The sequence below is a fragment of the Saccoglossus kowalevskii genome, chromosome 5 (genome assembly GCF_978046115.1).
Source record: "Saccoglossus kowalevskii chromosome 5, keSacKowa6.1, whole genome shotgun sequence".
In the NCBI taxonomy this organism is placed as follows: Eukaryota; Metazoa; Hemichordata; class Enteropneusta; family Harrimaniidae; genus Saccoglossus; species Saccoglossus kowalevskii.
The window spans coordinates 40722047-40794135 of NC_140645.1; the positions used below are offsets into that span (position 1 = coordinate 40722047).

Here is a 72089-nt window from a genome sequence, read left to right on the forward strand (position 1 = left end):
TGAAGTCGCGGATGGTTTATGTATATCAACGAAACACGATAGTTTCAACAACAATAATATCAAATACAAATACCAGCATATTTACCTTTGCGTAACTACATCGCAAAAATAGGCAAAGTGTTAGAAGGGTCAAAGGTCTATGACTCCGGCTACCCGTTTTGCGACCTATACCTGCCTTAGGGCTGTTAATGTTAAAAGTTACAATTACAGCAGTCCCTAAATTATTATAAATGGTAGCCTAATAGACAGCCGGAAATACCAGTATTATCTACTTTAAACACACTATTTAAATCTTGTTAAGTACGGGTTAAGTTCCTAAAACATTTAACTGGAGAGAATGGGTTAACATCTATTGAAAGATATAATATAACCCGACGGACAAAAAATCAAAAACAAAAAACAAACAAAAACAAAACAAAACAAAAACACCAAAACAAAAACGAAAAATACCATGGTATTTTTTAAATTTCAATTTCACGGATTTACAACTTCTTCTTTATTTCGATAATTTAAGATTTACGACGTGGTGACAGCTCACGTCGAAAAGGAATTGAAAATGAATCACTAGATAATTCGAGCGAATTATTACACACTCGCGTTCCCGTTTTTATGGAGAAAGAGGGGAGGCAGTCCGTGAAATCAAAAAATAAGTTAGGCTTAATATTAACATATTTTCTAATGTTACTTAGAAAAAAATACGAATGTTTGAGTAATTGTCCTTGGAAAGTCTGGGTTATGTTATAAAATGGTGTAATTATGAGTATTTTAGTTACTTTGTTGTTAGTATTTAAATTTTATTGAAGTTTTAGTCATTCAAAAACAAACAATAAGATAACACCACATCTAGACTTTCAATAAAGTGATTTTTACTTGATTTTTCTCCCAGGATTAAAAAATATATGATTTTTTTACAAATTAAAATATTAAAAATTATGAACAAACGTGGGTAATCATTTCCCCATAGAGTGTCACCACCGGAGTATTTTTGCATATTCTATGCGACTGAATTTCGCTTATTATTATGCATTTGTCCCGACATGCCGTCGATGTGCGGTGGACGTAACCTGTACAACAGTTGAGAGCGTCGCTAAGTGACAAGACAACCATTTTAATTGCATTTGGCATACAGCACCTCAGACTTATCCGATTGATTTACTTACATACTTGTTGAATCGCATTACACGGCAGGCAGCAAGCAATAGACGTGTTTAACATCCAATTACAAATACCGTTGTTTGCTAAACATTCTTTACTGAGGAGCGCATTTGCCATAGAAAGCCTGGGGTAGAGCTAATGTGCGTGTTATTGGACTTTATGAAGCACACTATGCTTGGCATAAGACCAAATTGACACCAGTCTATCCAGTCAGTATTCAGTGTAATCATTGTAGCGATAACGCTGTAGTTTGTGAAAAACAAATTTGTCTACAACCAAAATACATTTATCGGTTTTCTAGACGGTGATCGTCGGGGGAAAGAGGGATGCCAAGAGGGGGCTACCTTACGGTAGAAATGGTCAACTCATTTTGATATATAGAGGGGGTATCTAGGTCAAAAGTTCAGATTCTATTTAGAAAGAAAGAAGCCTGCAAGAAAAGAAAATCCACTGTGCCAATAAGAAATTGAAGTGATTCGTGTGTACACAATGTCTGTTTCACAATAATGCATTGTTTAGTATGTTTGTTATAATTCACATTCAGTCAAAGGTCTTAAAAATAGCACTAGTAATATTTGCTATTTGATGTTACATGTTGCTGAGCAAGGGAACAATTTCGTGTTCGTCTCTTTAAACAATTAATAATATTCAAACACCATATGATTTCATTGTCTTTAAGTTTAACAATAGGCACACATGTGTGATTTGGTTTTGTTTCATTAAATAATTACTATTATATAAGCTGCACAAATATTTTCGTTTACGATAAATCATAATATGATGGGTTCATTAATATACAAATGTTGAACGTGAGCTAGGAGGGTCCTCACAAATGATATCTAACGCTATAAAGATGAATATTTCATTGTCATAATAAATAAATCTTTAAACTGAAACTGTGAAACACAATCGTATATGGCAATCCCATAAGACACACTTGTAGAGCAGAATGCATGCATGCACACAAATATAGAAATGGAAGAATTCGATACTAGTGGCAGACTTTTATAGTGGACGTTCGTTTCACCTGCACGATCTTAAGGACCTATTATTTCAGCAGGCACACCTAGCAGATTGAGCTTGACGAAAAACTACTTTTATAAACACCACCCGGCACCATCCCCGGGGCGCCAGACGATGTCAAAGTTCACCTCAAAACACTGAACTGAGCCACTGTCTTTCAACACATACGCTATTCATAATATTCAGATATGCTGTCAAAATACTCAACCTAACCACAACGACAATGTTCTATAATTCTCTGATGTCTCACAGATAGCGCAATTCAGGAGCGCAGGACTTGCGGCAAGCTCGACTAAAAACCAAGCGAAACAATTGAGTTTACTTCTACGTATGGTGTCCCATAAACAAGCTATTGACATAACACCCAGTTGAAGGGCTCTGGGTGGGGATATACATTGGAAATTAAATATCCACGTCTGTATCTATATTCCCTATTTTACAGTCGAAAATTTAATTTAACAATTTTCATCTGTTAGTGTATTTGTCTATAATTTCTTTGTTAATTTTGAACGAAATTGGCGTAATTACATGTTGTCTACCGGTCTTCATCAGACATTAAAATAATACTTGTTCATTGAGGGTTGCCTTTTATACTATTTGACATTGGCCACCAGGGTCAAAACCACAGTAAAAAATGCGATTAACGAATACTATGGCCAGCGGAATTAGTGTTATGTAAGAATCACAATCTTTCTAAGTCTACATGAGTTAAATTAGGAATATTTAACACTTGGGCATATCAAAGAAATACGGGTTAACCTGACCAGAGTGCGCGTCACTTTGAAATGAGCGAGTCGCGGCATCTATTAGGATGCCCCCCCCCCATAAATTCAAGCTACTGAATCTAAACTAGAAAAAAAATATTGTACAAAAGAAAAATTGTCAGCGCATTGACTGGAAATAAAAGAGCGAATGGTAGCACATCGCAAATCATGTGTAAGCTTGCATTTTGTTTTGGTTTCGCTTTTTTTTTATTTAAACCGCTTCTTTAATCACCTGTTACTGGGAAAGTGCTGGAATGCTAGCGTTTAAAGCGGGATGGGGGGGGGGGGGTCGTCACCTGCGCATGCCCGGGAATTGAGACCCAAGCGACAATAACAACACACGCTAAAAACGCAAAGGCTCGTTAATAAGCGCATGCTTGTCTGAAAACAAAGACACGCCATTGCCGTTTGACGCATGCGCAGGTGACAATTCCCCGCATTAGCTACATCTTATACAGTTGCACATACTTGTGTATGACGTGTTCATTTTAATATGAACACGGAATTGGTGGCGTGTGAAAAGTAAGTTTTAACTGAGAATCAAAGTAACAGGCGATTTTCCGTTCACTGTGAGACCTCACGCAATGCCTGCAAGGGGCGGAGTGAACGTCTGCTGCAAAAATAGAATGATATGATTTTTGAATAGCCTTGAGTTCAGTGCCGAAATTTCGAGGTTTGGGGAGCATATCGATGGAAAACACTCTCTTCTGCAAAATTTATATTTTTTTTTAAAGCATAATTTTGACCTTGGAAATATCCAAGAAAACACTTGCTTGTGTCGTTTTTTGTTTTACATTCGATTTCACGCATTACGCGAGATCTCACAGTGGACAGAAATAGTTAATTATCACAATCACATACTCAGCAATTCACAGGAAACATCGTGTTACATTTTCCAGAGACTTCACGTATACGATTTATTGTAACCTAAAACAACATGTTTATATTCCTTTAAATGGCAGTACATAGACAAGGAGGCAAGACTTCTGGTTAACTAATATCACTTGAATATTATACCCACAATGCCCGTTCTATTTCCGTAATTTCTGGTTTATATACATATACAAAACAAATGGAATGTTGGGAAACGTTCCCCTGCAACAAATGCTAGGTTTACTTTTGAAACGGTAAACCACAGCGAGGAATCACAAATACCTATAATATTCATCATAACTCTTATAAAATGATAATTGTGATGCACAAAATAACTGAACAGACATTAAATGATATGTAAATTATCCATGGTTGGCATGGAAATGTGTTCGATATTTCAAATTGTACGCCTGAAGAAGTAGACCACGGCGAGTTGGATATATGAAGAAATGTTCACATTTTTGTAAAATATACATCTTCATATAGTGCAACTATAACCACATTTTGGCGTAGCGTACACTTGTCTGTCAGTTTTCATGACATTCGATCCTGGGGTTGTTGAACAATTTTCTCGCTCGTGGTGGAGTACACTTTCTTCTGGATCTTCTTCATTTCTGTACTAAACGGATGAGTGTCCCGCACGTGCGTGTAGTGATCTTCTGTTCGCCGTGATGTGTGACCGCATTCCTCACACACGTGGAGTTTCTCCCTCCGCTCTTTAAATGCATACTCGAGATTCACCGAATGAACTTTCTTCAGGTGGGATTCGAGAGAGCATCTTTGAGTAAAGGCCTTATCACATTCACTGCACTTATACGGACGAACACCTGCAAACAAAAAAGGTTATTAAAAAATCAACATTTTTATAAAAAAAAAAAAAAAACCTTCCTGTGTAATCTAATCTGGCCAGGGTAGTTAAAACTAATATCAGCTCGGTTGTCTTTAAACAACTTGAATACATATATCGATATTTTTTACTACAGGATTTTTATGTAGAAAAATGAAATCTGCCCCTAACGTGAAATTTACACCTATGTACTACCTCACAACATTCGTGGATAATATTTTTAATAAATTAGTGGTCAGATAATGGTATATATTAACACATTCCTTTTAACAAAGGGGTTACTAGACCCCAAACACATTATCTAGTCATATGGTTAAATAGTAGACCATGGACATGAATTCTTCTAAACTATAATATACGACCACGTGACATGGATGACTACTTTTAGGGTATGAACCGACGGCTATATTTGACCTTCATAGAATACACCGTTTGAATGCCAAAAAAAAGGTATCTATGCTTTCTTTACATACAATTACTACACACGTGTTTGAAAACTACTAAGTAAGTTATCAATCGCAACTGAAAAAACATGGTGGAAAAATATGTTTTTCATCACCTGTATGAGTTCTGATGTGACGCTTTAGATCAAAGTTGTCGTTGAATCCCTTTCCACAGTACGTGCAGTGATGGCGTTTGTCTTTACTATGACACTTCAGGTGCCGCATTAAGATTCGTTGCACATAGAATTTCTTGTTGCACTGTGGACAGGAATGGCGTCTTTTAGATTCGTCAACACCATCCGAGCATATTGAATCATCCCCGAATGAAGAACCAGAGTGGCTTGACCCAGAATCACAGTCACGTGATTCACCGTCGCTTTCTTTGGATACATCTTCGGAGAGTACTTCGTTCACTACGTTCTAGAAGGGAATACAAACAAAATTAAAGATACATCGTGCGATAGGACAGTTTTGGCTTCCATTTCCGGATCCGACCGTTTACTCATTATTAGTATATAGAGTCTGCTTCTCCAAACACGCGATATAAATGTGGAAGATAAATTGCAGTTAGTACCAACAGCACATACACTTCTGCAAAGTCCATATGTCTCACACTCCTGCAAAGTCACATATGTCTCACAATGGTCAGAAAAGAGGCCTGACACAACTAAAATCGAATTAAGATATACAGCTAAACTAATATCATGATCTTCTGCACTGAACCATTATACGGATTTTAGAGAGAAAAGCTTTGCTGCTCACCAAATTATGTCGCGAGAAAATGTTCGTTATGAATACATTCATGTCGCCATTTTAAAACATTTGCTATGGTTAGTTTCTATGGTTAAGAAGCATTACTTATTTCGCAATTTTATATTTTGTTGTCTTGACTGAGTTTTAAAATCTACGATTTTAAAATAAGTTAAAATTAAATTTGCGTTATTAGTTCGTTCTATAGAAACTGGCCGTAAGAGAAAAGTTCGATAATATTTAGTAATTTTTTTCTAAATATATTTGTCCACCAAACAATACAAAGTTGATCACTACATACTACATACATATATTCTACTGTTTACTGCAATTTCTACCCCACCCCCCACCCCACAATACGAGTAGGCTTCGACCATTAAGTAATAATCATGCAAGTATGGAACACCACATCGTCTGCAACTGAGCCGTGACATCACGAGGCATACTATTTGAATACAGTTATAGAAGCGGATCGTGAAGAATTCGGGATGTTGTCAAGTTATTCACAACGGGCTTGAAATGTGACAACGGCGGAATAGTTCAGATTCCTGTATAACAACCGTTATTATAATGCCGCCTACTTTTGTGCCAAAAAGCGTAGGTGTATCTTTCTTTCCAGTTCAGTTATTTTAGTTGCACTGTTATCTGGACTGATACATTTAAGGCAATTTGTTTTTAACACAGATGCGCACTGTTTTTTTTATTGGTATTCTAAAATTGTTAAATTTATGGTGCCTTTATTTGTTTTTTTTATGATATTTTCATTAATTTTTAGAATTGTGAATGAAAAAACGTAAAATCCGTTACGCGCAATGACACCATAATGACCAAAAACATAATTTTCTTCTAAACCTAGTGTATAGAAAACGATAATTACTGCTACCATCTAGCACTTTCTATACCTTTGAACCATACACTACCAGTTGCTACGTTTTATCAGCGAGCCAGCACGCCGCCACAATTAGTTACACCGCAGATCGAATGAAACCAAAGTTTCCCTAATGGACGCAGGGTGATAAATAAGATTGTCTTGACAGAAAGGTGTGCCATAGAAATTAGGTTCCCAAATATTCCTGGTATTTTAAAAAGGAAATATATCATGATACTAGTGCCTTTTCTTCACAACTGCGTGGTCGTCGATTATTCGCCGTACTAAGCATATACGATAACCACACGACGACCATCAAGTCCCCTTTGCATTTTATCAGATACGTTCAGTTACTACAATTAATTAATAAACTTTACTTTAAACTTTACCGCTTATATCTCAATAATTGGTGCAATTTAAAAGTACACGAGTCAACCTGGTCTATGTTTATTGTTAAATAAATATTAGAAAAACAATTTTGAACATCGTTTTTTTTTTCTTGTTAGAAAGGGTGGCGAAAATAAGTAGATATACAAATATACTAGGTAGATCTCCATGGTGTGCTGATGGCGAACCGCATCGCTTCTTCTTCTTTCTGCTCTTAAATCCTGCATATAAATCACCATGTTTGAACATAACTTATGAAAAACCAACTACGACAAGGCTTAAAAGGGACACCAAGCAAGTATGTAAGGTCGCGACAAAACAACTGATCACGTGTCTATAATTATAAAATGGTTGTATACCACACTAAAAACGCCCTGGGCCATGAACGCATAAAGTTAGTCTCAGTGTTTGTCTATCTTTTTTTAACTAAACGTTTGCTTTGTAGAAAGGCACTTTCTGGTGAAGATTTCGATGTTCATCAACTATTGTAGGAGAATCTGCTAATGGCGTGGAGTGACGAGTAATACTTCAGTGTAGCGACCATGATAGATGCTATTTAAGCAACTACCCAAGGATCTGAACGATCTCATCTCAAGTAACACATCATCATTGTCGTGCTTCTAAAATGATGACCTTGTGTTCTTTGATTTATTAGCAATGAGAGGAAAAACGACAAAGATTGTGATGCTGGGGCTCAGACAATTATATGCAAAACAATCGGCCGAGAAAACAAGTAAAGAGTGAGTGGGGGGAAGTATTTTTCACCAATCGGTCCCCTCCGGCATAGCTTGTCCCAATTTTAACAAGTGTGGTGGGTCGACTGAATTGTCATACAGATCTTAAACTGGCTGTTTGGAGGTTAAAATCGCAATTCTACAAGTTAAAGGAAACGTATAACTATGATTCAGTATTCCAGAAACTGGGAGTCAGGCAAAGATCACGTGGCTTTCACGGCGAGTTTTTTGGAACGCGCGACACTAACCTTCAATCAATGTTAAAGTCGTCACCTGCGCATGCGGCAGATGGTCATAGCGTGTCGTTGTTTACAAACAAGTGTCTACCCATGAGCTTTGCGTTTTAAGTGCGCGTTGTTATTGTCGCTTAGAACTCAATTTCTGCGCGTGTGCGCGTGACGATCCCTCCGCTTTAACCTACAATAATGTTTATTAAATATATTGTTGTGCTATGTAAAGATAACGAATGCTAATGTCACTTCGACTTTTTTGTTAAAATTGAAAGCACAAACGTAACCGTGCAATTTACCATTGAACCTATATCTGTGTTAAAGGACGGTGGTCGACGCACCGCGTCCTATCCGACTTGCGACTAATAGTGACGTACACAAAGGGTGAAAAATACATGATATTTGAACACACGCGATATAGGTTCAATGGTAAAATGTAACAGGAATTTGATGCGCTATCTTGGCGTCCACTAACATGGTCGAGCACAAGCACCTACGATCCTTAAAAGGCGATAGTCGTCGCGCCACGCATCCGAGAGATATATGGGTCTCATATAAACAAAGATGGCGACTTTGACTGTTGTGCAGTTCAACAAGTACAAACAGAGACGTTACTAAGCGTTCATTTTTTTACGTGATTGGAAGGTATCGAAGGAGTCATCGGCGGTAATTAGTGCAAATTGCGCCCAGGTCAAACCTCATACTTGTGATTTTCATGAGAATACGCATTGGATTGTGGGAAAATCAATTTATCAACATAAATATCGCACATGCAAAGAGCGACGACCACCGCCCTTTAACCTAAGCTCCCCAAAGTCGCATCGACCAATGAATGGATATCTGGATTTTGCTTAACCATAGCCACTGTGGTATATTCACATAAGGTAGAGTAGCTTTGGCTGCCCTATTGAATCTGTGGCATAATCATCCGGGCTGCAGTGGTTTTAGATTTTCCCCGTCCAGTCTGGGGAAAGCTCTCAGGGTAACTTTGACCCCCCCCCCACCCCACATTGAGTTCTTGGCACACTCACCCATGCAACAATGGTAATGGCCTTTCTACTGAGTCTGGGGCACACTAATCCAAGATACAGTGGCATTGGTCTCCCAAGTAATTACTTGGCACACTCACCCAGGGTATTGTTACTTTTACCTCCCTATAGAGTCTGATGTGGCACACACAGTGGCTTTGGTGTCCCCAACGAGTCTGTGGCACCCTCACCCATACTACAATGGTTTTGATCTCCCCACTGAGTTATTTTAATTCGCAGACGTACGATGGTTTTAAACCTAAAATTCTGAAAACAAAAATCGCTTTGAGATATCTCGAGTAATTTAAAGGAGATCGATTAACATCTCTTATGCAGCTAAAGTCAAGTCGGTTTATTATAAAAGCGAAAGCATTCTCACAGGTTCGGCCAAACTCGCGAAGTCGTGTTTTCGTATAGAATCTTTTTATGTTTTTTTTTTTTTTTTTTTTTTTTTTTTTAAAAATCGGACAAGAATAAAACCAAAGCGTGATTTTAATACAGTGTGCCTGCATCACCTATAGTTGGCCTCCCATTTTTAACATCGACGCGATCCGTGCCATGGAAACAATTACATATCAACTTCACGCCCGTTTTGCTTCAACTCACTTTTTTACTAGCCGACGTGACTTAAAGATGATCACTGTCCGCTATAGCCGCTTTATCATTGTGAACAATGCGGGTAAATACGGGGAGTTGTACGCAATGAAAACGTGTCTTGGCAAATAACAAGTAACAGTAACCAGGCCATGCTCGCTATTCAACGGTAACAATGGTGTGGCGTCCACTATCCATATGAATGAAAGCAGTCACCGTTATTCTTTCCTATCCTATGTTTTTTTATAACGAGTTTGTCTGTTTTATCCGAGTCAGTTACGCCGAATTTCATTCTACCTTGCGAGTAAATAAATTGGGGATATAGACTGGTTTTCGTACTAGTACTGAATGACAAAGATCAAAACAATATTTGGCCTTAAGTCAATAAGTTAAAGATGCCTTTTCTTGGTGGTTGATCACCGTAGACACATTCAAAAATGCTGCTTTGGTTCTCAAGTACTCACAAAAAACAACCAGCGCGGAATTCATAACACATTATAGATTAACCGTGTTTGCGCCGTACTTTGGCTACACCACTTAAAACCAACCAAACGGTCATTAGGTGTGAATTCTACGAGTATTAAGCGTTATACGACTACTAATGCACCCAAATAACTCCTCCCCAAAACATCGATTAGATAGGCAAGTTCCAACACGTATTATGACAAGTACGAATGAGCAAAGTATTGCTTTAATTGTTTACTAGTACGTACCGTTAGGGTGGGAAATTATGGGACCAATCCAAGTAAATGGCTCGCAAATTACTCACATAAATTTTTATTATGCCATTGAGTGAAAGAAAGTCCTTGGTAGGGGTGAATGGGGTAGTCGAGTGTCAGATGTATTTTTACTGCGTCTCCGTTGTAACTAAGACGAGAAGCATGCTAAGTAGCCAAAAACGTAAACAAAATATACCGGCATGTATGAGACTGTTATTCTGTAGACAAGGCAATGTTATTCTGATGAGATACATTAAATAACAAACACTGTTGTGAAATATTGAAACTCCCATTTCGGCATCGCCTTTTTCTCACTTTGTAATTACCCTGTTTGTAGTAACAAGGGCAATGTCCGCGATACAAGGCCACATAAAGAAGATAACTGAGAAAATAACAAGATTCAGTTTGGAGTGGAGTTTCACCGTTCAACAATTAGGGCCAAACGCGTTTACATACAGTATAACATTAATTCAATCAATATATAAAGCACATAATTAAAATTAATTAATGAATTAGTATATCTAATTTTATTCATTTATTTATTTATTCATTCATTTTTTTCTAGTCAAGTTAGCGTCCTGCTTCTAAATAAAGGAAAACAGTCTACTGCGGGTACTGTGGGCGTATAATTCAGGTTGTCGAGTGCTGAAGGGCATGAATCTAGATATCAACAGGTTCCGCGCTTCCAAACACCAACAGCGCAGTGCACAATGACGTATGGATAGCTTCACAGTTAATAACGGGCGGCTCTTTACCTTTGAAAAGTCAGAAATCAAGAGCAGACCGAGATGAAAGAGATATGAAATACGACAATTGGCTTAAGAGACTACAAACCTCATATTTGGTACATTGAATGCCCAAGGCTTCTACGCTCTTTTCATCTTTATATGCGTTATGAGTCTCGGGAGATCCCTTACCGGCGCCGAGCTTACAGGGGTCTGGACAGTTTGTGTTTGGTGGTTCGCCATGCATATCAACAGAGTGATACATAAACTCATCTAAGCAGGTAGAAGATGGTCGTAACGGCCTGAAAACTTGCTCTAAAAAGAATCAAAGAAAAAAAAAAACGTACGTTAAAGTTGCTTTAAAGGTGTGTGATGATAATAGTAAAATGTGCAACCCTGGCTGAAAATTCGCAGTTTTCTAAACTCGTGAAAATACGTTCCCCCAAAAAGATTGAAATATTTGTATACCGTTGCGTAGAACTTCCTATTGTAACAATTGTTTATAGGATATTTTTGTGTTGCCACGGTTACTGCGCAGATAAATCTCACGTTTCAATTTAAGCAGATATGCTTAAAATATTTTTTTTTCAAAAAATTAAGATGTTTGATTGTAATAGTAAATTTTCCAAACTCGTGAAATTTGTGAATACATGTCTCTCTCCCAAACAGATTGAAACATCTGTATACGGTTACGTATGGGAATTATACAGGTAATTCCGCACCACTGCGCATTTTAGGATTTTTTTTTTAATTTGTAAAACAATCGATCGTAAGAAAGCCCATAAGACAATATATTCAATTTCCGTTATTCAGTAAGTTAGGCAACGTAACACAAACACGTACATTGCGTTATACCCTAAATTAAATTGAGAATACTAATTAGTCTAATGTTTCTCTCTGTTGATATTCAATCACCGTGGGTAAATGATTTTGTTTTTCTCCTGTCAGCTTTGCATGGTGCCTAACGACATTATGAAATACGACTTCGTAGTTGCGACGACGTTCAGACGATTGCATATGCATTCAGAGCACGGTACATCAATCAATGTGATATATTGCTCCATCAGTGAACATCATAGCTGGCGGAAGTGAAGCCGCTCATTTTATCTTTTCCAGTATTTGACAATTAAGACAACATGAGCGCTTGATCACGCTTGTAACAATCATCCTACGCTACCCCGCCGTTCCCACAATGCAGTACCTCGAGGGTGCACCGAGTAGCTACGCTGCACCAGCCAACAAACTTTCCGACATCCCATCTCTCCGCCGAGGGTTGATGGACATCACGTGACGCTCTCCGGAAGTAGCGTTCCTTAAGGCCTCCTAGTGGTAACGGTCCGTGAGCAACTGTTATGCCTAATACAATAAGTTGGGTAGCGGGGTCATGCCCACGGGGGTTATATACTCTGTGGACATTCTCCCACTTTGTATGAGCCCCTTCTAATGTAGATTTCAGTGGCCCCCACAAAGTCTGGAATGATTTACGAAGAGAGAGACATAAAAACCTTAAGTAGTACGCTACCACCACAAATGAAGCGTACACGAGTTGAATGAATGTACCTTGAACAATACACTTTCCTTATTTTGAAGGGAGCCACTGAAACCTGTGCAGTCTGCCGTACAGGCTGTTTGTTCATTTTCCACCAGTAAAACCCACATGATGGTGATCAGAAAAAAATACGTAAAGCAAATATTCCGAGCATAAACAGGTTATAATTCCGGGGAAACTTTGTTTTTGCTTTTTTACTTTTCAAGAAATTGAATTATATAAATGTCCGTGTCAGTGTCTTCGAATGCAGCAAATAAAGTTTGTTTTTATTGCAGCCCCAAACCACTTAATATCGTACTTTTTAGTACAAACTCCAATACAGATTACCCGCGATGACAGGTTGGTGACGTGGTTGATGACGTGGTTCAAGTTTATGGCGTGGTTGATGACGCGGGATTATCACATACAGTCCAACTGTCAGGGCGACTCGTACACTGTATGTCGACTGTGATCGCACATTTATATTATAAGCGCCGATGTAAAAAAAGATGAAACATATGACGATGGATTAACCCCTAGAACAACGTGTCATGCAATTGTAGATGCGACCACCCGCTGCAATTTCAATGTGCTAATTATTGGCGATGATGATGATAATGTTGATTGTGATAATAATGATGACGTTTTGATGGGGAGTAAACCGTAACTGGTCACACACAAAAATAACGGTATTGCCGTATACTATTTAATCACACCCCTGATTGGTCGGCTAAATACATAATTATTCCCCTATCAATTGAAATTATCTGAAAGAACAGTTGCATCTTTAAAAAGTAACCCGACACCCTGCGAAAAACGTCGATTTCTAAAAGCATTGTCTCCCTCTTAGAACGCTACCCAAGACCCCCTTGTCATCGCTAAGACGTCAGTTTTAACAAGTATCGACGGTATCATTTACACACAAAACGTGTGGAAACTCTTAGAAGAATACATCGCCTAGACCGTACAGGGAAAGGAGATTTGTGAACAGTTACATTTATTTGTAGCCAAGGTCATACTGAGTCAACACGCTGGTATAATTTTCAAATTCATTTCATATAGTTGTTCTGCTTACAGTGTTAACGTAAGAAAATATTGAACGAATATGAAATTAACAAGCACGAGTTAGTTTACTATTAATTGAACAGCCGGGAATAAACTGTCAGGGTGTTCCGATAAAGCTCCACATGATGACTTGTTGTCTATATATTTTTTCAGTTGCTTTTGTGTCCGTCGGCCTAAACATTCTATTTGCGAAGTATGTTAGAGTGAGAAAAACATGGCGCAGATATACGGGTAATATGTGTGTTCTAAACATCTAAAGTTCGGTGAATCCGCGGGTATTATCTGTGTAAATAAACAGATTAGTTAGGTAAACAAAAACGATAAAAACTAAATTGTTCACAACTCACCGTCTAGGACCGACATACGAGCGAATCTTAGTGAATGGGAGATTGCATTGTGATACTTCTTAATAAGGAAAGATTTCGGCATCTTTGGTTGTTCAGTTCTCCTGGTAAAAGCGAGAAATAAGAATGATGAAGACAGGAAACTTGATGCGCGCCACGGGAGTTCTACTCTTAGCGTGGTGTACTAGCCGACTGGTAGTTTGCAAGTAACGGCGCTTTACAACCAAGAGGGACTGTTATGCAGTGTGATAAGTCCGTTCTGGTAGAGTGCGTAATTTGCATGGAATGCCACTCAACAGGAATTCCATAAACTAACACAGTCAGCTGACGATAGACTGAAAGATGAAAACAGAATCGTGGTACTCTCGCGTGATAAGAACGCGCGCCCTGACTGGCTGATAGCAGTTGTCGTAAACGATTTGGACAAAACCGACCAATCATGAACGAGATTTTATAACGAAAGATTAACAGGTGGTTCGGACCTCTCGACGCGCTTCAACAGCGGAATGTAGATTCCCTTTGTAACAAGAGCTGCAATCGCACCTACATCGGCAAGTAGATGGAGACGTGCATAAATCCGAGCGTAACCTCAAAGTCCAGATACTTTCCACGGAATCTTAATTGTCGTAGCTACTGTGTAAATGCAAATGAACGAATGGGCGTTAATAAAAGGAGGAGATTTCTTACCATGAACAATTTGCGTACCAAGTCGAGTATTTAAGCGGAACGTGGAGTTTTCAAACCAAGGAGTATATTGTACGTGATAGATATACATACCAATCTCGTTAAATCAATCGTTGGATCAAATCACCGGCAAGTTCACGGCTTATTTGACTTTACGTGAAGCGATAAATGCATTTAGGATTGTACCACTTAGTCGACAGAGGTGGAGGGATAAAGTGATTGAAGCTCACATGGTACAAATGGTGCTGTTTAAAGAGAACTCGGAACAATCGTGACATTATGAACGAAACGAATTTACCCCTACGACGGAATTCCCCTTAAACTTACAACTTTTGTGTCTGGCACGAATGTACTTAACGCACTGTGGCACCGGAACAATTACCACCGAAACAAAACAAAAATTATATTTTCAATGTCCAGTGGCGAAAAGAAATAAATTTTGTTGAATGATAGTTTGTTTTCCTGATCTTTTTTATTTTTGTTGGTATTTATTCCAAATTTATGTTAATGAGTTTGTAAAGAGGCAAACGAAGGTTATTTAGGAATAACGGCCTTAGTTGCTCTAGTGACTCTACTATTTTCAGCATGTTGCAATATTACAAATGTACGTCTACGTCATGATGTGCAAAACATTTTTTAATGCTTTTTGGTAATTATAACTCGACTAGCGAGAAACGAGCATTAAGATGACGCACTTGGCCCGAAACATTAATTAAGATACCTGTATATTGAAGATGAGATTGTGTGCTCGACTAGATCTACAACGAAAAACAGATACTCGGTGGAGGTTTCAGGCACGGCACATCAAGACACGATATATGAAAACGAGGCCCACAGAGAGAGGCCAAGCGTCAGCTATATGGACACGGGGCCCATGGGAAGAAGCCTATCGTCTTCTGTGTGAAAGCGTGTCCCACACGGAGAAAGTGATCGTCTGCCTCCAGGATTGTAATTATTAAACAGTCGTCGAGCTACAAGCAAAACGTTTATTATTTCGTTTTAAAACCAAAATTGAAAGCTGTGCATTTATGTTTGTCATTTGTGTGTGTGAAATGTGTACACGTAGTTGTTAATATTTGAGGGCTACCTAGCGTTGTCTTAGCAATGCGTATTGTAGAGTACTGCTCCAGTGTTATATTGATAGTTGTACACTTTTTTAATACACACTGTATCAAACAATTATATTAATCGAGGTGTTGTGACCGTAAAGACCAGAAATATGGCGGCTTTGGCGGTATTTGTAAATATAGGAATCGTGTTCTCAATAACTGTCAATATCTGTTAATCTTTGAGTGGATCGATTGTTATATCCAATTGTATATGGCGTTACTGGACTTTTTCTTTCTCATCCCACAATTATTGTGTTGAATCAGCATTCAAACATTCCTGCAAAGTCATAAATTTAGTAAGTATACAGTGAGCGAGTCTGAATCTGTGGTTAAATATTCGACAGCAAGAGGGCGGCAGACAGTACCATGACAGTTGTGAAATTTATGAAAAGTCACATGTCCGTTGCAAGGGTAGTGAAAGCATTTTAACTAGAAACACAAGTTTCATTGCGATACACGCCAAATTTAGAGATCGATGCATAAAAAATTAAAACATTAGAAGTATACATACATTTTCGAAGCTAGTCGCTGTGACTAGCTAATTGAAAATTTGAAGACAACAAGAACCCCAATTTTATGTAGTTTTCCTTTATTTAATTCAACATATCCATCAAACACTCTTACCCCTTCTTTTATTCGCGTCTTGTCTTTTACTTTTCGCTCAGTGAAATCAGCGTGCCTCCTTCTCAATCACTCTGATCTACCCGTAGAAGCAGATGTTCAGTTCTTCAGTTCTAAAACCAGTGCTGATTGGCCATTTGTGTTCGTGACATTCACGCATGAATATTAAAATCATAGCTCCCATGTGTCATTGTATGTTTGGAATGTAAAAACAAATAACGTACCCGAAAGTTCTTTACACCCCAGCAAAAAAAAATGCCCTCCTCGCCTAATATACTTATTTGATTTGAAACTAATGCAACAATATTTTATTGCCATAGAAAGTATTTGAAAGTTTGACAATGTGCGTTAAAAAAGAATATTTAGGTAGATGACTGTTTCACAATTCCGCAACTATTTTATTTCTAAAAAGTTTCAGGTGCACACTGCAGGTAATGAACTGTATATGTATGGACGGCGATCACCCGGGGTATTGCGTACATGGGTTGGTTCAGACAAACACAATATGTCAGATAAATATTCATATTATGATCACAATAATCTTTAAACGCCCACTTGCTACAGTAGACCCTAATACACACCAACAATAAAAGTTGATGAACAAGATTCGATGTAGTGAATTTACTCAACTCAAAACTTAGAATCTTGAAAATGACTTGAAAAAAAAGTTTAGTTAAAAAACTGGATAACATGCATACAGCGTAGCGTTTGACACCTGTTTTTTTTAAATATAAATTGACGTTATGGGCAAAAAAATGATAAAAATAAAAACATAAGAAAAATTCCATACTGCCATTTCGATATATATGATGATATTATACTTATGTTACCTTATCTTCATTAAGTTACATCATGCCATACTTGTATTGCTCGATATCTTATTAGGAAATGCGAATTTCAGATATGGAATTATTACGCGATATATCGAAGATGGCGGACATGTTTTAAAAGGAAATTCATAGTAAATTTCAATAATTTTAATCAATTGCGCATTGCTAGGCATCACATTTCAATCAGGCGGCCCGGGAAGATGTATAATTATAAGTTTACCAAGAGTACTAGTATATCACAAAACTTCAGATTTCTATTCGATTGCATCGACGTGTCACGTCGGTCGATATACCCGCTGTACTGTTTTCTGCCCTCTCCGTAGCGCCTTCGTAATAACATAATATTATTGTCAGCAGTCCTAGCAGCTATTGTCAAATTTCAAGTTTTTTGTTAACTAACATAGGTTGAAATAAATGCTGAGTTAATTTAACTTAAACAAGAAAATAAATAGTGGGTGAAATGTTCTCATCAAACAAACGAGGTCCTGCACTGCACTGTAATGGTGAGGTTTTTAGTGGAATGTGTTTCAATTTACCTTAAGAAACACATTTATTGTAAAAAGCAACGTCCATCCACTGTATCCAACATGGAATGTCCAGTTTAAATTATTACACACAAATTTACATGCAACTAACTACTCAAGTCAGCAAATTCTTTAAAATATTAGGAGCAAAATGTGGGTAGAAGTGAATGGAACATATTGTAACACCCAAACTCCATTTCAAATTGTCAATCCTTGTACATAACATGAGAGATGATCATTTCTCCGTTTTTCTAAGGCATCTCTATAAAATATTACCAGCGCCACCAGCGACCAAGTACTCGAATATTGAACACATACTAGTATTGACTGGTCACGAGGGCGATCGAATTCGTCTATTTCTCCCGGGCGCTGATAGAGACGTATATCATCGCCCTTGTTCAAATTCCAATTCTGCAAAAGGCACACACGCAATCATACACGTTTGTCCTGGTGTATTAGGCTAAAACCTGGGTACTAACCTTAAAGATGGGTTATACATTCGACCTAAAATACGTTTTGTTGAATGTGAATAAACTGCCCGTTTCATGCAATATTACCCAGAAATTATATCCTAACCAAATTGGCGCAATACAGTATATAACTGATAGTTTTTAGTGGATAAACTAATAGACGTGTTATGCGAACGTATACATAGAAACAGAATTTAAACATGTTTTCTTGTGCATGTATATGTTAATACATTAATGTTAAGAGTTAATTATTCATTGGGTTTAAATTTTGCTTATTTCTCTGACTGGAAAATGCGCTAAACACATTATCTAAATGATAAAACCGTGAATTTAAAACCCATTGAATATGCCTGAAATAGTAAATCAGCGAAAAGTAAACCCAGTGAAAATTAGTCATTTTTCAGTATATTTAGAATATGCGGGTTCTTCAAGATAACGTAATATCAATTGAAACTCCCAACACGTTTCCCTGGTTACATTAGGTGATAATTTAATATCATCAATAACAACACTTACTTCATTACGTCGAACTGAGTTAAATTTCACACCTGAGAATAAAAGCAGGGTTTGAGTTTTATCCGTATAATTACTTTAGGCACTCCATAGCTACATTAAATCGGTATTAAAAGATATTACAATATTTTCAATTTATTTGCCAAGTATAGAAATAGTCGTATCGCCTGGAAATATATCCAACGATCAGGTGGTAGGAATCAAATAAGGATAAACCCCTTGAAAACACTAGTATTGACTAGTAAGATAGATGAAAACACCCCCCCCCCCCCCACAATGTACCTGTTGTTGAACTACGACGAGAATCACTCGACTGAAATACCGATTGCATTTTTATTTTCAGTTTATCCCACCTCAACTGTTTCCATTAAAGCGCGCCCTCTAGCAATGAAGTGCTTATGTGACATTTTTCGGGCGAAGGGGGGGGGGGCAGCGAATAGGTGACAACATTTATACATGGGGAGCTTCTAAATATATATCCATATGTAAGCACAATTAATGTAACCCATGTGTTTATCACAGTTATAGTTTTCCGTCCTATGTATAAAAGCACTAGGCATGGTCTAATTATCATTGTTAAATTGTCATGAACATTTAATACAAAAGATTTGTAAAATACATTTCACAAAATAATATAACTCTACTTGAGCCAATCACTTTAGGGTCAAACCTGTGACCACCACCACCAAACACACACTCTAACCTCAGAACAGCAGGCCATGTCATGTCTTCACGCTGAAAAAAATAAAGAGTAGATAGGTCTCTTCACGTTAGCAATGGTGGAGACCCCGCCTCTCTTGTCTGTCGTACAGTGGGATAGAGAGGATCGTAGCATTATACATTCAGTGAGTTTGATACATTCATATTGCGCTTGGCGAGTGCGGCGATTACATCAATCCAAAAAAACATTGTGCTATAGACTGTAGGCTGAAATTGTTACATATTGGGGCTTCCCTGTTGTGTGACTCATTCATTAGATTTTTTGCGTGATCCACTCACAGACTGAGCAACATTGCGAGGGTAGTGTTACATGAGTGATGGTAGATAGAGACATCATTTTAAGTTCTGTCAATAATTCAACTTGAATGTAATGTTGTTTGGTGTATATATATCTGAGCTGCTCAAACCGATTAGCAGGGAGTCTCACATAAGTACATTGTGATATGTCGCTCATTGGCATATGCGATATATGGTGTTAGAGTTAGTCCGTGAATATGAGTTGATCTGACGTAGATGGTCCACTTGTCGCAATTTATGGCAACAATCCTAAATTTGAACGCCCATGTACATGTGTAATGCATTCATGCAATACGTAACACATCTATTTTGTATATCATATTTTGTCAAAAGATTCCTTGCATAATTGTTGATACTCTCTGAAAGCAATCAAAATATGAGACATTGCCAAAAGTAGCAGCAGTCTCGTTGTAGCCCGGCAAGAGCAGCAGGTCTTTACCGCTAGATTGGTGACCAAATTCTTTCGCATTTCATGATAAAGGAGGAGGAGCGAATGAAAGTCACATCATAGTAAAGACGACTGCATTATCGCAATGCATTATGGTCAATGTATGTCTGAAAAACGAAATGTTAGAAGGTGCGTCGGGTCATTTTTAATTGAAAGTCTCCCCATATTGTTCCTTAATGGTTCGAAACAAAACAAAAATAGCGCCCTTATTCACTTTCGGAAATTTCACTATATGCGATTAACTTGCACATTATTTAGCTATTTGTCTAGTTTTTAAAAGTTTTTGACTTGTTTGGGAATACGGAATCTATCAAAGAAAAAGGATATTGATAATAGACTGGAATTGTCTGAATCTGGATAATATTGACTAAAATAGGAGTCCAAAGAGAACGCAGTGGTATTGTCACATCATAATGTTGCCGGTACTGCCCCGGGGTACTGCCATGTTTTTTATGAACAACTAAAATTAACAAGTCAGTGAATTGCTACGCGACTCTAAAGATATATCGACTCACTAGAATAGGAGTGATTTTCGCTGGGTCCCAGTATACATTGTGTACATGAGCGCGTTTACGGGGTAGCAATTATGTTAATAATATTCATGATTGTAATGCGTATGTAGACCTTCAACTTAAGCTTTTAACATTAACGTGTGACTTCTGACAACAATAACATATTTGTACACAAGCTATGCAATTATTTGTTCAATGTTTATTAGAATGTAATTAAAGGCCGGTAGTCGTCGCGCCGCGCATATGCGACATTTGTGTTGATAAAGATTGATTTTCCCATAATCCAATGCGTTTTTCCAATGAAAACACGAGTACGAGTTTTGCCCTAGGCGCTAATTGCACTAATTACCGCTGGCGACTCCTTCGATACCTTCCAATCACCTAAAAATACCAATCAAAGCTTAGTAAGCTCTCAGTGTGTGCTAGTTGGTGTGCACAGCAGTCAATGTCGCCGTCTTTTTGATGGGCTCATATCACTAATTGAATCTCCAAAGACGACAATGTTAACATATGACGATATTGCTATATGAAAATGATGAATAAAGTGGATAACATGGCTCAAAAATGAGAAATCAACAGGCCAGTAATCAACCACATGAAAACAACTGACATGTTGGCCAGCTTAAACTCTTGCAAATCTCAGGTAAACAAGACAGCCCTACTGTATTTGAATTGCATCTAGAGAAATCACTGGAAAAACACCAAGATTACAACATCCATTAACACACAGAATAAACCCACAGGTACACAGCCGCTAAGGAGTAAACAAAGGACCACATGTTGGTCTCACCTTTGACCCAGGTGATCACTCCCTCAAACAGGGAACACCTGAGAAACAAAAAATATTTAAAAAATGTCATTGGTTGTTGCTACGAGCAGCCATTGGTTGATTAGTGGCATGAGACCTTAATGATATGAGACCCACATCTCGAGTATGCGCGGCACGACGACTACTCCCTTTAGTATAATGACGTTCCACGTAATTCATGCGTGGCGTCGTATGTGTCAGCGGAGTACATATTTGTTTTTTTATTTTATATATTTTACTCTGCATCATATGATGTGGTCATGGCGTTATATGAAGTGAACATGGTATTATATTAAGTGAACATGGCATTATATAAAGTGATGATGACATTATAAGAAGTGATGATGGCATTATATGAAGTGAACATGGCATTATATGAAGTTATCATGGCTTTATATGATTTTGCCATTACATTATATGAAGTGATCAAGGCATTATATGAAGTGAACATGGCATTATATGAAGTGATCATAGTATGATATGAAGTGATCATGGCATTATATGAAGTGATCATGACATGATATGAAGTGATTATGGCATGATATGAAGTTATTATGGCATGATAGGAAGTGATTTTGGCGTGATGTGAAGTGATTATGGCAAGATACGAAGTGATTATGGCATGATATGAAGTAATTATGACATGATATGAAGTGATTATGGCGTGATGTGAAGTGATTATGGCAAGATACGAAGTGATTATGGCATGATATGAAGAGATTATGGCATGCTATGAAGTGATCATGACATGATATGAAGTGATTATGCATGATATAAAGAGATTATGGCCTGTTATGGAGTTATTATGACATGACATGATATGAAGTGATTATGACATGATATGAAGTGATTATGGCGTGATGTGAAGTGATTAAGGCAAGATACGAAGTGATTATGGCATGATATGAAGTGACCATGACATGATATGAAGTGATTATGCATGATATAAAGAGATTATGGCCTGTTATGAAGTTATTATGGCAAGATACGAAGTGATTATGGCATGATATGAAGTGATTATGGCATGATATGATATGAAGTAATTATGGCATGATATGAAGTGATTATGACATGATATGAAGTGATCATGGCATGACATCAAGTGCTCGTGACATGATATGAAGAGATTATGGCATGATATGAAGTAATTATGACATTATATGAAGTGATTATGACATGATATGAAGAGATTATGGCATGATATGAAGTAATTATGGCATGATATGAAGTGATCATGACAAGATATGAAGTGAACATGGCATTATATGTAGTGATTATGGCATTATATGAAGTTATCATGGCATGATATGAATTGATCATGGCATTATATGAAGTGAACATGGCATTATACAAAGTGATCATGGAATGACATGAAGTGATTATGGCATGATATGAAGTGATTATGGCATGATATGAAGTGATTATGGCATGATATAACATGAACTGATTATGGCATGATATTAAGTGATCATGACATGATATGAAGTGGTCATGGCATTATATGATATGACCATGGCATGATATGTAGTGATCATGATATGATATGAAGTGATCATGGCATGATATGAAGTGACCATGGCATGGTATGAAGTGATCATGGCATGGTATGAAGTGATCATGACATGATATGAAGTGATCGTGACATGATAAGAAGTGATCATGACATGATATAAGGTGATCATGGCATGATATGAAAAGATTATGGCATGGTATGAAGTGATTATGGCATGATATGAAGTGATTATGGCATTATATGATGTGACCATGGCATGATAGGTAGTGATCATGACATGTATGAAGAGTTTATGGCATGATATGAAGTGATTATGACATGATATGAAGAGATTGTGGCATGATATGAAGTGATTATGGCATGATATGAAGTGACCATGGCATGGTATGAAGTGATCATGGCATGGTATGAAGTGATCATGACATGATATGAAGTGATCGTGACATGATAAGAAGTGATCATGACATGATATAAGGTGATCATGGCATGATATGAAAAGATTATGGCATGGTATGAAGTGATTATGGCATGATATGAAGTGATTATGGCATTATATGATGTGACCATGGCATGATAGGTAGTGATCATGACATGTATGAAGAGTTTATGGCATGATATGAAGTGATTATGACATGATATGAAGAGATTGTGGCATGATATGAAGTGATTATGGCATGATATGAAGTGATCATGACATGATATGAAGTGATCATGACATGATATGAAGTGATCATGGCATGATATGAAGTGATCATGACATCATGCGAAGTGATTATGACATGATATGAAGTGAGTATGGCATTATATGAAGTGATCATGACAAAATATGAAGTGATTATGGCATGATATGTAGGGATTATGGAATGATATAAAGTGATTATGGCATGATATGAATTGATCATGGCATGATATGAAGTGATCATGGCATGATATGTAGAGATTACCGAATGATATGAAGTTATTATGGCATGATATGAAGTGATCATGACATGATAAAAAGCGATCATGGCACGGTATGAAGTGATCATGACATGATATAAAGTGATTATGGCATGATATGAAGTGATCATGGCATGCATGATATGAAGAGATTATGGCATGATATGAAGTGATTATGGCATGATATGAAGTGATCATGACATGATATGCAGTGATCATGGCATGATATGATATGAAGTGACCATGAGATGATATGAAGTGATTATGTATGATATGAAGACATTATGGCCTGTTATGAAGTGATTATGGCATGATAGGAAGTGATTTTGGCATGATATGAAGTGATCATGACATGTTATGAAGTGATTATGGCGTGACATGAAGTGATTATGGCAATATACGAAATGATTATGGCATGATATGAAGTGATTATGGCATGATATGATATGAAGTGATTATGGCATGATATGAAGTGATTATGGCAAGATACGAAATGATTATGGCATGATATGAAGTGATCATGTCATGATATCAAGTGATCGTGACATGATATGAAGAGATTATGATATGATATGAAGTAATTTTGGCATGATATGAAGTGATCATGACATGATATGAAGTGATCGTGGCATTATATGTTGTGACCATGGCATGATATGAAGTGATCATGACATGTATGAAGAGATTATGGCATGATATGAAGTGATTATGGCATGATATAAAGTGATCATAACATGATATGAAGTGATCATGGCATGATATGAAGTGATTATGGCATGATATAAAGTGATCATAACATGATATGAAGTGATCATGGCATGATATGAAGTGATCGTGACATCATGTGAAGTGATTATGGCATGATATGAAGTGATTATGGCATGATATGAAGTGATTATGGCATGATATGAAGTGATCATGACAAGATATGAAGTGATTATGGCATGATATGAAGGGATTATGGCATGCATGATATGAAGAGATTACGGTATGATATGAAGTAATTATGGCATGATATGAAGTGATCATGACATGATATGAAGTGATCATGACATGATATGAAGTGATCATGACAAGATATGAAGTGATTATGGCATGATATGAAGTGATTATGGCATGATATGAAGTGATCATGACAAGATATGAAGTGATTATGGCATGATATGAAGGGATTATGGCATGCATGATATGAAGAGATTACGGTATGATATGAAGTAATTATGGCATGATATGAAGTGATCATGACATGATATGAAGTGATCATGACATGATATGAAGTGATCATGACAAGATATGAAGTGATTATGGCATGATATAAGGTGATTATGACATCATGTGAAGTAATTATGGCATGATATGAAGTGATCATGACATGATATGAAGTGATCATGGCATGATATAAAGTGATCATAACATGATATGAAGTGATCATGGCATGATATGAAGTGATTATGGCATGATATAAAGTGATCATAACATGATATGAAGTGATCATGGCATGATATGAAGTGATCATGACATCATGTGAAGTGATTATGGCATGATATGAAGTGATTATGGCATGATATGAAGTGATTATGGCATGATATGAAGTGATCATGACAAGATATGAAGTGATTATGGCATGATATGAAGGGATTATGGCATGCATGATATGAAGAGATTACGGTATGATATGAAGTAATTATGGCATGATATGAAGTGATCATGACATGATATGAAGTGATCATGACAAGATATGAAGTGATTATGGCATGATATAAGGTGATTATGACATCATGTGAAGTAAGTATGGCATGATATGAAGTGATCATGACATGATATGAAGTGATCATGGCATGATATGAAGTGATCATGACATCATGTGAAGTAATTATGGCATGATATGAAGTGATCATGACATGATATGAAGTGATCATGACAAGATATGAAGTGATTATGGCATGATATGAAGGGATTATGACATGATATGAAGTGATTATGGCACTTTATGGAGTGGTCACATAGACTATGTCAACATGCGTTCAAAAAGCGTCATTACAAAACAACTGTAATGAAAATCTGTAATATAAAATAATGAATAAGAAGCAAATCCATGAATGAAAAAGGATTTGCCTTCTTCCAAATATATGTTTGTGAAAACAACAAATTTGAGCAAAAACGCTGAACAAAATGAGTTTGCAATCTTCTTCTATGACGCATCAATCATGGTTTTTGGTCTCAGAAATTCGAATATCACAAAAAAATAGAACTTGACAACACTAATGAAATAGAAAAACATTACTGGCTTACGACCAAATAACAAACAAGTCACCAAAAGGCTGTGTACATATCTTCCTTAAAACAATTGCCGCCCACGTGATTAGTTTTGCTCTATAACATTTTCGCATTATTTTACAGGATGATTTATACGCCCTTATCCGCTGTAGGTAGAGATTTGGGAAGTGTCGGCTTACCTTTCGATTCAGGACGTCGCCATCGCTGACCTTGTACTTAATGCATGTTGTTGGTACGCGTGTTGTAGAGTGGTGGGTGACATTAGTTACACGTTAATGATATTATTGCTTCGAAATTTTATCCCAAAGCCTTCGTCGTTGAGTCAAGTGCGAAAAGTGGTTTCTGTGACTGGTAGATCATTTCCGTTGTTATTGTCGGTGTTAGTGATGTGCCTACGTTGTTTCCGACAATGCCTGGCAATGATGGCGTCGGTAATATTGATCTTAAGTTTAGTTTTTGGTTCATGGCACTTCTCGTATCGGTCTGTAGTCTTTGTGGTGGTATTTTGGTCATTTCTGATACAATTTCTGTTATTAAATTTGTTATTTCCAGATATTGGGATTTTTTATAGACACAGAAGCGCTATGGTCCATAGGCTTGCGTAAAACAGACGTGAAACGCCAAATGGCATCGACAATAAAAGTCGACAAAAGCAGAATATTTTCTCGAATCACACAATCGAAGCTTTTCCAATCGAGGTAGAGATGCAGTTTACCAGACAGGTATTTTAATTAGTTAATTAGGAAACCAAGATGACCTCCCTTGGCCACAAAACTATATATTTTCGGAAAACTTATTGTATGAATTTTAATTTTTTGTTATTATTTTAATTTTATGAACACTGTAGTTTAAAATATGCACAAAAATGTGCTTTTTTGGTCAAACGCGATTTAAAAAAAATTAGCTTTAAACCATGCTTCTGTTTCCTGTCAAAATTGGTTTATGGATACATCTGTTTACTATGAAGAAAGTGCCGTCTTATGGATAAATTAACACCCAGGCTAGTTGTCTGTACGATTGTTGTAACACTATTCAACCAAAAACAATCCCTCGACTGCGTTTTGAAGATAAACACATTGTCAATCGTTTGTGAAAATTTCAAAACAAAAGGTCAAAGCGTCTAGGAGCTATTTTATTTAATGTTCTGGGATGTGCGCTAAAAAGAAAGCTGAGATAATTGCTAATTTGCATAACAATTCACTCAGTAAGACGTTTGCCCATAGTTAAAATGGCTGTAACGGTTCCAAATTTAAATGTATTATCGTTTTGTTAAAAGTTAAATATAGAGCATAATATGGAGATCCCGTCATTTCTTGTTTTCACGATGTTTCTTTTTTATTAGTTATGTACAGCCTTGCTGAATCTTGCTAAGCATTCAAAAAAGAGAATGTTTGCACCTGTTATCTATATTTTAAAATCGTTTTTTGAGTATGTTCCACTATTCACAACTCTAAAAAAATTTAACAGTCGATAGCCAGGACTGTTTTGATAATAAAAAGCAAACAATTCACTCCCAAGTTCCCACGAACCTGCATCTCTACCTTAAACTCTCACCAAGACCAAAACCGTGACAAAAACTAGTATTCTGATGTTCTTTTCCTCGGGATTTATTGCTCCGGACCACACGTAACTCCGGTGGCAGCCATTTTCTTCAGGTTGAACGAGAACAACATGACGTCACTGGAGAACGTATTCCCGATAACTTGTAAAGCAAACTACTCGTCGTCGTCTCAGAAGCTGATTTTTCTTGTACCTACATATCTCTGAGATTGAGGCTAATTGAATGAGATAAATTATCTTGTACCTATAGGTCTCTGAGACTCGGGCTAATTGATTGGGCTAATTTATCCTGTACCTATAGGTCTCTGAGATTGAGACTAATTGTTTGAGATAAATTATCTTGTACCTATAGGTCTCTGAGATTGAGGATAATTGTTTGAGCTAAATTATCTTGTACCTATAGGTCTCTGAGACTCGGGCTAATTGATTGAGCTAATTTATCCTGTACCTATAGGTCTCTGAGACTCAGGCTAATTGTTTGAGATAAATTATCTTGTACCTATAGGTCTCTGAGATTGAGGATAATTGTTTGAGCTAAATTATCTTGTACCTATAGGTCTCTGAGACTCGGGCTAATTGATTGGGCTAATTTGTCCTGTACCTATAGGTCTCTGAGATTGAGGCTAATTGAATGAGATAAATTATCTTGTACCTATAGGTCTCTGAGATTGAGGATAATTGTTTGAGCTAAATTATCTTGTACCTATAGGTCTCTGAGACTCGGGCTAATTGATTGGGCTAATTTATCCTGTACCTATAGATCTCTGAGATTGAGGATAATTGTTTGAGCTAAATTATCTTGTACCTATAGGTCTCTGAGACTCGTGCTAATTGATTGGGCTAATTTATCCTGTGCCTATAGGTCTCTGAGACTAGGGCTAATTATTTGAGCTAATTTATCTTGTACCTATAAATCTGAGATTGAGGATAATTGTTTGAGCTAAATTCTCTTGTACCTATAGGTCTCTGAGATTGAGGATAATTGTTTGAGCTAAATTATCTTGTACCTATTGGTCTCTGAGACTCGTGCTAATTGTTTTAGCTAATTTATCTTGTATCTATAGGTCTCTGAGATTGAAGATAATTGTTTGAGCTAAATTATCTTGTACCTATAGGTCTCTGAGACTCGGGCTAATTGATTGGGCTAATTTATCCTGTACCTATAGGTCTCTGAGATTGAGACTAATTGTTTGAGCTAATTTATCCTGTACCTATAGGTCTCTGAGATTGCGGATAATTGTTTCAGCTAAATTATCTTGTACCTATAGGTCTCTGAGACTCAGGCTAATTGTTTGAGCTAAATTATCTTGTACCTATAGGTCTCTGAGACTCGGGCTAATTGATTGGGCTAATTTATCTTGTAACTATAGGTCTCTGAGACTCGGGCTAATTGATGGGGCTAATTTATCCTGTACCTATAGGTCTCTGAGACTCGGGCTAATTGTTTTAGCTAATGTATCTTGTACCTATAAGTCTCTGGGATTGCGACTAATTGTTTCAGCTAAATTATCTTATACCTATAGGTCTCTGAGACTCAGGCTAATTGTTTTAGCTACTTTATCCTGTACCTATAGGTCTCTGAGATTGAGACGGTCTCCAATAGTAGTAACTCTTACTGTTGTAAATTCTCCATCTGCTAAGGTGGAATAAACATGAGCAATCTGAATAGATCAAAAATCGCCCCATGACCGAATATAAGCATCGCGTAAATTGAATACAGGGCTTGTGTGCAAATGTGACATTGCATTGTGGGAAATGTTTCCTCAATAGTTCTCAATACATGGGAATTCACGATTCGATCTTCATTTATTGAGTGAAACCTTAATTAAAGACAGAGATATAGGTACATCGCCTATCCTCACATGCCCAAGCTTTCAGATAAAGTGTCACGTAGAAAAATAAAATTGGTTAACTATTTTAGATTAGCCCACTATAATGACATGTATTAAGGAATAAAACTGCTGAAAAGTGTATTGACATATGATGATACATTGACATATGATTAAACAGTTATATGTATATACGCTGGTAGATGGGGTGATCATGTTATACGTTATTTTTGTATATTTATGTAAAAGGTTAGAATAATAAATAAGAAACTTTATTCTTAGAATAATTTATAGCTTGTTGCATGCTCCGTGTAGCCGCACCTTGCGAATCTGCTAAGAATGACGGTATGTTTGATATTTCGGTTAAAGTCCGAGATAATATTAAAACTCACAGCAGTGATGCAATACAAAAATACATTTTCCACTGTCATCGAATTCCCATACAATTTAATGGAGACTAAACCGATTGTACACATTTTTTGAATATGGAATGTTTTTTTTTAATTATTTCTTCTTCACATTTAATGTTAATCTTTAACAACTTTTGGAATAATTCAAATTGAGGGAAATTCATTTCCATGCCCTGGGCCAACTTACTATTTTTATTTCATCTATTTATTAATTCTCTAATATATATATTGAGAATGTGTTTTCGTCACAGTCTGTTGTTGTTAGCATTGCAATCAGTGATTAACAGGAAAAATGGTCGGTGATTAATCATATTTTCAGTTCCTTACCGTGTGAACTAGATTTCAGTGGTGCTGTCACAAAAATATGTTGTTGTCTTAATAACCTACCAGTTCAAAACGTCTCACCACACCTTCTATAGACTGAAATTAGATTGAGGTTAGACACACACACACAAATAGTATCTGTGTCTAATAGCAATGTATTATTTGTCTTTGAGATTTCACTCAATTAAGGTAGAGATGCAGGTTTGTGGGCACTTTGGAGTGAATTTTTTTTTTGCTTTTTATTATCCAAACAGTCTTGGCTAAATACTGTGAAAACATGCTCGAAAAAACGATTTTAAAATATAAATAACAGGTTCAAGCATTCTCTCTTTTGAATGCTTTGCAAGATTTAGCAAGGCTGTACATAAATAATCAAAAAGAAACATGGTAAAAAAGAAATGACGAGATCTTCATAATATGCACTGTATTTAACTTTTAACAAAACGATAATACTTTTAAATTTGGAACTGCTACAGCCATTTTAATTATGAGTATTATCGAACTTCTTACTGAGTGAATTGTTATGCAAATTAGCAATTATCTCAGCTTCTTTTTAGTGCACATCCCAGAACTTTAAAAAAAATAGCTCCTAGACGCTTTGACCTTTTGTTTTGAAATTTTCACAAATGAATGATTATGTTTATCTTCAAAACGCAGTCGGGACATTGTTTTTGGTTGAACAGTGTTACAACAATCGTACAGACAACTAGCCTGGGTGTTAATTTATGCATAAACTTGAAGTAGTGAAATTTGAGCTGCTGCCATGCAAAATTGACAACTGGTAGACAGTTTTCAAAAATATAGTTTTGTGGACAAAGGAGATCATCTTGGTTTCCTAATTAACTAATTAAAATACCTGTCAGGTAAACTGCATCTCTTCCTTAAAAGATCACATGTTGAAAACTTGATATCTTGAGAATTAAAACTGTTTTGCATTTGAACGCTTTCACCATACATGTCATCGCATTTGTTCACAAGAACCGGTTGTTTGCCTTCGAAGATGTAATAACGGCGTTGTTGGCAGCTGTTATTATTAAATATTTAAATAATAACACATATTTGTGAGGGCAATATCACGATGGTGGTTATGAGCATAATATAGATGATACCACAGTCGAAGGCGATGGCATCATCAATATTATGGGCATGAGCAATAGCCAGAGGGCAGAAAACAAATCGTGTTGTTGCCCGAATGACCATGTGTTTAGTTTATCATATCGAACAGACAAACACCTAACATACATCTCTCACACCCGTTCTCTCATAAACTAACAACACTTATATTGAAGTATGCAATGTTTTATTTCATATATTATAACACGTTTCACATTACTCAATAGCATACATGCATTGTTTGCTAACAAAACTGCGAAATACACTCAGTAAATGTTACTTTCAGTCAACAGTGTTTCAGCAGTGTGAATCACTCAATTTATCGAGTACAGAATTATTGAAATGAATATACTGCTTGTCCGTTGTGATATGTTAAGTATTATATACATACATCGTGTGTTTATCTCCACAGTGTGACTTAATACTAAATTATGTAAAACAGACTGCATACTTTTTTACTTACAAACTTTCAACAACCTTTAAAAAATAAGTATACATGTTTGTAATGTGCATATTGAGTTTCTTATGCAGCTTTGAAAATAAGATTTAATTGTCCTGAAGTGAAATATAATTTATGTTTTGTTTAAATAAATGTGTCGACCTGTAAGATATGTACAACACTAATCCAATAATAGTCAGGGCGATGGAAATGAAATGTGATACTTACTAGTATTACACTGCGCTTTTGCATACAGCAGTACTATTCAATTGTTTGTGAGTATCGGTTTACGGGGAAAATGTGGGCTATTGTTAGCATATTCGGAGCGGTAGGCTCTTTGAAGCCGAACGGCGCAAACGCATACTTATCTTAGAACATTACGCTTGCGTGCATATTCCATCACCTACAACGACCTTTCTCGTTATATTGCCATCATTCAGTTTTAAATACAGTATGGTCGAATTTTCCAGACTAACACTGTGCGTGTACCAGTATATTTAAATTCAACTGTGTAATGGTTTTCTTTTTAAATGAACTCTCACTCATTTGAGACATAGTATCATTGCACCGGGGATTTATATTCTAGAATATGAACTGAATGTACCATTGTCATACACGTGTGTATTCTCTTTGATACGTAAGTATCACTTTTTTTTTTAAATAAAACATCCTGCTCTGCAAAAATATCAACTGCTTACAATTCCCGTATAACACATCTAACGTGCTTATCACACAAACACAATTAGCATGAGAGTCACGTGCACGTCGGTTTCCATCGCAGTTACATGCTTACACATTGTCAATTTTATGATACTGCGTCACAGTTGATCTAGCGTAAAAACAGATGAAACCCGTCGCACTGTCGGTCAGGTCGGAAGATTTTTGATCGACGCAACCAAATCCCAGTTATTGTTAAACTAGTATTGCCATCACCACAATATTTTGTATTTTACAATGGTCATTTTTTATAATTTTAGCAATGTCGGTGCCTGCTGAACACGTCTGGAAACACTGACATTAAGAATGACCGCAGCCAAAGGTCTACACATTTAGATTAGATTTGACAACTGGGGAGTGCGTGTCAGTGAATCTCTACTACGAATCAAACATGCAAGTCATTACACTCATGTCTATACTTATACATATATACTTATATGACGGTACGTGGGGTCAGAGATACGGATGCCACTCAGCCTAAAGTGCACGATTGAGGGTTCCGTTGTTGTTAGGAACCGGTAAGTTACGAAGTCGACAACATGAACTTGTAACACTTCCTGTAATCGAGGTCATCTGATGTGAAATATAACTAATCGACAAGCACTTTATTTGTCGACAAGCCAAGACCAGCAGATATATTAAACTGTGTCAGTCACTATATAAATATGTTGGTCCCGGCAATGGTTTAACCTTTATAGTAGAGATGCAGGTTCGTGGGCACTTGGGAGTGATTTTTTTTTTTTTTTTTTTTTTGCTTTTTATCGATCAAAGTCAACTTCCTTCCTGTCAGAAAAGCACATCCATTTAATTAATTAACTACCAAAATGCCGCCTTGGTATGACATTATACTCCCCAAAGTTACTAACAATATTCCCATCCAAGGGCATGCACATGCACGGACGCAAGATTCCCTGTTAACAGGCGAACCTTAACAGACTGCCTTTGCATTCACGTCATTGCGGTGTTGCATTTGGGGAAATAGATATATGAGTAATGACATATCAACGCATGCTGATTCGTGTGTCACAGATGAAACCACAATTCAGCCAGGCCGTTGCGTCACCTCTGTATGTAAAAAAGTGATGAAATTCATTGAACTTGATGAATTTCAAGGATTGACATAAATAACTGAAAATAAACAGGATTTACATATACATTGACACAACATTCATCATACAAATTACATCTCTCTTGGTATCATCGTATTGTGGGGATGAAAACACTCACCGTTACGTTTTTTCAAAGAGAAAAAGTCTCCTTCGATGGTCACATATTGCCGGTATGTGGGTAAGGGGTGAATTTCAGAAATGTGACCGTACGGAGAACGATTTAATTTCGATATATCCGTTGATATGTAAAATTCGAATAAGAATACATCTCATTGTTTTCCTTTCAAGTTCGTGAAATTAAAACCTAATGAAATCACTCAAAACATCAAATTAGTGAAATTAAATGCCAGTAAAAATAAATGGTTTTACAGTAAACAAAATATAATTTTAGGGAAATTCACAATATTAATTTATCTACTAGTTGCTGTTATGTTTATTCAAGTATCTACAGCAGACAATTTTTTTTAGATATGTCATGAATTGTGTTACGATATGTCAACATAGGGTTTTTTGAAAATACCCTTTAAATAAAAGCAAAACAAACAGTCATATTTAACAATTAGAAGGACATTTGAACCGATGTTACAGAGTTCAGACCATTATACACAAATTATATATCATGTGTCAACGTTCCCCTGTAACTTACATGAATCATTTAATGCGCAATAATACGTGATTAATGTGTATTAATAGATTTCACGCTACCCGCAAAATTGCCCGTCTGTATAATGTATGGTGGGAACACGCGAGAGTGACGTGTTTCTGAATGAGTATATATAGGGAGAGAATCGCACAGTATTTCATTCACTTGTTCAATTCGTTGTTCATAGAGAACCATGACATCGCCGGCAACATTAGACTGTAACGATGACACCGCTGCATTTGGTTTGGACACCTATCTTAAACATTATTACCCAGATTTAGACAAATCCTCTGACGAGTCTCTGGTCAATATATTTCTACTTGACAGTCTACATGACATTTTCAATTCTGGTAAGTGTTATGTGTATTCCATGCAAAATATTTAATACATAATGTATTCAACATTTAGCTAACATGTCATATTTACATGTGCAAATAACACAATGTTTTTTTTTATTCTTACTAGTGGGAGTATCTGGCAATCGGCTCATTGACATTGGTGCTGGGCCATGCGTTTATCAATTCATCTCGGCATGTACAAAGTTCAATGAAATTGTTGCGACTGATATAGATAAAGATAACCAAGACGCTATACAACGCTGGGTGAATGAAGATCCTGGTGCCTTTGAATGGAAATCATTCGTGAAATATGTGTGTGAACTAGAAGGACATCAGTAAGTAGAACATATTTTATTTTATAACAGATATTCATACAAATGTCAAGAATTAGTTTTTGCGTATCCGTTGACCGACTTATTTAGCTGATTACTAGTGAATGGCTGTGTTATATCTGTCATCATTTAAGCTCATGCGAGGTCCTGGACGGAACTTAACTTGATTTGGAACTAATATAACCGTTGTCATCCGGACCGCTATTTCTGACAGTTGGTATTTGCAGTTAGTAATATAGTGAACGATTAATCAAAAGATATGACGTGTTCAGTACTTAGTTTGATTGGCTGTGTAAGTTGAATGTGTGAAGGCCACGCCTTAGAGTCTTTTAACTGTTTTGTAATTGGTTAAGTTTTGACTTGTAATAAAAGGTCTGAGCCCTTGGTCAAAGAGAGAGAGAGAGAGAGAATTCCACGAGGCGAGAGAGTCTTGGTCAGTGCTGGGCAGAGACCCCGACGAGGCAGTTCGCCTCGAGGCGTTCTCGATGTGGCTTCTTAAGGTTAGCTATTGAAACGTATTTCGTTGTGTGCGTCTATTTGACTGTAAAGTTTAAGTGACTTTCCCGGTCCGGTACCTCAAGCAGACGTGATATAGAGACAGACGTGTATTCCCCCCCCCCTGACACGTGTTGGAGAACCCCAGAGGAGAAGAATTTCCCCCATCATAAAAAAATCCAGTAGTGATAACTCTTCAGATTGTAGATTGTTGATTATTAGCCCAACAACAATTCTGTGTCAAGATTGCATTATATTGTGAGTGGGTTCTGAAAGTTTATGTCACTTATCTAAGTTTTTTTTTCCATTCAAACAGAAATACAGCGGACCGAGAAAAGCAAATGCGTAAAACAATACAAAACGTCACGTATTGTGACTTTTCCAAAAAATATCCAGTTGGTTCGAGTGATTCGCCGCTCTACGACTGTGTGCTGACAGGTTTTTGCATTGAATGCATCATCAACAGCCAACAACAATGGGTACAATACTTGAAGAATGCGTCGAACCTACTCAAGAGTGGTGGGTGGTTTGTACAACTTTGCATGCCAGCTGATTTTTACATGATTGGAGATACCCGGATGTCATGTTTCAAGGTTGATGAAGAGTTTGTACTAAAGGCATTAAAGGAGGCTGGCTTCATGGTTGTGAAAAGTTATCTCACGAAACACACTTCTACGCGTAGCTATATGAACTATGAATTCACAATGGTGGTTTTAGCAAGAAAACTATAATAGCAATTTCATTTACCATATTGCAGTTTCAAATATTTACTGTATCAATGAACCAGGAAAAGTTGCACTACGTGTTTTATTGCATGTACGTTCAAAAACAACAACATAATGTATCATTGTTTGAAGTAAGCAAAAGCCAATTAAATTGTAAACCTGTATGAATAATCGCCAAACTCATTTCATCAGGACTATATCGTAGTCTTGTGGTATATTTAAAGTGTAGGTTTATATTGTTAATTTGATGGACTATATTTATTAGAAATTCAACTGTCACTATTTAAGAATCAATTACATTGCCCTTCTTGGTTGTTATTGTTTATCAATTATATTAGTTTACATTTATTGATACCCGTTTATAACTTAATGATTTATTATTCAATGTTATATAATCAAATGTATTCTGAACATCGGTTTAGCTCAGCAAACACAATTACTGTAGCATGCTGGATGGGTCCAGAATGAGCCATTTATTGTCTTCAATTACTGAGGATTCTGCATTCCTGGTATGATAAGTATGTTTGTTTTTTTTTGTTTTTTTTTGTTTTTTGTTTGTTTTTGCATTGTTATAGTATATGGCTGTAATGAGTGTACATAGACATGTATCAATGTAAATACAATTACATTACAAGTGAAATGCCGTCAACAATTTGTATTATTCGAATCTGAGTTGTACAATCTCCAGTTCCAAGCAACGTATTCTCGGGGCGGGCTAGGTCACAGAACGTTTTTTAGACGCCCACCACTCTACCATGTATCTCTATACGCCCTGGGCGAGCTGCTGTGGGACGCCGCTCTAAGAGCCGGTGAAGCCAGCTAAAGTCGGGAAAACAGCACAAACAAAATTTTGAGATAATCAAGAAAAACTAAGTTTATATATTGTACGATATTCGGGTGAGTTTCAACAAATGTCCCAAAGGGCAATTTTTTTAAGTTTTCGGACGTTTTTTTCCGTCGGTGGTGCTGCCAGGCGGTGAAAATACCCGGACATTCGTTCCCAAAAATATGTAAATTTTGATAAAAGGCAGGTCCAGTCAGGGCAACCCCTGATAAATAATGTGATGGTTGACATAGTATGTGCAGAATAATGAGATAACAAAAAAAATACGTTGCGTCACACACGTGTACGATAGTCAGTTTAGTGCTTTAGTTTACTGCTTTAAGAACAGCAGTACTATTGTCGCGGACTTCTATGTGAAAAGAGGCTGACCGAGATGTCGAAAATGCTTTTGTAACGGTTATAATTTCCCTAATATATTATGCTTGTGTTTTTACACCACCTTGCCCGGCCTTTCACTCATTATATATACGTCATTGTGAATCCACCAGCATATTTATATTTATTTATTTAATCTTTAGTGTTTTTGGATGAACTCTAACGCATTTAATGGGGTGACCTAAAAACAATAACAACAAATATTCAGTATTATCATACCAGCACGTGGGTTATCCGATGATTATTTTTATAGAAGTGAAAATATCATGAGTTATGTCACTCTATGTCCAGTACTAGGTTGAGCGAAAACATCAAAGCAGTTGAAAAATTCTAAATCTATTGAAAATAGACTGAACGTGATTTATGGTTTTACCATGATCGTTCAGAAGAGTAATTTTAAAAAGAAGCAAAAAGTAAAAATCCCGGGTGTAAAATATAGTATAATTGATGCTAATCTTCGCCCATAAGCCACAGATGATTTGACAGCACGGCGCCCTCTGTGTCGGATATATCGACCCTAAAATCAACCGAATTTACGATTTATGTACCACCGGTATGTACAAATTATGAAAACAGGTATTACCGTATTTTCATTTCCAAAACCATATTATGTCAAATTAAATAACAATACGTCAGACCCACATTTACACCGTGACGTATCAAAACTAGGACGAAGCTGGCGAATGATAATTTGGGTTGAAACACATTCTCTCTACTAGTACAGACTATAGTCTAAAGAAGGTATTAGTTTAAACTAGACTTTGCCAACGAGTTTTATTTTCAATAATGTTTTCTGGAAAATGTTCACAGACTAACGATCTAATGTACGAACATATCAAATTAATTGTGTCAAGCACATCAATAAGCTATGGGGTCATTTTAAAACTTCCCTCAAATTTTCATAAAAATGCACAGCAGTTGTTTGAATGACTTGAAGCCTACTTTGTCTAATCGGGTACCGCCGCGTTTCTGTTGAGTATTGTTTCATGTTTTCGTTTTCTTTTAATCAATTACTCACTGAACATAACATTTTACCTCGGGTTTAAAATTGTTGTCAGGTTTAATATGCTTTGTAAGGTTAAGTGTTTACCACTCAAACTATGTACTACTTTCTTACGATTGACAAGTATTATTTGTGGCTTATTCCGTGGACAATAACAGTGAAAAATTAATGTTATTTGATTCAACCGAAAAACAATATTTAATTCACAAATTCAATTTTCTACTGCAAATTACATCGCTATTTCTAACTCAGCAGCGGCATATGATACCAAATAGCTGTGTTTTGGTCCACAATTAAAGGCGGTACATTTAATGTCAACATTGCTTTAGATTTCAAAACGTGTTAGCGAAATAAATCGATATAAGTAATGGTGCGTTAGACTTTTCCGATCATTCTGTTGTCCACATCAACTTCGCCAATGGTGGTAGTAACAACAACAGCCCTGTGTGATGCTTTACGCGTCTATGCGGCTGAATTTTTGGGCGCAGTGGCAAGCACTTCGCAAAAACTGTAAATATACCGACATGATGGATTATTGGCAAGAAAATTAAATTATTAACACAACAATACTTTGCATTCACCCAAGATGAATACGAAACAGAAAAACAGATTTTTGAAATTGAAACCAGACCAAACTTGCAGCGTCCCGTATGTACACATTCATGACAATACTAATCTTCATCTTGATAACTTGACTTTGCCAAACTGAATTAACTAACTCGTCCTTGGCCATTGTTGTGGATATTTTTTTAATACACTTTCTGCTATTGGTTTTGGTGACCGTTGCGATTCATACACTTGCTTCATATATACCAATGCCCATTTCCTGGTCCGCGTTAATTGCGCCCTCACTACACCCAGTACAGTAGCCCGGGCAGGAGGCAAGCTTGTTCAATGTCCACTGCCCTCTACGTCATAGCTATTCGAGCAAAACTTCATAATATCAGGAATGATGAAAATACCTCAGACCTAACAATTCGCTGGTTCCCGGCGTCCTTTGCGAATGGCAGGTAGGACGCAGGTAACTAGTAATCGCCATATTGTTCCATTTGAGCGGGTTTTGTCGGCCGGAAGGAACGCGACTGGGTGACGTAATTTGAAAACATTCCAAGTTCCGTTTTGCGTAAACGTGTCTGTAATGCTACAATAAAGCCATGCTCATACATACTGCCTGCTTAGATTCACTCACTGCTTACAATGACGACGTAGCATTTTTAATTACTCGCAAGAAGGGGTTCAGTTCCCTTGCTCACTGGCTACATTTTTATGAGCAAACACCAAAATCAATCTTCAAAAATCGGAAGGATTATGGGTAGGTCGTACCCTTCCCTTAATATCAAATGCAACAGTATGGGGTCAAGGGTCAAACATTTGGGTGATTATCTTGAGAATTACATAACTTATACTGAACTTTTGACAAAAGTGAGTAACAAGATCAACTTATGGAATCACTTTGTTTACAACATGTTTATAGACGGCGCACTTCTATTATTAACAGCCTGATCTCATTGCAGTTAGTGTCCCGCTTTAATAGCCTTGTACCGCCAACATACGTAGTTTTGAAGGGGTAGAAAATGTTTTAATTCTATTGGCAAAGACGGCATTGGATATATACCAAAACACTGTACCTTGAAAAGTGATGGACACAATAATATTAGTTGGGTCGTAGTTCGTTTTTTTTCTTGGTTGAATAATAAAAATAAATTCGACAAAACATCTGTAATTATGAACCAAACAAAAATAGAGATAGCAAAAATGTATGCTTCATTAAAACTTCCATTGAATATTAGTATGCAATGATTTCAATCGCTTAGTTGCGTGAGTACAAAAAATGACCGATTTGAACAGAAACAACGACGATCGAATGGTCAAAACACACAGATTCAGTTTCCGGTTAGATGTAAAACTAGGCGCCTGTGCGTTTGGCACTAGAATGACATTACGAAACACACGAAGAAGGTAAATGTGAGTGCGTTCGGGAATCTTCAGGTTAACGTGTGTCAACAAACTACCAGCAAGATCTGCCGAAATAATCTACGGCATGCTTCAAAATATATAGAAAACTGTATTTTGTAGGTTCAAAAATCGATACTCATATGCCCATTGTTATTCCGCGATCGTATTTTATTTTATTTCACTTCACCAGTAACAACAACAATCACAGTACAATACAGTGCAATACAGAGTTTTATTAATATGAAGTTAATCGTTATTCATCTACCCTGTCACTAAAGTTAGTATATATGATATTGACATACTAAATAAACGCGAAATATCAGTGAAGAAAACTTATTAGACATTCGTGTTTAAAATCCAAGCAAATAATGACAATTGTAAACGCCGGTCACACCAATGATGCGGCACAGCGATTTGATTCGTATCACAATCGATTGGAATACATAAACTTTCAAGAAATTTAACTCGAACCCAAATAAGCAAGTGGTAAGTTTCCCACACTGTTCAACACTTGTAGCTTGGTGGATTGAATACGTTATTGACTTTAAATATACTACAATTCAACAATATTGACCACCATGAGATGCGTCTATTGACTATTGTATAACATTGACCAAATATTACTTTCACAACACAAAACACAGTAAACAAAATAATGAAAGAACGAAGACTACTGTACTACTCAATCAACTAATATGATGTAGGTGAATGGCTATTATGATATCATCACTAAATCTTTCGAGCTATCATCACCATTGTGAATTCATAGTTCATATAGTTACACGTAGTAGTGTGTTTAGTGTGATACGTTTTCTCAACGACGAGTCCGGCATCCTTTAATGACTTTAGCAGAAATTTCTCATCAACCTTGAAACAGTGCAACCGCTTGTCTCCAACCCCGTAATAATCAGCTGGCATGGAAATTTGTACAAACCATCCACCACTGTTTAGAAGATTTGACGCATTCTTCACGTATTGTGCCCATTGTTGTCGGCTATTGGCAACGGCTTCGATGCAAAAGCCTGTCAGCACACAGTCGTAGCGTGGCGAATCACTCGTACCAACTGGATACTGTTTAGTTATGTCGCAATAAGCGACATCCGTTATTGCTTTACGCAATTTATTTTCTCGATCCACTATATTTCTGTTATAAATAGAAAAAAATTACCTTAGATAAGTGACCAATCTCACGTAATATATATACCTGTAATCTTGGCAGATAAGGCTGGTTGTCATGTAATGAAAAGTACAATCTGAAGTGCTACTGTAATCGGTTCATATGCGTGTATATTATAAAATAAAATATGTTCTACTTACTGATGTCCTTCTAGTTCACACACATATTTCATGTATGATTTCCATTCAAAGGCACCAGCATCTTCATTCACCCAGCGTTGTATAGCGTCTTGGTTTTCTTTATCAATATCAGTCGCAATAATTTTATTGAACTTTGTACATGCTGAGATGAATTGATAAACGCATGGCCCAGCACCAATGTCAATCAGACGATTACCAGATATCCCCTCTAGTAAAAATGTAAAAAAATCAGTTGATTAGATTTCAGAGGTGATTATCTGTATGTCCAAAGCCCATGTGAATATCCTAATATGAATTTACTATTGAATAGAACATACAATAAATATAATTCATGGCATACACGAAGCCACCAAGTTTAATTACACTTACAAGAACTGAAAATGTCGTGCAGACTGTCCAGTAAAAATCTATTGACCGGTGCCTTTCCAGTGGATTTGTCTAAATCAGGGTAATATTCTTTAAGATAGGTGTCCAAGCAAAATGCCTTGGCGCTCTCGTAACAGTCTAATGTTGCCGGTGCTGACATGGTTCTTTGTGAACAAGGAAGCGAACAAGTGAGTAAAATGCTGTATGAATCCTAATATATACTCACTCACGCAAAAAGACGTGATTTCCACCAGCATGCATTGTACAATCAACTTAATTTGTGTAAAGGAACAATTAATATTCATGATTTGTGTCATTAATTGAGCCCGTATTAATAAAATTAAAATAAAACAATTAATACACAAACCCTCATAAAATTAAATTAATTTAATTCATTTTCGTTTGATCTGTCCACGCTTGGAACACTCCACTGAATAGTAAACGTCTTTCTAACATGATAGTTATTTGGTATGAGAGTGTTTTTACTACACGGATACTTCAAATTATTGGGGTAAATTCATTTTATTTTCATTTTTAATATCACTACCTTTGCGGAATTTTGCGTTTAATAATAACAAAGACTCAAAGTTGATGAACAATCTCAGTTTTGAATTATTTTATTGTATTTATCATAATACATGTATAAATATTTAATATAGTCACGTGAGTGTTGCATAGCAACCATTTATCATAAGAATTCAATAAAACATATTTATAATACCAGATATCTTCATAGTTAAAGTCGACATTGAATGACAAGTCGTTATTAACTATTCTATCACTCATTCTAGAATCATCTAGCAGCCTACAATTGATTATGTTTGCTAAGCTAAATTAGTATCGGAAAATTTAGCATAAATATCATATTTTGGCGTTATTAATATTATTCAATGCTAGATTATATCACTGTCTAACCAATGACAATTAGAATCAGTGTTATCCTGGTCACAAACATCGCTACTCAAGTATACATAACCACAGGGACTCACAGGGAAGATTTATCTAACTATTTATGCCCGACATTGCATATGTTATCGTATCTTGTTTGTCCAATTGTTATTAAGTCTTGAAACAGGTTTAATGGTATTGCACTGAATGTGTGTGTGGAATACAGTTACGTATGAACACTTTTGTGTTGTTTGACCACATTGTTATTTCGTTACTCCAAGAAATCATATTCAGAATCCTCCCATCTTTTTCTGTGACCGGTCGCCTGATTTGTTGGGTGACCCACGCTACCCCGTTGGCGATTACACGTTGTAGAACCATATTTAAAGTTCAAAATATATTTCAACAGTTTTTAAGTTTATTGAACATCACCCCGATTCAGAGTTATGTCACAATTTCCATTACCCGCATATTACTGAGTGGTGATGATTACATTGTTATGGCAATGATACTAGTGTATCTAATTAATTAAAATTTGAAACAGTTCAAAAAGTGTGGCTCTTCGGCCACGGGATTGAGCAATGGCGTCATTGGGAACGCAATTTGCATGGCCAGCCCAGTTGTTTACTTGGTACACGGCTGTTATTATTTCAACCGTTGTTGCTGACACCTTTCGCTACACTATTATATATATTGAAAGGACGTAGTGACACGCTTTGTTCAACCGTGCAAGTACGTACGTCACTAAACCCATGGAACTATTATAGTTCCATGCTAAACCTTAGTTTTTATTTAATGCCGTTTAGTATCACGGTTTCTAACTTAGTACTTGGACCTCTAATAATGCAATGACAAATGTAAGGGGTAAAAATGACTTCACAAACATTACAAAATCGAGACTGTGTGTTTGTTTGTTGACTGGTGACAGATATATTCAGCGCAAGTAGCAACTTATTGAACTGATTATGTTGTGGTCAAACAAAACTAAGTGATATAATAGTGTGTTGCCAGACATGTAACCGTTTGTATCCCTAACTGCCAGTCGTGCCTCATACGGGTCGTCACTGATAAATTGTACAGCAGTTTATTCGTGATTTATGTACATTTTACATTGTGGTCATGGAGCTGATATTTTCAGTCCCCACTTAGTGGTCGGGCAGATAGTTTAGTACATCTCTCACATCAGCTACGTTTACGTTACGGGATCTCGCATGTGCTAAAATTTGTAATCTTTTATGTTTGGAAAACGATTACATCAGTTGCGTTCACGTTAGTCGGGACCCACTTGGAACCCACTTGGCTCGTGTCTGTTCGCCCTTAATTGCTCATAAAAGTTCAACACCGAGGGCGTGATTTCGGTTCGTGCCGTGAGTTCTGACATCAAATCTCGGCACGTATCGAGTTTCGGTCTCAGCTGTCTATTAGGACCTTGATCGATTTTTATTGGCACTTGGAGACCCGGTTCCGACCATTCACACGCACGTTTCGGCACGTGCCGACTCCGGTCTCATCGACACAGGCCGAGATTTGCAAACCTCTATTTTATACAGCCGAAACCGCTGTTAAAGGATGAATGATTTAATATCTTGAATATCTAAAAAAAATATGATATATGACATTTAAATTTGAAATACTCATCCATCCCATGACATGTTTGCAATCATGTCAAAAACAGCCATGCCACGAGTGTGTTATATATCAATATATTCGTTATTTTTCAAATATGTCACGAACTTTGTTGCAAAGTGCCATCATAGGGGTTGATGAAGACTTGAATACGGGCCGATAATAGCAAAACAAAAGTTTGTAGTAAACAATTAGAAGAACGTCTGAACCGATGTTACAGAGTTCGTGAACAGATAACACCAGCATTCATCATGTCAATGATTCCGCAGCGATGTCATTGTGACATGTGTAAACGATCCCCTATAACTTGCATGGATCAATTCACTGCTTAGTAATACGTGATTAATGGGTATTGATTGATTTCACGCTACCCGTGAACAAGTGAGAGTGACGTCTTTCTGTGTGGGTATATATTAAGAGAGAATCACACAGCATTTCATTCACTTGTTCAATTCGTTGTTCACAAAGAACCATGTCATCACCGGCAACATTAGACTGTAACGATGACACCACTGCATTTGGCTTGGACACCTATCTTAAACATTATTACCCAGATTTAGACAAATCTACTAACGAGTCTCTGGTCAATATATTTTTACTGGAAAGTCTGCACGACATTTTCAATTCTGGTAAGTATAATTTAATAGTACTGTATATAGACGAAGTAGCTTCGAGTATATATATTCAGTGTATGATGTATTCAACTAGCATGCCGGATTTACAGACATCGTGACTTTTACAACTACATCAATTTATTTTGAAGTATAATTATGTAAACCTTTTTTTTACGTACTTACTAGTGGGAGTATCTGGTAATCGTCTCATTGACATTGGTGCTGGGCCATGCGTTTATCAATTCATCTCGGCATGTACAAAGTTTAATGAAATTGTTGCGACTGATATAAGCAAAGAAAACCAAGACGCTATACAACGCTGGGTGAATGAAGATCATGGTGCCTTTGAATGGAAATCGTTCGTGAAATATGTGTGTGAACTAGAAGGACATCAGTAAGTAGAACATATTTTATTTTATAACATACATTCATACAAAACGATTATAGTAATGAAACTTCAGAGTTTAGTTTTGATAATTAGACAAATCAGAGTTCTGTGTCCAGATTGAATGTTCATTATGAGTAGGTTCTGAAAGTTTAGGTCACTTATCTAAGTTTTTTTTTTCCAATTCAAACAGAAATACAGCGGACCGAGAAAAGCAAATGCGTAAAGCAATACAAAACGTCACGTATTGTGACTTTTCTAAAAATTATCCTGTTGGTTCGAGTGATTCGCCGCTCTACGACTGTGTGCTGACAGGTTTTTGCATTGAATGCATCGTCAACAGCCAACAACAATGGGTACAATACTTGAAGAATGCGTCAAACCTACTCAAGAGTGGTGGTTGGTTTGTACAACTTTGCATGCCAGCTGATTTTTACATGATTGGAGATACCCGGATGTCATGTTTCAAGGTTGATGAAGAGTTTGTACTAAAGGCATTAAAGGAGGCTGGCTTCATGGTTGTGAAAAGTTATCTCACAAAACACACTTCTACGCGTAGCTATATGAACTATGAATTCACAATGGTGGTTTTAGCCAGAAAACTATAATAGCTATTTATTTACCTTATTACAGTTTCAAATATTTACTGTATTGAGGAAACAGGAAATGTTGCAGTATGTGTTTTATTAAGTACAAAAACAAAATAATGTAGATCGTTGTTTGAAGTAATCAAGAGTCGATTCAGTTGTAAATCCTGTTTGAACAATCATCAAACTCATTTCATGATGGCCGGTGACCCATGTTGTTAATTTGATGGGCTATATTTATTGTAATTTCAATCAATTATATTACCTTTCATGGTTGTTGTTGTTTAACAGTTATATCAGTTTAGATTTATTGATACCAGTCTAGTATCACTTAATGATTTATTATTGAATGTCATCACATTTATTCTGAACATCGGTTTAGATTAGCAAACACAATTACTGTAGCATGCTGGGTAGTTTCAGAATGAGCGAGTGAGTGAGACAGTGTATCAGTTAGTAAATAGTCATTGCCACTGACTGACGTCTTCAGTTACGGAGGATTCTGAATTGTTAGTATCATAAATAGTTTTTTTTTTGCAATGTTACAGTATATGATTGCTATGAATGCACATAATGACTCACATGTTTAGTCATAAATTAAAGGTAAATATAATGAAATATTTCATAATTTAAGTTATGAATCTTAGTCTTTATTTTATTTGTCCATATTGATTTTAATTAAAATTCCGCGCAAGTTGATATCAAGCATATTTTTTTTTTTTGAATCTGTGTACTATCAACTTACTATAGAACACGTCAAAATAGCTGCATGCAATTTTAGCAGATTCGACTCTTGGCATGAATTAACATAAATTTTAATTTAGCTAAAGTGTTCACTATCTCCCTGTGAGATTATACTTCATACTGTTAAATTATCTGCATCTTGAATAGACCATTTTCCGTTCACTGCGAGAATCACGCGTTATGCGTGAAATCGAACGAAAAAACAGGACAAACAAAGGTCATAGCGTCGTAGTGGCGTCAAACATCGCGTGGGATTCGACAAACGCGAAGTATTTTGGGGGACATTTCCATGCTTAATAATGTGCTGTCCACATTTGATGATAGGCAATTTTGATTAAGTAAGGGTATTCGGAAGCAATATTCCTCTGTCGAAGATCGGCCGGTCGATGTGAGTTACGAAATAAAGAAATTCTAGTTCAAAATCAAATCGTTCGATTTTTGCGGCAGACGTTCGACGCGCGTTTTTTATACATCCCGCGAGATCTCGCAATTGTACGGAAAATCCCCTATTGGCGAAATTCAGATTAGCTAAAATAACATGCTAGCTAAAAAGACATGTTTTACAGTATTCTCAAATGTTGCGTCATGTGCCATTGTAAATATACGGGGTCGAACTCCGAACAGTAAAACGCAAAAACCTATGGGAAGGAGATTATTACGGGGTAAGACCAATGTTCGCATATGTGACCATGTGCATATGATTTTTGACATCACTCTTGGCCGTGAAGAAACACGAGTTTGGGCAAGGTACGAAACTTATTCGAATAGAAATGATCGTCGTTTATTTTCGAACAAATTAGGTTCACACTGGCACACCATAAAACCACGCACACACCGACAATCAGAGTGTAATGCCGTTGCCACGAGCACACGAAACTCGGGATTTATTATCGAATCTGTGGCAGTTGACTATACATGAAAGAAGGAAATTGAACAGAATAGAAAAACTGCGATCACTGTAAGCGGCGTACAAGCCATGTAGAAAAAAAAACATAAATACAAACCCGATTAATGACGGGACAAAAAACCTCTGGAAATCTGCAGCCGCCACAATGCTCGAATGCACCTGAGGGCGGGGGCGGGTTTCACCCCTCGGTATGCATGTAGTGGAATTGTACAGTACAACCACACGAGTATGATTACTGCAATAAACAAATAATGCTGTAATCTTAACTTTGAAAATACTATGCTTAATAGCAACCTCGGAAATAACACTTCATGAAAGAAGCCGAAAACACAATGCTGCGTGGCAAAGCGTAGACTGACGAAACCCTGACAAGCAACCGCGACATCCATTTCAGGCTATACTGCGTACCGAATGAAATGTCATTACTCGTTTCCAGTTTTAATTGCACAATCAAGAAAATACAACTACTAATTTCTTCACAATTGAGGTATTTAACCTGCCATTCGGAAACATGATTCAAATATTGTATTCCATAATCTTACCAATAGGAAAATAACAATATCGAGAACAGGCTCGATCAAGTAATGTTTCCAATATGTCGATGGCAATATTGATTTGAGGGACGGTCGATTTGTCCTAAATCACGTTCGTTCCAAGTCGATTCGTTCCAAAATCGATTCGTCTCACTATTCGATTCGTCCCACTAGTCGATTCGTCTCACTAGTCGATTCGTCCCACTAGTCGACGGTGAATGGTACAATCTTGGTCAAACAAAATGGAGGCGATGATTGTAAGCACGACATAATATAAACCGTAGATTGATGTTGTTTCTTTTACTTGTACAACTGATAGTATGACCAAGATCGTAATGCTTACCAAAAATGGGACTATTAAATGTGATTTGGGACAAATTGACTGTGAATCCTTGATTTATGTCCGTGCTTCATGAACATTTTTCGAAAATGGCATTATTTTTACTGAACAACGAAGGTCAATTTATTTGGTGTGAGTCATTCTCTATGACTACCATAAATAAAATGTTCGTACAACTCAGGGGGTACGTGATTCGAATGAAAATGCAATGCGGTGTGTCATACTCCTGTCTTCTGCGTGATTTACCAGGCTACATGGTAGGGTAGAACAGATCAAAAATATATTACAGTTGAGAAAAGTGGATTACCTGTTGAAAAGGGTGATTTGTTCAGAGAAAAATGAAGTGGAAAAGAATAAGTTGAAAAACACCAAACCTATTGAACAATCACTAATGTCTTCTTGAAGGCCGAATTATGGGTTTACCATAATCGTTCAGTAATTTTAAACAGAAAGATAAAAGTAAAAATCGAGGTTAATCGAGGCTAAACGTGGACCACAATACACAGCTGACTTGACAGTCCTTGGCGCCCTCTGTGTCGGAAATACCGACCCTAAAACCAAACGATTCATGTATTTGAACCAAATTTTAAAATTTTAAATTTCAAACCACATCATGTCAACGACAGCATTCGTCGCAGATATAAACAAGTGTACGCCCGTGACATGTCAGAGGAAATAGTACACTGCATATAAGTATACGTAAAGCACACACATTGATGAACTATACAAACAAGGGTCATTTTCAGACTGAAAAGTACGGTTTTAGTACAAATGTCTGTTCTGAAATTTGAAAAGCCTTGTCAGCATCCTATATTCTATGTTTTTGCCATATTACCTCAAACCCTGCAAATAGAAGTGTACATGGAATCATGGGAAAAAACGGTGTGTATTGCCGTGTGATAACTTTCATAAGGGTAATTGACAAGTCATACTTGTTTTCAACTCTCGAAGGACAATTGGAATATACCAGGTGTGCTGTTATTTGAATAACAAAGGATGTGTATGATCTACTGACTTTCCTACGTGAGACAGCTGCTAGAAAAAATACATTCTGATTGGCTCATGTGGAAACCCAGGTGGTGTCCCTGAATGTGGGTCATTTAGGCCTATAAATAGGCTACACTGAGAACAATTGTGGTCCACCATTTTTACTGTGTACCCTGTGTGTTTCTGCTACGATATTGTGAGACAAGTAATACAGGCTTTAATCATCATTCTGTGAGACTTGTATGAGACTGCTCTGCGATCTCCTGCTTTCCTCGGAGCCCTCCAGAATATTAACATTCTTCGGCAAGCAAGACTCCTGTATTTCTTCGTTGTGTTGCAGAAGATTGACTGTCATCCATTTCTACATCCTGGAACTGTGAGTTATCACCAATGCACACTTCCCTATTAAAGCAATCCCCTATTTTGGTGACTTTATTCATTGTATTTTTCTGTGGTTTATTTCTTGTTATTACTTTGAGAGGTATTGAAGCCAGGAGCTTTAACTCGATATTTTGGTGTATGTGTATTTCATAGTACTATTGTCTTGTCTGCCCCATTCTAGCAGTGAAAGAACCTTCTGTCTAGTGTGAGTTCTGTGGATGCCCTCTAATTAGCAATAAGCAGGTCACTGTGTCAAGCTCTATGTTAAAGTTTATTGACATATGATCAAATAGTTAAATGTAAATACGCTGGTAGATGGGGGTGATCATGTTATACGTTATTTTTGTATAATTATGTAGAAGGTTAGAATAATATGGGGTTATTACGAGGATACTTCAAAGTACGCCGTCGCATCGACCTCTGCTTCGTGTCGGTCGATACTTCGCTGTACTGTCTATGTAAATAATTTATCTTGGTTATATTTTCCCAGAGCTCCTGTCCGTCATTTTCACGTATATGTACATATTTTTGTTTACGAGCAAGGTTTTACAGAGATATACATATAAATGTGTAATTGAGCCCATCCTTGGGGGCTCAACTAATAACTAATAAAGCTGCTCTCGTGACGCTGTTACATTTAATCAAACATACTTAGTTTCGTCGGTTTTTTTGCAAAGTTTACGTTTCTCTGTCTTATTTTTTCTGCCACTACGCCCAACATAATGTCGCAATTAAGTTATCCGAATCACGTAACAATTGGGCCACATTTCAACTTGCGTTTCTCAAACGATTCAATGTGTAGCAATATTTCAAACAGCATTCGAAATCAACTTTCCCAGAAATACACATAGAATAAAATACTCGTATCTTCAAACCTCGCCATTAAAACATCTGTTCGATCACAAAATTTAAAGTGTATAATAATGTCACAATGCTGTAGCCGCACTGAAGCAAATGCAAAAGGAAATGACGCTGATGCCCCATTGAAGCGGAAATCATATAAGCGAAAGTCTATGCGAACTGTATCAACAAACTGTATCCCGACATTTGTTTGATTGCATCTGTTGAACATTAAATGTTGTAGCAGATTACAATTACAATTTTAATTGTAGTTTACATCAAAATAAATGTGAACAATATAATATATAATGTGCCTTATACAACCATTAACCATTAGAGTGATATAAAGTGTGAGTACATGTGCTATGTAAATACACACAAACTCAATTAATTTTTATTGCAGTTCAATTAAAGTTTTGTAAATGAGAGGGTGCTAATAATCTACAAAACGAAAAGTCGGTAATAAAAGGCAGCCATATTACACCCCGATAATTTTAAATTGTGCAGTAATGATCAACCCTCACACATCCAGATCAACTAATAATTTCGAATCAATTACTTAAAATGATACCACTCAAACTTTTTATAAACTATGATTTTAAGGCTATGTGTCAATTCCGTGCTCTGTGGAGTCTGCTGTGCACCTACAAATGCGGCACAACTGGCCAGAGAAGTTTGCACTTGATGTTGAGTGTTTGGCACCGATAGGTCCACAGTAAACTGAGATGTAAAGCAACTGTCGCAATTGAATTGGTCAGACAGGGTTGAATGAAGGCCACCCTGACCAACAGGTGACCAGATATAGTCAAACAATGCAGAGCGGTATCGACATATTCTCTCGACGGTAGCTGCCCTGCATTCGGATAATGTGGGTGCTGCATGCACGCAAACCATGCACATAAAATAATATATCTGTGCTCATCAGTTGGTGTAGTGTTGTTGAAGGCAGAAAGCCCTGTTTACATTGCCTGATCTTGGTGCTGCGTTTGTGCGAGGGATGGAAAACATCACCTCACCGGTATATTTCCCTCCCTGAAACCAGGCGTTGGTTTTCTGCAATTTGGACTTTCGAAAGTTTAAACCCTGGCAACTGCAAGATACAGAAGATACACCTGGCGCAGAGTGAATTGCAACACTCCTGACGAAGTTTTAGCTAATTGTCCAATACAAATCACATATCAATCTACCAAAACAAGAATATTGTATTCAGTAAAAATATGTTAGTATGCATTAGTATTTATACTAGTAAAATCCAAATTGAGAATCATATCATTAAAAACTAAATATTCTACTCCATTTTCAACTCGATTAAGTATGATTCAGAGACATGTATGGGTTTTGGAATTGTCTTGTACCCGTGAAACCAATAAAGTGGTTTGAAGGCATTTAATTCTCTCTGCAAATATTTCTGATCTGACTAAACAATGTGACGTTTCCTCCAACCCTGATCATGCTAAAATATGTTCCATTTAGTAAAGTATAACAAGATAACTAAATGCAATGTTGTTTTGGCCAATTTGGGTTTAGTCTTTATCCATCAAGATATCTACAAGGTTTATAATATTCAAAATGTGAGAATGACCAGGTAATTTGTACATGAATTAGTTTCGATTGTTTTATCAAAAATGATGGAAACTGTGTTTTCATGGATTCCAGACTTTCACTTATTCTAAATGTGAATAAGAGCAGTTATCAGTCAGATTTCCCATTATAAGTATAAGTGTTCTCAATCAGCATATTCATGCTACCATGGATGCTATGAACACACAGATACATCCTTTGTCAAATTACAGATTTACTGTATAATGACATCAACGACGATCATTTCCGTTAATGCCACCACAATTCATGCACCAAATGATAAACAAGACGTGGTCGTTGAGTAAGTGGGATGAAGAGGTTCATCCTGTAGTTAACAAGGTTATTGCAGTATCTTTCCCAGACATGCCTATGCTGTAACAGTTAATTTACACATAATACTAACATGACTATAAACTTAGTCGTATCCAAAGATTACATATATTACTTATCGTAAAGGCATGACGTCATAAACATCTCAATCATATATTCTTTGTAAAACGGTAAACTATAATTATTTCATTGACAATTATTTATTTTCTTAGTCGCCATATGATACACTAACTGCACATGTAATAAATTATTAACTAAAATAACTTACACAAATGTAATAACTTATTAACTAATACAAATAACTTACACAAATGTAATAACTTATTAACTAATACAAATAACTTACACAAATGTAATAAATTAATAACTAAAATAACTTACACAGATGTAATAACTTAATAACTAAAATAACTTACACAAATGTAATAACTTAATAACTAAAATAACTTACACAGATGTAATAACTTAATAACTAAAATAACTTACACAAATGTAATAAATTATTAACTAAAATAACTTACACAAATGTAATAACTTATTAACTAATACAAATAACTTACACAAATGTAATAACTTATTAACTAATACAAATAACTTACACAAATGTAATAAATTAATAACTAAAATAACTTACACAGATGTAATAACTTAATAACTAAAATAACTTACACAAATGTAATAACTTATTAACTAATACAAATAACTTACACAAATGTAATAAATTAATAACTAAAATAACTTACACAGATGTAATAACTTAATAACTAAAATAACTTACACAAATGTAATAACTTAATAACTAAAATAACTTACACAAATGTAATAACTTATTAACTAATACAAATAACTTACACAAATGTAATAAATTAATAACTAAAATAACTTACACAAATGTAATAACTTAATAACTAAAATAACTTACACAAATGTAATAACTTAATAACTAAAATAACTTACACAAATGTAATAACTTAATAACTAAAATAACTTACACAAATGTAATAACTTATTAACTAATACAAATAACTTGCACAAATGTAATAAATTAATAACTAAAATAACTTACACAGATGTAATAACTTATTAACTAAAATAACTTACACAAATTTATTAACATATTAACTAAAATAACTTACACAAATGTAATAACTTATTAACTAAAATAACTTACACAAATGTAATAACTTAATAACTAAAATAACTTACACAGATGTAATAACTCATTAACTAAAATAACTTACACAAATGTAATAACGTTTTAACTATCGAATATAAATTTAATTAGTGCTTAACCAAAATGTAACCAACCACAAACGTCCAGCAATGTATTGGCAACTGACCTAAAGTTTATTCAAATTTTAAATGCAAAATGAAACATAAATGTTATATCTTCTTCAAACACTGTTCCGGCTGTATAAAAAACACAGTTTTGAGTGATGCAAATTGCACGGCATTGTGATTATTTATCTCGAAATGAAATCAATAGTTCCGACAATACTGTTGTTAAGTGTTGACCTGCTTTATTTACATAAATATAATACTAGCCGGGTAGGATTTAAGCGTAAATATCGTCTAAAATTGACGAGAATAAATGTTGTTTACTCAAATTATAATGTTGTTGGTTGGTACAAACTGTTTGTGACAATACTGATAATCATAGGTTTATGCAAATTAAAATGTTCATCTAAACTGTTTAAGACAAAACCTCATTTCATGATATTAAATGATGTACGCATAATACTTTCGATAACGATTGTATGTATAGTAAACGATGAGTAGGTTATTATATTACCCATAACCAACTTGTGAGTCACGGTTTAATCTAAAATTCAGTAACCACTATCAATATAATAATTTCTCAACTACATTGTAACACTAACTGCAAGTGTAATATCCTTTAAAAATAACCATAATTAACAATAGATAAAACAACCTTACACTTATTTATATACCATAACATGTAGTAACAATCGCAAATGCAATAAGCTCTATCAAGATCTTGTAAACTATTGACCGAAAAGGTAAACATGTTAAACACATATTGGTTGTGGGGATGTGGTACCAACTAATATTAAATCATTACAATTCCAAAACACAAACTGCTGATGACAATACTGGTAATAATAGCTTTCTCAAACTAAAATGTTGGAAACTTTTTGTGACAGTTATTTTAAGACATGTAAATTTACAAACACGTAAGCACACATGGTATTTTCTATAACGGTAGGATACATAGTTAACGATGGGTAGATAATTAAAAATTTCACTACCCGTAACGAACGAGTGCAATCCATGGGAGTCACGGTTTAACTTTATATGCAGTAATAACAGTAAATATAATAAAAAAAATCCACACTACAATGTAATACCAACCACAAATGTAAAGTCTTTCATTAAACAAATGTTACCATAATCAACCAGAGATGTAATAACCTAGAAAGATGGAAGATGAGGTACCAACTAATATTAAATGACAATTTCATAACATATGTTCTTGAATACCGATATAATATATCCAGACTGAACAACTTATCGCAACAATATATTGCATGCAATGTGGATGACCATCAAACAGAATTGCGTACAATAATTATGTGGCTATCATTACGTTTTCTTTGCTAATACCACTATTGTGAAATCGTAGTTCATATAACTACGCACATCTGTGTATTTCTTGAGAAAACTTTTCACTACCAAAAACCCAGCTTCTCGTATCGCTTGCGTCACGAATTCATCATCGACGTTGAAGCATGTATACCGCTCGTCTCCAATTACGTAGAAATCAGCTGGCTGGCAAAGTTGTATGAACCATCCACCACTCTTCAGAAGGTTGGACGCATTCTTCAAGTATTGCACCCATTGCTGTTTGCTTTTAGCAATGCATTCAATGCAAAAACCTGAAATCACGAAATCGTATAGTGGGGAAACACTCGAACCGACTGGGTACTCTTTAGAAATGTCACAATGGATGACATCTTTCACTGATCTACGAATTATCTTCTCTCGTTCTGAAACATTTCTGTTGTATGGAGAGAAAAAGAAACCAAAAAATAAACACACACATATATGAAGCATGCATTCAACTAGAGAAAACAATTGTAGCGATGGTTTGAGAGGGCAATACATTTTGAGTTAATCTGAAATACAGTGTTTTTTTGTGATTTTTCACGCGTAAGGAAACATCGGTATTTGGGGTTAGTCTAGAGAGTTCCCAGCTTCTCCACGACCATGATTTTTGGCATAGGTATTCTCTGATAGCTGTTAATGAAATCTGGCAACGATAGTTTGTCTACCACTTTTACTTTAGAAAATATTACACAACTCCCCCCTTTGCGGACTGTGACACGGGGTATCATGTTTCAAAACAACGTTGTCAAAATCTAGTAAATGCAACAGTAGACGAACTGGGAAATTGAATTCAAACCTTTTATAGTATCTCTCAGTACCACGAACATCATTTATGTTGTTTATTTCGGTTTCTATGAAAATAACAACTCTCTATTTTTTTTCAGATTGTATGAAAAATAAGCTTTCTGAAAATATATAACTTGGTGTGATTCAAAGAATATGTTACTTCAGAAATGTGCTATGCAATTGCAATAGCAACAACCTCTACTACATATTTAACGGCAATCAATCTGTAGTAAATCCTTCCAACCATGGAAAAACGAAAACTGAATGGGGATATTTTATGGGTCTCGTAAATGAAAACACATGCTCGATAAGTCAAAACATCGTTCTTTATCACAACCGGTAAGATTACAATTAGCAGGGCTAGTATAAATATAAATGTATATCACTTACTGATGTCCTTCTAGTTCACAGACATATTTAACGTAGGGTTTCCAATCAAAAACACCAGAATCTTCACTTATCCATCGTCTTATTGCCTCTTGGTTCCCACTGCTTATATCAGCGGCAATAATTTCATTGAACTTTGTACACGCAGAGATGAATTGATAAACGCACGGCCCAGAACCAATGTCAATCAGACGATTACCAGACACACCCTCTAATAAGAATGTGGAAAAGTTTTCTAGTTTAGCCATGTTGTTTAAATTCACCCTCCATGATTTCCTGGGTAATATCCCAAGCATATTTGAAATGATAATGAGTCTCCATCTGCCTTTACAACACACGTGGACGCAGAGATCGACGTTTTTTTTTTAATTATTCAATTATAAAAATTGTATTATTGCGCTCGCTTTGTAAAGATGTGACTTTTGCAATATTTTTTTATAAAAAAAAAACCCTGAAAACTGGTTACTGTGCGCTAGGGAGTTGAGACAGTAGATATGATATCTTGTTTACTCACACAAACTTTTATTTTAACGTGAGTGGTATTTACTATAGACCTAAGTCGTGTTAAATAAAATACAATATGTAACAAAACCTATCATAAAGCAATCGATGTAAAGACAAATAAGCTAATACAAATTTAGATTCCATAACTTTTTATTACTGTGAGATGTTATACGAATAATGGCGTCTATCTATGTTTTACATGTAGTGGAGAGCATCCAGGAGTGTCATTTGGTAATGGGGAGTTGTCGTTACAGCTTACCGGTATGCCATTGTAAATATTCATAATTGCAATTTCGTTATTTTTGTTGTTATTGTCGTTTTTTGCCAGAGTTGTTATTTTTATTGTTTTGTTTTTTTATTGTTTTTATGGTGTTGTTCTTTTGATGTCGTTGTCACCGCCGCTGTTGTGCAATATGCTGGTAAGTCGTTATCGAAATACTTACTAATCCTATCCAGTGTGAATCACTAAGTAGCGTTCATCGAAAAATAGAACCAACCTCTTTAATTCTGTATGCTGTGTTGAGTTGTGTACAAACGTGTTGCTCTAAAATACATTATTACTATGGTCTAAAAATTTCCCCAAATACTGGGAAAAAAGTATTTTTAATACAATTATTTACCAGAGATGAATTAACCTGTTCAATAAATTAAATTATTTTTAATTATTTGGAAACAGTAATTGATTATTTTGTCTCAGTATGTACATTTATATTTTTACGAGATTATTTAGTTTTTTTTTTATGTAATACTGCTCATTTTCCGAATAACACAATAAACGATTACCACAGCAGCATTTTAAATTTACATTGCGTCTATTCATTTATGTTCTATTGAATATTGTTGTGTCAGGCGACAGTTCCAGATACTAAATGTCGCCGCCGTCGTCTTCTGTGTATTTTATTATGTGCGAATACTGACAGTAACTATATGGCATGTTTGTGGCAACGTGACATGCTCATCTACCTACAATAATGTCATTATGGCAATGTAATGTGATATCCCGGTGTTAACTGGAACACCAATATCTGTGAGTCTTGAACAAGGCTTCCACAAAGTCACCAAGTAGGATTTAAACTCGGGTCTGAGAAAACATCGACAAGCGATCGGTTTTATCATAATGTAGTGTATACATTATTTTATACGCACCTGAAATGAAATAAAGATGGCTACACTTGGCATGTTTTGCCAGATGTTCATATTGTCGAGGCTGTTTGTTAACAATATCAATAAAAGTATTAGAGATATAAGTCACGTTATGTAAGTATTGAATAAAACGAGCCTTATATTACAATATGAAAATGATGTCACTTCTGTCTGTACGTGTATCCAAATATATAGCATGCATAAACCATTATCTAAATTATGTACTTACCGTTATTGAAAATATTATGCAGAGTATCCAGTAAAAAAATATTGGATGGTGACACACCAGTGGTATTTTCTATACGTGGATAATAGAGTTTGAGGTAACTGTCTGGACAAAACTCTTCTTTATATTCTAATGGTACAGATGCATCCATGTCTGAGGAATCTGTGTACTGGACTGTATATCTAGTATGGCTACAATGGAATGAGCTCTCAAACATGAACCAGCAAAACGTTGTACGAGTCAAAAATAAAAACGCCAAATTTTTGATCGCGAGGTAACTGAAAACTAGCCAATCAGGAGAGACCTATTCAACTACTAATCTGCAGCGTGTTAGATTAACCGCCTCGATGTGGTCAAATGATGTAACTCAGAGATTATCGTATTTGTCGTATTATTATAGGTGTTATTTAGAAAAAAATGGCTAATGGCAATTAGATGATGTATTTACTGCGAAAGACATTATAAGACAAATTCAGTTTTTTGATATTTTATTGATTGTGCGTAACATTAAGTATACACTAACCACATGCTGAGTTTGAGGTCACTACAATAAATACTGACGGTTCTCAATAGACGATTGAAAAAATATAATTTTGAATTTTCGATCATATCCGATAAAGCTATGTTTAAATAATTATGTTAGGGCACTTAACGACATAATGTTTCAAACATAAATGAAAATACAACAGTTTTGGTTTTGGTGGTGTTGTTGTTGTTCAATTTTTGTCCATGTATGTTGTTTATAAATATTTGGATTGACAATAGTATGTTCAAATCCAATAATGTCAGGGAAGGCACGAGCAGTTTGTCTTCAAAATATAATACATGTAACTATTTAATTTACAATCATTTATTTACTTAATTTTTTTATAATACAATAACCTCTGATGTAATGAACGCCAATCCCAGATGAAATAACTTAATAATTACAAGGACTTACACAGATGTATAAAAGAATCAGTTTTGGGTATGTAAATTCGCACGGTATTATAATATAATACTATCTGTAATTTACATGTAGTGGAGAGCGTCCATTAAAGTTATTTGGTAATGGGAAGTTGTCGTTATAGCTTACCGGTATGCCATTGTAAATGTTCATAATCACAATTTCGTTACTGTTGCTGTTATTGTCTTTTTGTTGCCCAAGTATTTTTTATTTTTGTTTTCATGGAGTTCTTTTGATGTTGTTGTCACCGCCGCTGTTTTACAATATACTGGTAAGTCGTTATCAAAATACTTACTAATCGTATCCATTGCGAATCAATAAGTAGCGTGCATCGAAAAATAGAACCAACCAATTTGATATCTGCCAAAATAATATTTTCTGTATGCTGTGTTGAGTTGTGTACAAACGCGTTCCTCTAAAATACATATTATACTGGTCTAAATATTTCTTCAATACTAGAAAAAAAGTATTTTTAGGAATTATTTATCTGTGATAAATCAACCTGTTCAATAAATTAAATTATTTTTAATTATTTGGACTCTGTGATTATCATAAATTACATGCAGATACTAAAGTACATGCACTGTAATTGATTATTTTGCATCAGTATGTACATTTACATTAATTTTGTACGAGGTTATTTTGTCTTTTTTCCTGTAACATCAGTAATACTGCTAATTTTCCAAGCAACACAATAAACGGGTACCATAGTAACATTTTAACTTACATTATTTCTATTCATTACTACCTTAATACAAAAATATGTTTGGATATTTAGAGTACTAACAAATTCCCACTTTTGGTCAGGTTAGACTTAAAATACACCACGAATATTCACTTTTGAGATATAGTTTTTGGTATGTGTTGGTTCCTGAATATTTAAGCTTCGTCGTCCTGTACTTCGTTTATTAATTCGAACTTCCAAGTTTGCGTAAAAAGGGAGAGTTTTGCGATTTCGACATCGAAAATGCCTTGGCTTAATTATTTGCTGAGGGACAGTCGCTTAGGTATGTGCTCTGTAACTTGCAGCACATGAAACCTAAAAACGTTAGGTAATCAAACAAAAATTACGTTGTACTAAAGTCCAAAAAGTAGGTTAAAGGTCTTCACTTTTTTGTAGCATAAAAACGATTTGCTACCTTGCTTATTGTGACACCCTCAAATCGACTGATTTCCGAGTCCATTCCCCTCAAAAGTCAACAATGGTATATTCCTACCACGACTCGAAACAGTCTTTTTTGGTTGACGTGTTAATTTGCTTTCAATTGCGTTTCAGTGGCTGTCATTGTACTATCCTGAGTCTTGCCGATAAGAATTTGGTTCAAATTCACGTAGCTATCTCCAAGAAAACAAGTTTTCAACTAAAGAAAATTTGCATAATAATGCTTTTGCCATTTGACGCCATATTAGATTTGGACACCACAAACAACTACAACATCGAAAGCTTAGTAGGGAAATTTACTCGCATTAAATTGCGTTCCCCTGCCAGGCAATGAAAACATGTATTTGCACTAAAGTACGTTCATTAAAAGATCTGCCCTTTCTCATAACATAAACACGGTTTTTACCCTCGATTACTAAAAGCAACATATGATTTGGGTCGCAATCACCGTAGCTATCGCCACGGTAGGCAATGTCTCACCTTTTGGTTATTATTTTGTCCAAGTCATTCATGTCCCAAATGTTGGTTCCCGGGCGCCCCTAATAAATAAGCTAAATTACCGCTGAGCTGAATCAATGATATATCACTCAAAAATGGATGATTAGGTGAAATTGGGATTTTTCTTTTCTTTTTTTTATCTCGATATTTTTTTTGCTCGGAAAGGCTTTCACGCTAAATTTTGGATTTGGCAAATAGTCTCTCACCCATTGGTTATTCACAGGACCTGTGATTATTACAGTCAACAATGATTCACGTTCCAAATGTTGGTTCCCGATCGCCTCTAATAAATAACCTGTTCTATTTTTGACCTCGACCTTTTTTTCGCTCGAAAGGCAAAGGCGATAAGACTATATTTTCAAGGATCATGCAGGTCGTTTGGATCGGACAATTTCTTTTGTTTCCAATTCGTAGTATGCCTAGAAAAATAGCAACATTATTTTGGTGAATGTATGACATGTTCTGTTTCAATAATGGATGTTGATATGCATAACAATTCCTTACTGAAACATTTCATGTACTCTTTAAAATTTGGCAATGCAATTAGCCCAAGATGGACTTTACTGTACGTCCAAAAACACTCTCGAACTTGACAATATTCACGTTCAAATCATTAACCAAATAGATGGAAATACCACTTGCATAAATCATGAAGATTGGTTATTCGAATGCTGGCCGGGATAGCTGCATTTAGTGTTCATTTCTATGCAATGTAAAGTCATATCAATGCTTTGGGCGGCGAAGGGTAACAGATTGTTTTTGATTCTGCGGCTCTCATGGCACGTGCAAATGACGTTCACTCTCGATAATTGTGTTTACTCTGTATGTGTACTACGGTCGAGGTTTTATCATTTTAATGGAAGACATATTTTACCGGTAATACATAAAGGAACACTTTACAAAAATACCCATGATATATTAATAATTTTAGAACCATTATACAACCTAGATAAAAGAAATTTGTATTTGTTTTGCTATAAAGATAACGTGTTACTTCTTCATGCGGAAATCCTAATAAATGAGATTTAAAAAAGGAGATTGTCACTCAATGATACTTGCCCATTAATGCTGTATGTTGATGCTATCTTCAGGTCCTACCTAACAATAATATTTATTAGACGCATAAAATCAGCTACGGCTGGTGCTAGAGTATGGTTTCCCATAAATATGAATTTACTGTTTTCTTTATATTTGTGCAGTCAGGAATAATTTGTCCCTGTGATGACTGTAAGCTGGACATTTCATTACATAATGTTGCTCATCCTCAATTATATTTTTGCTGCACATATGACACGTTCATTTATCCAGCAGCACATTATTATGTCTGCCTTTCTCAATTTTAAGGTCATGGTTGCTTGTCCTGAATTTTGAAATTAACCTTCTAAGACCATGGTTCTGCATATTGATTAAGTAATTTTCAATTTTTAAATCTTGTTTAAAAAATTTGTATGTTCATAGTTTGTTTTTAGCCAAGGTTTGTTTTCCATTATCATTATGCATGTCTAAAATCCATTGGTTCTCAAATGATTTGTTTTCTATTATCATTATGCATGTCTAAAATCCATTGGTTCTCAAATGATTTGTTTTCTATTATCATTATGCATGTTTAAAATCCATTGGTTCTCAAATGATTTGTTTTCTATTATCATTTTGCATGTCTAAAATCCATTGGTTCTCAAATGATTTGTTTTCTATTATCATTATGCATGTCTAAGATCCATTGTTCTCAAATGATTTGTTTTCTATTATCATTATGCATGTCTAAAATCCATTGGTTTTCAAATGATTTGTTTTCTATTATAATTATGCATGTCTAAAATCCATTGGTTCTCAAATGATGTGTTTTCTATTATCATTATGCATGTCTAAAATCCATTGGTTCTCAAATGATTTGTTTTCTATTATCATTATGCATGTCTAAAATCCATTGGTTTTCAAATGATTTGTTTTCTATTATCATTATGTATGTCTAAAATCCATTGGTTCTCAAATGATTTGTTTTCTATTATCATTATGCATGTCTAAAATCCATTGGTTCTCAAATGATTTGTTTTCTATTATCATTATGCATGTTTAAAATCCATTGGTTCTCAAATGATTTGTTTTCTATTATCATTTTGCATGTCTAAAATCCATTGGTTCTCAAATGATTTGTTTTCTATTATCATTATGCATGTCTAAGATCCATTGGTTCTCAAATGATTTGTTTTCTATTATCATTATGCATGTCTAAAATCCATTGGTTTTCAAATGATTTGTTTTCTATTATAATTATGCATGTCTAAAATCCATTGGTTCTCAAATGATGTGTTTTCTATTATCATTATGCATGTCTAAAATCCATTGGTTCTCAAATGATTTGTTTTCTATTATCATTATGCATGTCTAAAATCCATTGGTTTTCAAATGATTTGTTTTCTATTATCATTATGTATGTCTAAAATCCATTGGTTCTCAAATGATTTGTTTTCTATTATCATTATGCATGTCTAAAATCAATTGGTTCTCACATGATTTGTTTTATATTATCATTATGCATGTCTAAAATCCATTTGTTCTCAAATGATTTGTTTTCTATTATCATTATGCATGTCTAAAATCCATTGGTTTTCAAATGATTTGTTTTCTATTATCATTATGCATGTCTAAAATCCATTGGTTCTCAAATGATTTGTTTTCTATTATCATTATGCATGTCTAAAATCCATTGGTTCTCAAATGATTTGTTTTCTATTATCATTATGCATGTCTAAAATCCATTGGTTCTGAAATGATTTGTTTTCTATTATCATTATGCATGTCTAAAATCCATTGGTTCTCAAATGATTTGTTTTCTATTATCATGATGCATGTCTAAAATCCATTGGTTTTCAAATGATTTATTAATTTTTTTATGAATAAAATCAAGATTTACTTATTCATTATTTTACTCGAGTTTACAATGGTGACAACATCAATATCAATATGAGGGTTTCTACACTTGTAAACCATTTACTTTATTTTACATTCTTATTTACCAGTAGGCTTCTCTTAATAATGTGTTATCAGAGTTTGTTACCCGATTGAAGTACTTAAGTCGTTGTTTCTTGATAAAACAGTCAGTACCTTCCTAGCTCACCATAAACAGCCATTGTTGGTGTGAATTTGGAGAGACAAGGAATGAACCGACAAAATGAAAGATGGACATCCTCAATTGCAGACTTAGTTGTGCTTTCATCACTCCAAACATCACTACCGTATACAATAATGAGTCTTATCAGTTTGTCAAATAAAGATAGTTAGAGGGGTATGTTGACTGTTATCGCATGTATCTTAAGTCTCATGTTGACTATGCGCCGGATCGTTTACTTACGTAATATTTACTTATCAGTGTAAAATTCGACCGAGAAAATGTCAGAATAGTAAAAAAAAGTATTCCGGCCATCAACCGAATCATGAGTTTTAACTGATATTTCCATTCATTTGCTTAGTTGTCCGAGACTGAATGTTGTCAAGTTCGTTTTACGTACGGTGACGTCAACATTATTACGTCACAGTTCCTCAACACTGTGATTACATTTAAGACGCGTTGAAAAGAAAGTCCATTTTGGGCTAGTTGTCACTGCCAATTTTGGAGAGTAGATGAATTTTTATACTGGAGACGTTCCAGTACGAAGTTGTTCGATTGGCTTATCAAAATCCTTCATTTGAATAGGACATGTTCTATATATTCAAGATCACGAAAATAATAACGTTGCCAAGAACAAATTTTAATGCTATAATTCACTTTGATGTGGGAATATGTGACAAAGTTAAAAACAAATCTAAGGGAATCCGAAAACGTAACTTACTGCACGTGAATTTAACGTCATGGTTATCTCTGTGCGACTGCAGTCTTTGAATCAAAATTGAGGGACTCTAAAAACACAATTTATGGCATGACAAAAAGGCAATGTAATGCAAGTAATGCAATATCACGGCGAATATTTCGAATGTTCGCCCATTCTTCCATGTTTATTTGGAGATATGAATGATTCAGCCCAGCGCTCAGATAGGTTATTTATTAGAGGCGCCCGGGGAATCAAAATTTACCGTGAATAGCTTTCTGAGCGAAAAATGTTAGGTAAAAAAAAATCCAATCATCCATTTTTTGGGTGATATATTCATTGATTCAACCCAGCGGTAATATAGCTTATTTATTAGAGGCGCCAGGGAACCCAAATTTGGGACGTGATTTGGACGACAATAATAACCGAGAGGTGAGAAACTACTTATGTTATGAAAAAGTGCAGATCTTGAACATACTTTAGTGCAAATACATTTTTTGATTGCCTGGCACGGCGAACGCAATTTAATGCAGTGAAAAATTCAATATGGCGCGACACGACAAAGGCCAAAAGCGTTGTTATGCTAATTTGACCGACTTCCGGTTTAGTTGAACAAATTTTCGAATTTTTTCGGCGATAGCTACGTGAATTTGATCCGAAATGTTATCGGCAAGACTCAGAATACGACAGTGATACCCACTGAAACGTAATTGAAGGCAAATGAACACGTCAAGCAAAAAAAGACTGTTTAGAGTTGTGGCGTAAAATAGAGGAAAATACCATGTTGACTTTTGAGGGGAATGGAAATCAGTCAATTTGATGGTGTCACAATAAGTGAGGGATCAAATCGTTTTTATGCTATGAAAAAGTGAAGACCTTGAACGTACTTTATGGACTTTAGTACAACGTAATTTTTGTTTGATTACCTAACGTTTTTAGGTTCATGTGCTGCAAGTTACAGAGCACATACCTAAGCGGCTGTCCCTCAGCACATAATTAAGACAAGGCATTTTCGATGTCGAAATCGCGAAACTCTCCCTTTTTACGAAAACTTGGAAGTTCGAATTACTAAACAAAGTACAGGACGACGAAGCCTAAATATCCAGGAACCAACACATACCAAAAATTATATCTCAAAAGTGAATATTGGTGGTGCATTTTAAGTCTAACCGGGCCGGAAGTGGAATGTGTTAGTACTCTAAATATCCAAACATATTTTAGTATAAGGTAGTAATTAAATATACACTAGTTGAGGGAACACACTATATACAGGACCAAATAATAAGATTTTCAACGTATTTTATACATGACTTAATTATCTGTTAATATCATGTGCTAAACATTCTGAAATATTCGGTGTAATGTACGTATATTGAAGTATAGCTTCCATGAAAAATATCTTTCAAGAAATATGCAACAAAGTCATTCACAGCAACATTTTGTTTCATGAAGTAACTATAGAAATACTAAACGTTATTATAATACGGTAGCCTCCACGAACAAAAGAATAGAGCGTCCCTGGGTGGGCTCGAACCACCAACCTTTCGGTTAACAGCCGAACGCGCTAACCGATTGCGCCACAGAGACGACCTGTTGTTCATTTATAACAATGATTATATCTAGGTCATCTTCTAACATGAATTAACAGATATGATATGTCATGGTCGTCACAGTGCTTGTACTTTATTCATAACCTTTAGACCCACGAAGTCACAGGAGTCCATTTCGGATACTTGAATGTAGCGCCCTCTATGAATCAAGTATCACAGATTATAGTACATTAAGGACCCGAAAAAGATGGGCGACCCATTTCACCTATTCGGCGCAAGGTGAGTAGATCTCGCAAAACCCATGCAACATTTCGTGTCGCCGCCTCTGCTATTGTAACTACGTTGATATCCAATATCTGGATATTACTTGAGAATGCTTTTGCTCATTTATGCGATTTGACAACATTTATTGATTGAATTACTAAAACAAACTTGACTTACAAATAAGTGTAACAGTGTAGATTCTGTTTGTTTTTTATGATGATATCACAGAGAATAAATTCACAAAAACATAAATAAATACTTTGATTTCCTGTTCTTTATTTTTTCGTTTACTTTTCAAACACAGTATCTCTATCCCATATGATATTTACTTTGTTTTTAATTATAATGAAATTTAAAAACACAGATTTTAATTTGTCACCATAGCAACAAGCAAAATTGTTCAATAATTGTTGTTATTTAGTGTGGTTACCTCTAATCTAATACTTAGAAAACATGATAAGACAAGTTAATGGAGGATACACATTTGTTGTGACATCACTGGTTTATTTGTATATGTAACCGAACAGCATTATACCCCCCCTCAGCTACTGAGTTTCACAAATCGTGTTTTAACAGTTATTTTCTTAAAAAAAAACATTTTTATTGAGTGAAAGTGAACATGCAATTTGATTTCTATTTCACCCAGGAACACCACTATGACACTCAGGAAAACATGTTTACATGACAAAACCATGGAATTCCTTCTTTGATCTTAAATTCTAGGCTACAATGTCTATGTACATGCCAATCTGATTAAAATCTGATGTAGTGTACGGGCTTTAATTATTTTGGCTATAAACTTATTTTAATTTTATTTTTTATTACTTATGTTATTAATGCCCCTTTATCTCATTATTTTACTTTGATTTTGATTTTGTGATTTTTTTTTAATTCCGCCCTACCTACATCTGATCCGACGCCTATGTAACGAGATTTCAACGAGACCCACTATCGACGATTTTAGTCAACGAATCACATACCTCCTTTTATAGCGCACATGATGACGTCACCGGGTGGCAAACACACTCAAATAAAATGGCGAATTACACCGACGTTAGCGACCGTGAATAACACGGCTTTTCGGTAAGTTTATCATTGTCAAATGCAACGAAAGTCATTTTTATGTTAATATTGTGACTCGAATGGTTCGACTTTAGATCGTTATTCCGCATAGTTATTCTGGGAGTGTTGATTTTGTTTCCACCGGTTCGACCGAACACCAGTGTCTTTTTCCAGTCGCCTGCCCTGGAGACGGGTGATGTTTTGTTGACGATCGGGCCAAAATCGTCTACGGTATTGAACCTGTAAATATTCATCAAATTGTATCAACATTTTGTACATTATACAATAACTCTTTATTAAAGTAATTGAGCTGATTTGGACTGGAATAAAATATTTTTTATTTGGAACACATCGCAATTGATCAGGAAATATTTGTTTGCTCCAATTTTCTGCGTCGATGCCGTGGGCCGGTGACCGTTATACAATTTAAAATCAGTTTGCATTGTTTACTATAGCTGTTTACAGTGTTCTAATCATTACGATTTACTTATTTTTGTTGCTTCCATTCTAGATTATTATGCTCAGTGATGTAAAATTGAAGCGATGACTGACTGAATGAACGAACCTTGGCTGGCGAAGATGTATCTGGAACACAGTCACTTGGGGGCTGAAAATCAATAAATACTAATTTTCAATAAAAATCATCCGCTATACGTATATAAATAAACAAGTTGTGAAACACGGCACCTAGTAAATCGACACCCTGTCGTTTTCAAATGTCGATTTCTTACCTTAAAATGCGAAACAAAAAGTGCAGAGGGGGTCAGGTGTTATGTTAATAACCATTGTTCATAATCGCTAACTTGGTTTTATTCAAAACTGCACAAATCGCGAGTTTTCTGGTGATATCCGACAATTTCATGATCAAAAATGGCCAGCAGCCAGAATCAAGGGGGATTCGCACAGAGTTCTGGGTAAATCAAGTGCGCATACTCATTTTCAGCCAATCAGGCGTGCCGTAACAGCGAGTATTTCCTTGATTTACCCAGAACTCTATGCGAATCCCCCTTGATTCTGGCTGCTGGCCATTTTCGATCATGAAATCGTCGGATATCATCAGAAAACGCGGGATTTGTGCAGTTTTGAATAAAACCAAGTTAGCGATTATGAACAATGGTTATTAACGTAACATCTGATCCCCTCTAAAATTTTTGTTTCGCATTTTAAGGTAAGAAATCGACATTTGAAACCGACAGGGTGTCGATTTACTCGGTGCCGTGTTTCACAACTTGTTTATTTATATACGTATAGCGGATGATTTTTTTTTTGAAAATTAGTATTTATTGATTTTCAGCCCCCAAGTGACTGTGATCTGGAAGTGTACACATTTGTTGGAAGTGAAAAAAATATTCAATGTAATGAGAAAAATTGTAAAATGCTGTGGAATTTCTTTTGCAAATAAAAATATACTAGCAATTTTCTATTAATGGTTTATTCAAGTGGGCAAAATATAATGTACAGAAAGATTGCCCGTATACACTGAAAAGTAAGCAACCGACAGCCTGTATAAAAGGGGGGGGCTGTAACTGGCTGTTACTTACGCGGGACTTACATAGGCGTCGGATCAGATGTAGGTAGGGCGGAATTAAAAAAAAAATCTCAAAATCAAAGTAAAATAACAAAATAAAAGGGCATTAATAACAAATATAATAAAAAATTAAATTAAAATAAGTTTATAGTCAAAATAATTAAAGCCCGTCCACTACATCAGATTTTAATCAGATTGTGTACATGCACACCTTTAGTATTGATTTAAATTCAGGCAAAATTATTTGAAAATAAGAGAGGAAATGCAAGTACCAAGACAATACTGTAAATGCATTCAACTTCCACTGGATTTTAAAATCATTATTGCTGATAAGTGAAATCTACTAAAGTAACGCTATATGAACACGTACAATTACAATTACAGTATAGCTCACTTAGCCTGACGAGTCGTGTGAATTGTACCCTCCCCGGTGCTCCAAACTCAACACACCTGATGCTGTTCGGTCGGCGAGGGCCGACTCACGTCTACGTGTCACACTATATTTCACTACAATTCACTGAATTTCAAAAATAGTGAAATTAAATACCAGTAAAAATCAATGTAGTATTTACAGTATTGCAAAATACTTTTATTTTAGCTGGGAATAATTTTTTGCTAAAAAGACATTTTGGCTACCGGTACTTTGTATGAGGTTTATTTCCACTGATATTTGATGAGCTGAATGTAAAATGAATGAAAATCAAAGAAAGCTTAGAAAGAACTCTGTGTAATGAAAGTATTAGAGACACATTAAAATTAATTCAAAATTACTTGTACTTGAGATTTTGATTGAATTAAAAGCTGAAAACTTACTAATTGTTATTAAATTAGCTAATTAATATGCATAGATTTGAGAGCAAAACTAATAAGATCTGTGCAAAGTCACAGACCAGCTATATACCAAGTTTCATTGAAATGTGATGATTAGTACCCAAGATATCAGTGGAAAAGCCAAAAATTGACTAATCTACCTACCGAAAACTAATCATATCTGTGCATTAGTCCAGAGTTTTCATCAAAATGCAATGATTGGCTCTTTAGATATCAGTGGAACAGTCATGGATCAGCTAAAAATTAGCTAATTATCATGCAAAATAGGTAATTAATATGAATTTCAACCCAAACTGTGTATTACCCAGAGCATCTATGCATCAAGTTTCATCAAAAACCAACATGTGGTTCTTGAGATATCAGTGGAACAAACAGACACACAGACACATACACAGACTAATTGCGAAGACTCCCATTGTGTACTTAGCATACAGGAGTCAAGCAGGCAGATTCACTGGATTTTATTTTTCCCTGGATCATCACTTCAGCGATTCCGAGAAAAAGTATTTTACAGTAATGCGATGCTGAATTGTGTTTGTTCAAACCATATCAGCTCCATTCACCATAAAAGGGTGTCAAAGATGAATCCAAATTTCAAAAACGTGATACCTTCTTAGATCTCACATTCCACCTTAGACAATTTTTGCAAGCAAAATTGAAATAAATTATTTTAGATAAATGAAATAATGACAACCATTAAACAAATCTTGTCACAATATTTAAAATAATACAGTGAAATAAATCAGTTTTGAAAATTTCTAAATCCACTGTCACATTTTCACAGTATATTGTCAATATAACAGTAACAAGCCATGCATGGCACAGTCCCCGTTAGTTATCAAATTTAAGATATATAGTTTTGTTTATAGTAGTATAGCTGGAATATAACCATGTTAGGAATATGATTTTTAACAATAAAATGATTGACATTTGTATCTGATCATCAAACAAGTACTTGTCCATATTGAGAGATATTGCTCTGGAACAGCATTCAAAATCAGCCATTTTGAATACATGTATATATATAACATCATGTATAACAAATATATAAATTTGAATATAATCAGTCAAAGCATTTAAGAGATATGTCTCTCGAAGCCCAATCATTAAAACAAAATGGCCGCCAGACAGCCATTTTGAATCTGATCTGAAAAATAAATGTGCATCAGAAACCTGTAATGTCTAATATATGTACCAAGTTTGAACAAAATCCATCTATAAATGCAAGAAATGCTTGATATTTGATGATTTTTTTTAGCACAAAAATGGCCACCATTTGGCCATTTTGAATAGGATCGTCAAACGAATATATCTGTCTATCTATGACATGATCTATAATGAATATTTAAAATTTAAACATAATCAGTAAAAGCAAGTCAGACATATGGCACGAGAACCACATTCATAAAAACAAAATGGCCACCAGTCGGCCATTTTGAATCTAATCTGAAAAACAAAATTATTTGCATCAGGGTCCCATAATGTCTAATGTATACACCAAGTTTGAACAAAATCCATCTGTAAACAGTCGAGAAATGCTTGCTTTTTATGATTTTTTAGCACAAAAATGGCCGTCATTCGGCCATCTCGAATCAGATTGTAAAACAAAATTATGTGCTTCAAGGTCCTACAATGTCTAACGTATATACCAATTTTGAACAAAATCCATCTGTAAACAGCCGAAAAATGCTTGATTTTGATGATTTTTAGCACAAAAATGGCCGCCATTCGGCCATCTTGAATCAGATCATGAAACAAATTGACGTGCATATGTATAATATCATGTAT

At 35.6% G+C, this 72089-nt stretch overlaps 5 protein-coding genes and 1 non-coding gene across 6 annotated transcripts; 2 read left to right on the top strand and 4 right to left on the bottom strand.

Moving 5' to 3' along the window:
- Nucleotides 1-3828: 3828 nt before the first annotated feature.
- Nucleotides 3829-14374, bottom strand: LOC100313696 (Ovo-like transcription factor). The gene is made up of 4 exons (NM_001168151.1): nucleotides 14081-14374; nucleotides 11250-11455; nucleotides 5222-5525; nucleotides 3829-4642 (listed from the first exon to the last, which is right to left on the bottom strand). Exons 1-4 carry the CDS (start codon nucleotides 14160-14162, stop codon nucleotides 4350-4352), a joined length of 885 nt encoding a protein of 294 aa, NP_001161623.1. The 5' UTR covers nucleotides 14163-14374; the 3' UTR covers nucleotides 3829-4349.
- Nucleotides 14375-34645: 20271 nt separating this feature from the next.
- Nucleotides 34646-37016, top strand: LOC100368775 (indolethylamine N-methyltransferase-like). Its single transcript, XM_002732989.3, has 3 exons — nucleotides 34646-34836; nucleotides 34952-35159; nucleotides 35968-37016. Exons 1-3 carry the CDS (start codon nucleotides 34680-34682, stop codon nucleotides 36380-36382), a joined length of 780 nt encoding a protein of 259 aa, XP_002733035.1. The 5' UTR covers nucleotides 34646-34679; the 3' UTR covers nucleotides 36383-37016.
- Nucleotides 37017-41283: 4267 nt separating this feature from the next.
- LOC102808377 (nicotinamide N-methyltransferase-like) lies at nucleotides 41284-42397 on the bottom strand. Its single transcript, XM_085499004.1, has 3 exons — nucleotides 42265-42397; nucleotides 41872-42079; nucleotides 41284-41698 (listed from the first exon to the last, which is right to left on the bottom strand). Exons 1-3 carry the CDS (start codon nucleotides 42395-42397, stop codon nucleotides 41284-41286), a joined length of 756 nt encoding a protein of 251 aa, XP_085355130.1.
- A 2826-nt stretch (nucleotides 42398-45223) lies between these two features.
- Nucleotides 45224-46358, top strand: LOC100368621 (nicotinamide N-methyltransferase-like). The gene is made up of 3 exons (XM_002732988.4): nucleotides 45224-45380; nucleotides 45552-45759; nucleotides 45944-46358. Exons 1-3 carry the CDS (start codon nucleotides 45224-45226, stop codon nucleotides 46356-46358), a joined length of 780 nt encoding a protein of 259 aa, XP_002733034.1.
- A 9226-nt stretch (nucleotides 46359-55584) lies between these two features.
- On the bottom strand, nucleotides 55585-57029 carry LOC100369659 (nicotinamide N-methyltransferase-like). The gene is made up of 2 exons (XM_002732994.1): nucleotides 56785-57029; nucleotides 55585-55999 (listed from the first exon to the last, which is right to left on the bottom strand). Exons 1-2 carry the CDS (start codon nucleotides 57027-57029, stop codon nucleotides 55585-55587), a joined length of 660 nt encoding a protein of 219 aa, XP_002733040.1.
- A 9550-nt stretch (nucleotides 57030-66579) lies between these two features.
- TRNAN-GUU (transfer RNA asparagine (anticodon GUU)) lies at nucleotides 66580-66653 on the bottom strand. Its single transcript has one exon. It is a non-coding gene; the product is annotated as a tRNA-Asn (tRNA).
- Nucleotides 66654-72089: the final 5436 nt, after the last annotated feature.

Bases quoted from the DNA above. Each gene is read 5' to 3' on its own strand.
- LOC100313696 (NM_001168151.1), bottom strand. From the start codon at position 14,162: ATGCCGAAATCTTTCCTTATTAAGAAGTATCACAATGCAATCTCCCAT. The intron at 11,456-14,080 runs GTGAGTTGTGAA...GATTCTTTTTAG, and splicing joins TCGTATGTCGGTCCTAGACG to AGCAAGTTTTCAGGCCGTTA. The intron at 5,526-11,249 runs GTTTGTAGTCTC...ATTCCCTTCTAG, and splicing joins TTCAATGTACCAAATATGAG to AACGTAGTGAACGAAGTACT.
- LOC100368775 (XM_002732989.3), top strand. From the start codon at position 34,680: ATGACATCGCCGGCAACATTAGACTGTAACGATGACACCGCTGCATTT. The intron at 34,837-34,951 runs GTAAGTGTTATG...TATTCTTACTAG, and splicing joins ACATGACATTTTCAATTCTG to TGGGAGTATCTGGCAATCGG. The intron at 35,160-35,967 runs GTAAGTAGAACA...CCATTCAAACAG, and splicing joins TGTGAACTAGAAGGACATCA to AAATACAGCGGACCGAGAAA.
- LOC102808377 (XM_085499004.1), bottom strand. From the start codon at position 42,397: ATGTCAGCACCGGCAACATTAGACTGTTACGAGAGCGCCAAGGCATTT. The intron at 42,080-42,264 runs GTCTGCACGACA...CATTTTTACTAG, and splicing joins CAATAGATTTTTACTGGACA to AGGGGATATCTGGTAATCGT. The intron at 41,699-41,871 runs GTAAGTAGAACA...TATTTATAACAG, and splicing joins TGTGAACTAGAAGGACATCA to AAATATAGTGGATCGAGAAA.
- LOC100368621 (XM_002732988.4), top strand. From the start codon at position 45,224: ATGTCATCACCGGCAACATTAGACTGTAACGATGACACCACTGCATTT. The intron at 45,381-45,551 runs GTAAGTATAATT...CGTACTTACTAG, and splicing joins GCACGACATTTTCAATTCTG to TGGGAGTATCTGGTAATCGT. The intron at 45,760-45,943 runs GTAAGTAGAACA...CAATTCAAACAG, and splicing joins TGTGAACTAGAAGGACATCA to AAATACAGCGGACCGAGAAA.
- LOC100369659 (XM_002732994.1), bottom strand. From the start codon at position 57,029: ATGGCTAAACTAGAAAACTTTTCCACATTCTTATTAGAGGGTGTGTCT. The intron at 56,000-56,784 runs GTAAGTGATATA...TCCATACAACAG, and splicing joins TGTGAACTAGAAGGACATCA to AAATGTTTCAGAACGAGAGA.